Source organism: Aethalodelphis obliquidens, unplaced genomic scaffold, assembly GCF_003676395.1.
Source record: "Aethalodelphis obliquidens isolate GAN/ISIS:26980383/991018 unplaced genomic scaffold, ASM367639v1 scaffold26, whole genome shotgun sequence".
Taxonomy (NCBI): Eukaryota; Metazoa; Chordata; class Mammalia; order Artiodactyla; family Delphinidae; genus Aethalodelphis; species Aethalodelphis obliquidens.
In genome coordinates, this window is record NW_020837970.1 from 18946426 (window position 1) to 19017724 (window position 71299).

The following is a 71299-nucleotide window of genomic DNA, read 5'->3' on the forward strand; positions in this document are numbered from 1 at the left end:
CGAGTCCTGGTCTGGGAGGATCCCACATGCCGCGGAGCAACTAGGCCCGTGAGCCACAACTACTGAGCCTGCGCGTCTGGAGCCTGTGCTCCGCAACAAGAGAGGCCGCGATAGTGAGAGGCCTGCGCACTGCGATGAAGAGTGGCCCCCGCCTGCCACAACTAGAGAAAGCCCTCGCACAGAAACGAAGACCCAACACAGCCAAAAATAAATAAATTAATTAATTTAAAAAAAAAAGGTTTTAGCTCATCAACAACTTTGCTGCTTGTTTCAATCCATCTGAAGTCATATCTGATTGTATTAAACACAATTATCCAAAGGATTTCTTTGATATGATTTCCTACCTCCCTCTCCTCCAATTTTTCAGATGTCAGGCTCCATTCTTCCTAGAACATGATTTTATTTTCTGTGTTTTCTCTTTCTTGGCAGCATTGATATTTCGCCTGGAAGGAAATATCCAAGAATCCCTAGAACTCTTTCAGACGTGTGCTGTTCTCAGCCCTCAGTCTGCTGATAACCTCAAGCAGGTGGCCAGATCTTTGTGAGTATTGGCAGCCTGGAGGCCCTAGGGCACTGACAGAGAACAATGTAAAGTGCATTCTCAGGCTGGAGCTGCTTCTGGCAGCCGGATACATAGAGGGAGGGTTGCTTAATGGGTATAATAGATTCACTTTGAAGAGTGTGGATTAATTTTGAAATTTGAGAAAATGAGATAACTAGTATAAAGGAACTGAGTATTTCAAACACTGTATATTCTAGTTTGATGGGGGAACACCGATAATGTTTCTCATATAAATAGGAACATTTTGTGCCTCAAGTACCCTGATGTATTGGCAGCCCATGGAATTTTTCTCACCTACTGTTCCAACACTTAGCATAATACTAGATACACAGTAGGTTTTTAGTAAGTGTTTGTTGAGTGAATGCCCTGGAGGTTCCTGGATGCAGGCAACCTCCGTTGTCTTTACAAGCTGTTAAGTACTAATAGCTTTACTACTCCAGAGTAGTAAAGTGTTCTGTGGAGTTCCCACTCTCACTTTCTTACCTACGTTGTCATTCATAACCTGCACTGTCTTTGCATAGAGGCTGATCTTCCCGCGTCTCCAGAATGATGATCCAGTATCAAGGAAAGAGACTTAGTTTGGGAGAGAAGGGCCTGTCCCTAATAGATCATGATGAAAAATTGTGGTAGTTTTTGTTTAACATGGTCATTAGTTTGGCTTGTTTCTTTTTTGGTCTACATTTGTAGTACATTGTAGAAAATAAATTACAGAAGACTTTCACTAAAATTGGTGTAGAATGGGCCCAAGGCCTTGGAACCAACTCTGTTCCTACCAAGAGAGCTTCTGCTGTTGGTGTACGGCAGCCTCACTGGCTAAACCAGCACAGCCAGCTTACAGGGAAGAGGCGTCCCGAATTCTCTGCTGGCTGGAGCATGAGTCAGATGTGGGACTGGTGGGGTTGTAGTCTCGTAAAAGCTTTGCATTAATAATCACAGAAAATGTGTTTTTTCCCCAGATTTCTTCTGGGAAAACATAAAGCTGCCACTGAAGTGTATAATGAAGCAGCTAAACTTAACCAGAAAGATTGGGTAAGTAGGGAACTTTGTTATTAGTGACATGCTAATGGCTCCATTTATCATATGGCTATCTTTTGTTATTATTACTGAATTCTTACATGCCAAAATTGTATCTTATCCTCACACTTGATCGATGATGTGGCTGGGTATAAGATCAAAAATCATGTTTCCTCGTAACTCAGCAGACATTGCTGCCTAGTTTTCTGGCTGTCAGTGTTGTTGATAAGCAGTCTGTTACCAGTCTAATTCTTGCTGATAACCCCACTTTCCTGTAGAAGCTTGGAGTTCTGAAATGTCAGTAATAGTTGTCTAGATGTGTTTCTTTTCTCTTTTATCCCCCTGATCTGTGGACATTCAGTTGGCTCTTTCACTTTGAAGACCCTTGCCTTTCTTTGGGTCAGCAAGGTTTTTTTTTTTTTTTTTGAGTAGTTCTTTGATTATTTTTTCTTCTCTATTGTCTCTTTGTATTAGTTAGGGATTGTGTGTAACTGCAACAAAACATTTTATTAAACATTGGCTTTATAAATTAGGAGTTTATTTTTTTCTTATGAAACAAGAAATCCAGGTAAGTAGTTGCCAACATTGATTTGGTGGTCCAACGATATCAATGCTGAGGCTTTTTCTTCATGGTTATAAGATGACTGCTGCAGCTCTAACATCACATCATTCTAGGTAGGGAGAAAGAGGAAGCAACAAAGAGAAAAGGAATAACCTTCATCAAGGAAGTATAATTTTCCCAGAAATCCCCAACAGACTTTCACTTACATCACACCAACTACGCCTTTTGTAAGGAAGGTTGGGAAATGTATGGTCACTGTAAACAAAATTAGGGTTCTGTTGGTAAGGTAAACAGAGAGAGTGAATGTTAGGTAAATAACCAGCAGCATTTGCCACACTGTTTTCTACTCTTATCAGACGTGTTCTGTACCTGTTCTACTTGTCTCCTAACTTGCTTCTCATATTTTCTGCCTCCTTGTCTTTGCTGTACATTCAGAGACATTTCCTCAGTCTTATCTTCCAGATCATCACGTCTGTTTTTAGCTATATTCACATTCTGTTATTTAGCCTACGTGTTCAATATTTTTTATTTCAGTAATTACATTTTTAATTTCTAAGAACTTTGTCTTTTCTTGCAGCAGCCTCTCCATGTCTCTGACCCTTTGAAGTTCTGTTCTGCTTTCCACAATTATCTTTTTCTTCCTCTGTTTTGGTTCTTCTCTTTCATGCTATTGGTTTTTTCAAAATATCTGATGATTCTTAGAAAGACATATCTAAGAGTGAAGGATTAGATTGATTAATAGAAAGAGCTAGCATGGGTTTTCCCTGCAGTTCTTATGGCACTATCATTATTATTTTTTTAAAAAAATATTTATTCATTTGGTTGCACTGGGTCTTAGTTGCGGCAGGCGGGCTCCTTAGTTGCAGCTTGCCAGCTCCTTAGTTGCAGCACGTGGCCTCCTTAGTTGTGGCATGCGAAGTCTTAGTTGCGGCATGCACGTGGGATCTAGTTCCCTGACCAGGGATCAAACCCCAGCCCCCTGCACTGGGAGTGTGGAGTCTTAACCACTGTGCCACCAGGGAAGTCTCGCAGCACTATTATTTTTGTCAGTCACTTTTCTTCTGCAGGTCTAAAGACTGAGATGTTTAAGTCTTTAAGCCATTGAGTATTTTATAGCCAAAGGCCAAAGTAAAGCTACAGATAAAGGAAAATTGAGTTGCCGTTTCATTCACTTCGTCCTTCTTTCAACAAATGAACGTCTGTGTGCCAGGCACTGGGCTGCAGATGCAAAGATGGATTGGTGGTTTATGGGACAATCAACTAGAATAGGAAATACAGGAAGGAAGAGGAGCAAGTTTTGGGAGAGGGTGATGATAACAAATCAGAGTTAAGTCCTGTCTTTTAGAAGATTATGGACATGATGAATTGTACCTTCTGGTAGGATATCTAAATCGAGATGTATCCAATACATGGCAGATACAGAAACCTGAAACTCAAGCGTGCTGAGCTAGAGATACACATTTTGGAGTCAACAACTTAAAGGCGATAATTAAAACAATGAAATTGAATGAGCTCACTCTGCAGTGAGCTGAGGATGGAATCCTGGAAAAAACAGTTTGAAGGGCTGAGCTGAAGAGAAAATGAGCCCATAGATGGAGACAGAGAGGAAGTGAGACAGGAGAGCTCAGGGACAGGACAGGGGGAATGGAGAATGTCTTTCAGTTTGTCCAGTTGGTTGAAAGAGCTCATTTGGTATTACTGACTCACCTGGGATAACCAGTCCATTGGTGCCAGTAGAGGTGGTCATTCCCCAAACAGCCACTCTCTGCCCTACGTGCTTCATGAGTGCCTGTGGCCTGTAGTAAACCTTGTAGCCCTACTTCCTTTGACTCATCAGGGTATTCCACAGTCTGGCCGCAGCAGGGGAATCATCATTCCTCCTGCCATGATCTCATTTGACTTGTGGAACAGCTGTTAAGTAGGGAGAATTTCCCATATTGATAGATGAGGAAGCTGAGGCTTTGGGAGATGGAGTGACTTGCTGAAGGGCACACAGTGAGGTAGTGGCAGAACCAGAGCCAGAATTCAGGCCTAGAATCTAGGATTCCTCACTTTCGGCCTGTGATCTTTCTACTGTACCAATTGCCCTTGCAGGATGTCTGCTCCATCTTCTCACCCCATGAAAGACAGGATTTAACTCTGATTTGTTCTAGTTTCCTTTTCAAATTTCAAAAATTTTCTTGGTTGTCAGTTTGTTTAAGGCATATTGCTACTGCTTTCTCAAATAATATCTATGAGAAATGATTTAAAAAGGTTACGGGTTAGTTACCTTCCAGTACATTTAAAGGACAAGTAGGGCTACATTTCTCCTCTCCAGCTCCCTGTGTATATTCTTATAGGGTGATGAAGTGGAAGGTATACAAGTTTTATTTAAAAAAAATTTTTTTTGGCTGAGCTGGGTCTTCGTTGCTGCTTGTGGGCTTTCTCTAGTTTTGGCGAGCGGGGGCTACTCTTTGTTGCAGTGTGTGGGCTTCTCATTGCAGTGGCTTCTTTTGTGGAGCATGGGCTCTAGGCGCGCAGGTTTCAGTAATTGCAGCATGTGGGCCCCAGAGCACGCGGGCTTCAGTAGTTGCGGCACATGGGCTCAGTAGTTGTGGCTTGTGGGCTCTAGAACACGGGCTCAGTGGTTGTGGTGCACAGGCTTAGCTGCCCTGCGGCATGTGGGATCTTTCCGGATCAGGAATCGAACCCCTGTCCCCTGCATTGGCAGGCGGATTCTTAACCACTGGACTGGGAAGTCCAGGGAAGTCTGGTATACAAGTTTTAGAGACAGGCCTGAGTTCAAATCCCAGTGCTTTGCAATGTGTGGAAATTATTTGGATTATGATTTTTTAAAAATAAATTTGTTTATGTATGTATGCATGCATGCTGAGCCGGGTCTTAGTTGCGGCATGTGGAATCTTCATTGCAGCATGCGGACTCTTAGTTGCAGCATGCACGTGGGATCTAGTTCCTTGACCAGGGATCGAACCTTGGCCCCCTGCATTGGGAGTGCCGAGTCTTACCCACTGGACCACCAGGGAAGTCCCTGGATTGTGATTGAAGAAAAAAAAATTTTTTTGTAATGTGACACATTCATCAGAAATTTGAACATGATTCAGTATCAGCAGTTACTAATTTTTTTTCAAGTATGATAATGGTATTGTGGGTAGCTTAAAAAAAAAAGAGATTTTATCCTTTAGAAATACATACTGAAATATTTGTGGATAAAATGGGATACTATCTGGTATTTGCTTACAAAAGTAGTGGGAGAGATGGGGGGGTATGGATTGGATGATTGTTGGAGCAGGATGATGAGTACAGGGTGATTCTGTCTACATTTATATATGGTTGAAATTCTTTAAGATTTAGAACTAAGAAAAAGAAATCCCAGTGCTGATACTTTTTGTCCTAAGTTAGGCAAACTACTTGACTTCTCTGAGCTTCCATTTTCTTACCTCTGAAATCAGAATTGTTATACTTATGTTGCAGATTTGCTGGGAAAATTAAAGTAATGTATATGGAAAACATCTGGCATAGAATCACTGATTGCTATTTTGCTGTTGTTATGTTAGGGAACTTGGAAAACATTAAACCAGTTGTTGTCTCTGAGCCGTATAAGGTTCATGTTTCTTCCGAGAGGGACACTTCTGGGTCTGAATATGCTTCTCCACCTCCCCACTACTAACAAGATGGTCCTTACTGTTTCCCAGGAGCAGTTTTCTCACCCTTGCATTTTCCTTTCTCTAAAGCTGCCTTAAATAAAGGGAGGTTTAATATAAGGGAGTTCGAGAGATTTTACAGAACACAAGGTCAGGAAATACAGATTGGTCTTGCAGTGAACTAGAACTGGAAAGATGTCAGCAACCAAGGTAGCTTCTCTGCATTTCTGCTTGATTTATTTTCTTTCTGTAGATCAGAGGTTGGCAAACTTTTTTTGTAAAGGGCAGGGTAGTAAATATTTTAGGCTTTGTGGATTTATAGTCTTTGTTGCAACTACTTGACTCTGAAGTTCTAGCGTGAAAGAACTGTAGACGATACATAACAAGCGGTCGTGGCTGTGTTCCAATACAACTTGATTTGCAGAAAAAGGCGGAGGATGGATTTGGCCAGTGGGCCAGAGTTTGCTGACCTGTGCTGTAGTCTTCTGAAGATCGGCTCCAATTACATCTGTGTATTCTATCCTAGTGGCCTCCAGATGGCGCAGTCAGTCCCCAAGTCCATACCACCTAGTGAATTCCTAGATTCCTAGGAAAAGGACTCTGACTGACACACACACACACCTCCTTAGGGTTGGAGAAGGGGCTGTGGTAGTCTCTTCTGAGAAGAGGGTTCAGTGAGCAGCCCTTAGAGGAAAAAAGGTGTAGGAATGGGCTGGGCATGCACTCCAAGGTACTAAATAGACCCAGGAATATCACTGGTTTATTCTGCTTTTATCTCTTATAATCTGTTTAAGATTCAAGTAAAAAATTAACCATAGTGCATGTTTTAAAGTTTAAATTTTGCCAAGCAGTAATAATCTCTAGACGCCTGTTGTTTCACTCTAATAGTTACTGTGGAACTTAGTAAGTTGTTTTCCTTTCTTTTGTGTGTAGGAGATCTGTCATAACCTAGGAGTTTGCTACATTTACCTGAAACAGTTGGACAAGGTAATTTATAGAAATGGTGGTGGTGGCTGAGCGGTTGGCTGGGGATTTCACTGAGGGTACACTTGTTACAGAGGTGCCATTGCTCATTTTGTATTATTCCTACTGCTTGCCGAGATTTTTAGAAGTAAAAATTGAAACTGCCGTATACATTTATCCCCATTTTTATTCTCGTTTGTCACTAGTCATCTGTTTTTTTTCTTTCTTTCTGTTTTTAACAAGAAAGTGACAAATTCTAGAAATATTATTAGGGAATGGCAATCTAATTGCTTTCTTCCTCTCTTCTTATTTTCCACCCCCTAGTTTAATTTTCTAGAATGGAAACACAAATGTTCAATAAAACTTAGATATCAAAAAGTGGACCTGTAAGTCTTAAAAGTGTAATTATCACCATGTGAGCTATCTTATGCTCCAGTAGCAACTGATTTTAGTTCTCAAGGTCATTGGAAATGAATTTTTTTTTTTTTTTTTTTGGTGGTATGCGGGCCTCTCACTGTTGTGGCCTCTCCCGTTGCAGAGCACAGGCTCCGGACGCGCAGACTCAGTGGCCATTGGCACACAGGCCTAGCCGCTCGGCGGCATGTGGGATCTTCCCAGACCAGGGCACGAACCCGTGTCCCCTGCATCGGCAGGCGGACTCTCAACCACTGTGCCACCAGGGAAGCCCGGAAATGAATTTTTAATCTTAAATAGATTTGATTTCTGAGAGTTTGTTTTTAAGGTTATTTTCCGTGTGAGATATTTATGTTTCATTTTTATATTTCATTGTGATTAGGCTACAGTGCCTAAGGCTCTTATATCAGATAAAACATTTGCGCTTACCCTGGTACTCAGATAAGGGAAAAAATGTATATATCTTAATTGAGGGATAGACCAAATTATAGAGAACTCTAAAAGTTAATGATAGTGGGGTTGGGTAGAGTTTCCGTCATAAAGCTCCCACTTAGTGATTATGAAGTTTTATTCTCCTTTCTCCAGTGCTGACAGGACTGAGAATCTGAATTAGTTGATACCCATTTGACAGTGTTTAATATATATCAATTTGTAAACTGATGTAACCTAATCAATCCCTCAGGGGTATGAAAAAAAACCTGTACCTCAGCAGTTGAGGTATGAGAATAACTTTTTGCTCCTCTGAGATACATAAAAATAAGTAATACCTATATCTATGTAAATAAAATATACATATTTAGTGGGTCCCTTAGGTTTTCTAGGCAGATCTAGATCTTCATTGTTACATATTTGGTTAGGAGCTTTCTCTCTTCAGAGGATATTTCAAGCATCTACAAGGAAGTGATTAGGATGGGTATTTATGGCAGAAAGTGAAGGGTGAATACTCAGTTGAACTGAGTAAGTACATATCTATTCACAGGATTATTCTGAGCCCAGGGAGAGGTGGAATTGGTTTTTGGTCAGACCTGTATGGAGGAGAAGCATTATATTTAGATTTTACTATAAAGCCTACAGGCTAAGCAAATACAGTACCTGGCATTTATAGAAATACTTGTTGAATCAGTGAAGGACTAAACGAAGCCCTTTTCATCATCTACGAGGACATAAGCTCTTGCGTTAGCTCTGGTATACTAGTACCTAGAGCAACAGGCACTCGATGAATACATGTTGAATGAATAAATGAGGATTCATTCATTCATCAAAATATTGGTGAGGAAAATGAGGTCCACCCTGGGGAAGGGTGTGCATTTGGTCAGCGGTGCAGCTGGGGTCGAGTTTGGGGCAGACCATGATACCCCTTTTGACTTACGAAATACGAGTCATGGGTGTGAATATCAAAAAGCAGAAAACACTCAAAAAGTTTAATCTGTACAAGCCTCCCAAGTGGCTCTAGAGGCAGACACTCCATGTTGCCAGCTGTCCTATGAGCAAGCACGGTTTGGGTATGTTTTAGTTTTTTGGGTAGTGGGGCATTTGCTGAAATGTGATGTTCCTACATTAGTATAGCAGGAGCTCTGTCTTTACATTAGCCATACAAGGTCATTGTCCTTTCACGGTAGTGATCTGGTTCTCTTTACTCTGTCAATCTTGTTAGGCACAAGACCAGTTGCACAATGCCCTACATCTTAACAGGCATGATCTGACTTACATAATGCTGGGCAAGATCCATTTGCTGGAGGGAGACTTGGACAAGGCCATCGAAATCTACAAGAAAGCAGTGGAGTAAGTGTGTCTGTTCCTTTAGAGCAGCGAGAAACTAAAACAAAAATGGGAGCAGACATGAACTCCCAAGTCTAAGAGAGAACACGTGTGACTGTTACACATTGTGAGCTGTAGGAGCCAGAGTTACTGTTAAGCTAAGGTTTAGAGCTCCCGATTGTTTAAATAAGGAAGACAGACATGTTTCTTTCTCACCCATCAGTGTGGCTGGTCTAGCCTAGCTGGGCAGCTTTGCTCCACAAGATCAATCTGGGATCCAGGTTCCTTCCATGTTCCTTCCTCATCATTCCTTAGGTTGTTGCCTTCACCTGCATGGTTGCAGCTAACTTACTGTAGCATCTGTGCTCCAGGCTGAGGTTGGGGGAGGTGGTATAGGAAGCTAAGTACTGAATAAATAGGAAGTTGCACACATCATTCCTGCTGACATTCTGTGGTTCGAAATTAGTGAGGTGGCCACATCTAGCTGCAAGGGAGGTGGGCAGATGTGCTTAGGAGGAAGGAGAGAGCAGATTTTGGAGTCAGCTGGCAGTCTGCCATTGTGGTTTTAAACTTCATAAAAGATCTTGTGTTTCAGGATATTAGGGAGAGAAATCTCCTGATTGAGTAATAAAGATCTGGCCTTATTAGCTTGAGACCAATATCATGCTTTTGAAAAATATCATCAGGGTCAGCCAAACCCCCCTTGAAAATGTAACTGACTGGCTTTCCCAGTGTGGTGTTGTTCTGCGTTTCTTTTCTAGGGCCACGTGCTATCTTGTCTTTTCTGTCTGGGGTCTTGTGTTTAAGTGGGAGAGCTGTAGCAAAATGCTGTAGTGTCTCATTTGTTAGGTCAGTTAATAGAATGCCTCATCTGTGGTTTAAGGCCACAAAGTCTGTTACTCCTGATAATTAGACTTTGAACTAAACGTAGATTTCTATTAATTTGTTAATTACCTTTGTCTTCTACCATGATAGTAACTTTTCTGGTTATATTAGTCACAACACTGCTTTTGGAATTTCCTTCAACCATATTTTATATCTGAAAAGACATAAAAATCCTTTGGTTTAAGCTACAAAAGAGACTTCTGTCATCAAAAGGCTAAGTTTATATGGACAAGTAGGAAGGAAGCCATGTAGCGTATGTTAAAGTCTCTTTGGTGCTGGGTGGAAGCTTTAATCCCTGACCCCTGCATTCTGTAAGTTGGCTCTTCGAGCTTATTAGCTCACATAAATTAATTAGCTCACACATTCTTCTAGTGGCTGGTCAAGGACTTAAGTCACTGAAATTCTCAAAGGAGAAAACAGGTCAGCTGAGCATTTGGAGCCTCACTGAGATTATAGAAACCATTGTTTATGACCCGCAGCTTTGGAGACAGTAGTCATGTTTTGGTGGGGGGATGGACACCCACCAGAATCATGGAAGTTACTTACTTGCTTTGGGGGAGGAAGTGATTAGGATGGGTATTTATGGCAGAAAGTGAAGGGTGAATACTCAGTTGAACTGAGTAAGCTCTGTCTGGCCAGCTCAGGCCTCCCCAGGCTGGGGCTTTGGCCCCTGTGGTTCTGGTCTCCCCATAGGTAACCAGCACCCTACCTCATTCCTTAGAAACAGGAGACACTGTTCTTCACCTTCTGTCATTTTCACTGTTGAAGCTGTCTGGTGATCCTGTAGTTAGATCATGTGAGCTCAGTGTTGCTTTCGTTTTGTGACAAAGACAAATGTCATTGAGGGATTGGAAAGGCAGATAATCTTTTACTTAAGCCGGTGTTTACTCCACAACGCCAACAGCTAATTCTTTCCTAGAGCGGGTGTGTGTCTTCCTTCTTTAGTTTGGCTGTTTAGTATGGCTTTTTGTTTAATGTGGAGAGCAGAGGGTTAGGGGCCTTGGGGTCCTAACTTACGCGGGAAATTATGCTGGCTGGCATTGAGCGCAGTGAGAACAGGAAAAAAAAAATCTCACAAGAGGGAAAGGGCTGAAACTGTGTGTGTTCTAGACTGACTTGGTTTACAGGGCATTATTCTTGAATTCTATCAGTGTAATCAAGACAGTGGCACAAAATATTCCACAGGTTCTTTCTAAGGACTTTGGCCCTAAGAAAAGGTCCTGCGAAAGGAGTCTGGGTTCCAAGTCCCATTCTTTTTTTTTTGCGGTACGCGGGCCTCTCACTGTTGTGGCCTCTCCCGTTGCGGAGCACAGGCTCTGGACACGCAGGCTCAGCGCCATGGCTCACGGGCCCAGCCGCTCCGCGGCATGTGGGATCTTCCTGGACCAGGACATGAACCCGTGTCCTCTGCATCGGCAGGTGGACTCTCAACCACTGTGCCACCAAGGAAGCCCCCAAGTCCCATTCTTTCTTGCTGAGCAATCCTCCCTGTAGCTAGGGTTGAGGTGACCTACTTTGGAAGGAAATTCCTAAATCCCTTTGAGAGTTCCTATGGGGAGTGGGAGGCACAGTGGTGTCTCAGGTAGTGCACAAGGGTGAGTTACTATGTGTGTATCTTAGTGTCTCTCATACACATCTTGTTTCCCTCTGAGCATCTCTGTGTTGCAGGTTCTCACCAGAAAATACAGAACTTCTCACAACTTTAGGATTACTCTACCTCCAGGTAAGAGGAATTCTTTGCTCATCCATGCATTGACGTTGGAAGTGTTTTTGGGTTTGTGTGTGTTGTGGTTTTCCTGCATTTTTACTTTAACACAACTTACTAAAGGTCATAAGAAGGACATGAACTTTACTCTCTGCATTTGATATTCTTTGTCTGCTAAAGGAATTAATTTTCAGCATTCAAATCAGAAGCAAATAAATCTGAGCCTAGTGCAATTACAGTTCTTATCCAACCAAGGCAAGAACACATACGAGAAGTAACTGGGGTCAGAGGGGCTGGCATTTTGTGGTGGGAGGAGAAGCTGTGGTACCGCTAGGGCTTTGGGGCAGAGGCCATTCCTGTTGTTCCTTCTTCCCAGCCACGTCCTCTAGAAAAGAGAGAAGGCAAAGCATTGTCTAGAATAAAAAGTCTCCTCTCCCCTCCACATTCCCGAGTGTGGGTGGGATTCTCTTGGCCCCATCGCTGTTCTGTGTCTGCCTGAGGCCCTGGGACCCAGGGATCCCTCAGGGCTTCTCCCTGCCCCACACACCCCATCGAAGCCCCAGGTTCCCCTCTTAGCTGATTCTGCCTCCAACCCTGCCTTTGTGGTGGCCTTTTCGTTTGTTTCAGTTTTCTTTCAAAGGAGCTTGACCCTGGGCCTTCCTGGGCTCTGGCTTGGGAGGCTGGCCCCAGGGGAGATGCGGTGAACCAGCCCATTTCCTGCCAAGAGGGCTTGGGTGGAACAGCGCTAGTGTGGCAGAGGCTGTTCCTGGCAAACAGCTACTCTGACCTTATCAGGGGACAAATCAACAAAACAGAAGGGAAAACAAACGTGGGGATCTTAATTTCCTCTTTTAAGAATCCGGTATCTGTAGCTCTTTTTCTGTCCGAAGAACCCGGAAAAGTCAGGGTGTGTCCGATGAGGGTGTGCTTGGCCAGTCTCCTTAACTACCGTCCCCCCAGTGTAATTCTCTGGCTTTTGCTTTTTCCCAGCTTGGCATTTACCAGAAGGCATTTGAACATCTTGGAAATGCACTGACTTACGACCCCACCAACTACAAGGTACTGCAGGCTGTCAAACCCCAGAGCCTTCACACAGATGGTCCCACCACTCTTAGAGGTGATCTGGCCCTAGAAAGCGTTCTGTATATCTGAGAAAGTACTTTTTCCTTAGAAAAGTTATAAATAAATGTGGCTCTCATTTGAAAATACTGTAAAGTGTCAGTGCTCTGCTTCTTATCTTCTAAAAGAGCACATTTGTTATATTGGGCCTGTTAACTTATGCAGAAAGCAAAACTGTAGTGCTGGTAAAGTTTTATATGTTACTTAGGAAGTTGGCAGAGCCTCTATAACTACTGTCAGAAATAAATCTGCTGAAATGACTCGATTCCTGATGAATCTGAGATTACAACTCTTGTCCAGATACGACTTTGGGGAGGAGGAGATCATCATGTGGATATGCATCACTGAGGGAGATGCAGCAAAACCGGCTGTTAACAGTACAGACTCAGTCCTATCTTGGAAGTCGTAGTAGCCTGACGTAGCACCCCACCTTAACCCTTTTCCTTAGAGACATGAAAAGCTTGATCAGTGAAGCCTAAGGCTGACTCACCCTCTGCCCTGTGGCAGAAGGAGCTGCACCTTAGTGGCCAAAGACAGGTGCACCTGAGTTGTCTAGAGCACTTGGTGTACCAAGTAGGGGCTGTAGGGAACAGGTTAAAGGTGCTTTTTACTTACAGGGCCCTGATACTCTGAAATAGTGACTTCCCTGGCCACCAGTAGGAAAGAAATAAGCTGGGTAAAGTCAGTGACTTTTCTGTATTATGCCGAAGAGAGCCAGCGTGGGGTGCGGGAGTGTTCTTCATGAGCGTCTGTTCCAATAGCTTGGATATAGTATATAGGTCCCTGGAAGAAGCTTTTCAGTCCCACCAGTGCTGATGGGCCTGCTGAGTATCTACACTCAGGAAGGCTACTTCACTGCAACAGCCTTTTGGGAATGACTGAATTACCAACTTTCCATATCCCATGTTTTCAGGCCATCTTGGCAGCAGGCAGCATGATGCAGACCCATGGGGACTTTGATGTTGCCCTCACCAAATACAGAATTGTAGCTTGTGCTGTTCCAGAAAGTCCTCCACTCTGGAATAACATTGGGATGTGTTTCTTTGGCAAGAAGAAATACGTGGCAGTGAGTGTCTCCTCATTTTCTTGGTTTGTGTTCAGTTGCTGGTTCTGCCAGCTTGCCCCAGCCTCTCACCGAGTGCCTGCTCTCTCCTCCAGGCTATCAGCTGCCTGAAACGAGCCAACTACTTGGCACCCTTCGACTGGAAGATTCTGTATAATCTGGGCCTCGTCCACTTGACTATGCAGCAGTATGCATCAGCCTTCCATTTTCTCAGTGCAGCCATCAACTTCCAGCCAAAGATGGGGGAGCTCTACATGCTCTTGGCTGGTAAGAGACATTTGTGTGAAGAACCCCTTTCGCAGTCTGTACTCAGGGAAAAATGAATTAGAATCATAGGAGGCCAGTGGTTAAATGTCCCATAGAAGCCATTCCCTTGCAGATCCCATAGGAATCTGGATTACTGTCCTGGAGTTTGAAGAAATATGAAAGAAAAAGATGACAAAGCACCTTGTTGCTTCTCACTTAGGGGAATTTCACTCAGAGACCAGCAGGTTCAATCAGGTTCGTCTCTAGTTCATGTTTTAACAGTGGTTTTCCCATGACAGTTCATCTATTGAATCCAGCCAAGCTCCAGTTATCAGCAGGTGTTAAGATCTTGGGCTTTAGGTAGGGTCCTGCCTCTACTACTTACTAGCTATATCTCATAGGGTTGATGAAAGGATTACATGATTAGACACAATGAATGTTAACTGCTGGTTTTGTTGTCATTATATAATTAGTCTATTACTGTTGTTGCTCTACAGTATAAAAGTACTGACTAAATATTCTTTCTGGGGGATTCTTCTCCTTATACTAAATATTCTTTCTGGAGGATACTTCTCCGTATACTAAAGTTAAGAAATGTATACCTAAAAGCAGTTTCCATGTTCTCATTGACAGTAGTCTTCAGGTGTCTTTTTGGTTTTTTTGTTTGTTTGTTTGTGTGTTTTGGTCATTACTGTGAGGTTCTGATTTATAAGAGAAAGGTTGCAAAAACAAATTGAGTGGTGGTTACTTGGGGGCTGTCTGAATACAAAGATAGCCCAGTCATAATGGGATACAGGAATGTAAACAAATAGCTGTACCGTATGGCATAAGCAGCAATTCTAACTTCGCAAAGTAGAGATGATCTTCACAGTGAGCTGTGAAAAGATAAGCTGGAATTCAGTAGTACAGAATGGCTGAGAAGTCCCTGAGTAAAGGCATGCAGCCATGAAACTGCAAGAGGTACCAGGCCATTATGGGCAATAGTGTTGTAGAACGTGGTGGGAGATGAGTCAGGAGAGGTAGTCTGGCGTCAGAGTATGGAGGACCATTGAGTACAGCACAGGGACTGTACACTTGATCCCAGAGGCTCTGTTTTTCCCAGCTGTGTTCGTGGATCTCCTCTTGTGTCTAGTAGAAGTAGATGAACAGCTGGGGAGGTGGAGTGGGCAGGGCTTCCAGAGCAGCTCTGCTGTTGTTTGGGTTATAGGTCAGGCTTTCAGAAAGTACTGATTTAAAAAGGGAGAGTGTTCTGTTGCTAAACAAAAGTTTAAAGGTACGGTTATGGGTGCTGGAGAGCAGTGAGCATGTGAGTATTCCTGAGTAGGCCAGTGACGCGGTCAGATTTGTCTCAGTCAGCGAGATACCTGGCAGCCTGCACTGTGGCAAGCGGGACAGTGCCCTTGGGGAACAAAACGGAAGGCCTGACGTGACTAAACCAGGGCAGTGTCACCAAAGAAGCTGTAAAAAATGGAATTCATGGAACCCAGCCGCTGACTAACTGTGGAGAGGGGACCGTTGAACAAGATGATACCTGGAATCCAAGCTGAGTGGCTGTGCAGACGGTGGTGCCAGGAGCTGGGCGGGCACAGCAGGAGTTAGTTAGGTTTGGCGGCTGAATGAACTGCCGTCTTGAAACATTGCCTGTGTTTTCTCCGCTGGGCTCTTCAGCCACTGCACTCACTCTCTTTGTTGCAGTGGCTCTGACCAACCTGGAAGACACAGAGAATGCCAGGAGAGCCTACACAGAAGCAGTCCGCCTGGATAAGTAAGCCGCCCTGTCGGGAACGCCGCTGGGAGGGCTGGGCGCCGCAGAGCCGCGAGGTGGCGCCACGGCCCCGGCGTTGCCGAGCCAGCCCAGCTGCTCGCTCCCCGGGCCTCTGTGCTGCAGGACGTGGCTCTGAGCACAGAGTGGCTCGGCAGGACCCGATGCTGACTCTTTCTGAGAAAACGTTTCCAGCCCTTAGTAGTCAGGAGGCCAGAGAAAGTGAGAGCTGGCAGTGGGCTTGGGCTGTTGATAGCTGTGGGCTCGCTGGAATGTCACATGGGACTCTGGGCTCAGTTTAATTTAAGATAAACTTGACTCTCCTGGGATTTATTCCATTGGCCTCTGTTAGGCAGCAGGGTAGGGACCTGTTTTTCGTCTCTTTTGAGGGCTGAGATGTCAGGCTTGGTCCCAGTACCTGCTTTGCTGGTTGGGAAGTTAATTCCCTGATTCTTCTCCAAAGGTCCACACAACACGTGTGTGCCCCACCTTGCTGTGGAGTGGAGCTGTCTGTACTTAGCCAGTTTTATTTTTGTGCAGTGAGAAGGATCTCTAAGTGACCATGTGTTGCGAAGCCCCAGCTCCATAAGAATTGCTGTCTGTTTGCACAGGTGTAACCCTTTGGTAAACCTGAACTATGCTGTGCTGCTGTACAACCAGGGAGAGGAGAGGGGCGCCCTGGCCCAGTACCAGGAGATGGAGAAGAAAGTCAACCTACTCAAGGACAGCAGCTCCCTGGAATTTGACCCGGAGGTAAGCCTTAGCTCCTAGGAGTCATAAGCAAGCTGTCAAGAGACTTTTGAATCAAGCCCAAATAACCCAAATATAAGGTGTTATATAGGCTCATGCCTGTTTTGGCTTACACATTCCTAGTGGCATGAATTCTTCAATTAAGAACAGCTTGAGAAGAAACTTTCCTGGACAAAAATAATAAGAGGAAATTCAGGCTTACTGAGTTATATCCAGTATTGATAGACCTCAGCTCAAATGAGTTGTATTATGTCTCTTTGTAGCTTCCTCCCATTCTCCTCACATAGGAAAGGCAGGAATTTAGTCCAACAATGCACCAAACTTGAATTGTTGGGTTTGAGAGCCTTTAAAGAACTCCCTTGCCATCCACTCAGGGCAATGTGGTCTCTGCTGTTTGAGAATGATTTCTTTGCAGTAAGTGTTTCCTCCCTCAAATGCTAGTACAGCAGACACTATTTCAGCTAATCCCCACCTGCCTGCTGAAGACCTGGGATGAGGCTTGTCTCTGCCGGTCAGCCCTGTGACTCTTTTTTTTTTTCCTTCCCACTTGGGCACAAGATGGTGGAGATGGCCCAGAAGTTGGGAGCTGCTCTCCAGGTCGGGGAGGCACTGGTCTGGACTAAACCAGTTAAAGATCCCAAATCAAAGCAGCGGACCACTTCAACCAGTAAAGCCGCCAGTTTCCAGCAGCCTCTGGGTTCTAATCAAGCTCTAGGACAGGCAATGTCTTCAGCAGCCGCGTATAGGAAGCTCCCCTCAGGTAGGAAGCTACACACAGCTATATGAAAACCTGTGGGTACAAGCCACATGTGCCTGCAAAGAGATTATAGCTTGGAATGAGGCTTGTGCTTTTCGGACTCAGGACACATCCAACGTAGTGCTGCCTAGAAGGGGGAAAAAGCCCAAGGGTGGCCGAACTGTCACTTGTTTCCTTAAGGCAATTTGTGTAAAAGTTAACAGCTACTGGCAGGCTTAGCTGGATGTCGGTACACTGGGTCTTTACAATATTCAGGTTTAGAAATACATTGCAGCACCTTTCGTTATGTAGTCTCACTTTAATTCTCACTGCCTTATTATAAGTCAGCATGGTGCAGCTAATTAAACATTTCTTTTATAAGGTCACTGAAGGCACACTTGACTGTTGCTTTATTTCTTCAGTTATGGTCTTCCTTCACAGCTGCCCAGATATGCCACAGTCCCACTAGTCTCAGAAAATATGGGTTTTTTTCTTGAAACTTGACAGTGAAAATATTGATTTCTTCTGGAACCATGGAACTGAGAATTCAAGCTGTTTGTTTTGTTACTAGGTGTCGGAGGAACATCCCAGCTCACAAAGCCACCATCTCTTCCTCTGGAGCCAGAGCCCACGGTGGAAGCGCAACCAACTGAAGCATCAGCACAAATAAGAGAAAAATAGGTGTAGGATGAGCCGAGAGTTGGGGTTTCTTGGGCGAGGATGTTCCAGATTAGGAAATGTCCCGTGACACAGGCAGCACGGAGGCCAGCACATTCCCTGGGCATCAGGAGCTGGAACGCAGAACGTGTTACGATGATCACGAGGAGGCTGAGGCCTGTGCAGCCCCTGCTGCCCCGTCAGCCAGAAACGAGCGAGAAGATGGCCCAGACAGGTTCCCGAAGAATTGAGAGCAAGGCTTCGGCTCTATGTATGTAGTTCCAGGAGCCAGCAGGGCATGTGATGCTATCTGTGTTGGAAAGGACTTTCTCTTGGCTGGCGGACCCCTTCCTTTGTGGAAGGAAAGTCTGAGACAGACCTCCGCGCAGCAGTCCTGTCATGACAAAGCCTTGTCTTAGCTGAGCTGATCCTTGGGCTGTGTGGTATATCAGCCACTGAAGCAAACACAAATCTTTGATTGATAATCCAGCTCTGATAGTCTAAAAGAAAAAAAAAAATGATGAAACAAGCTCTTTAAATTGAGGCCCAGGCTACTGAGTATCCCAGCTGCACTTGCCCAAGAGCATCCAGAACAAGTCCCTGTATCTTGTTCTTGAGAGGTCAGAGTGTAGAGCCAGACCGTGTCAGGATGAAAAGAAGTAAAGGGCTGGTCTGGTGTCAGCACCAAGGATTTAACAAAAAGGAAGCGCTGCTTAACTGAGGAATTTTTATTTGACAATCAATGATACCACTGACCAGATGTTATCAATACATTATATTTATAGATACTTAAAGATTATATATCATCCCTTTGGGGAAAGTTATTCAGGTATAAAAATGAGGGATCACAAAAAAAAACTTTTTGAAAGAACCTTGTACCTGCCCAGTCTTTGGGGCTTGTGGATTTGCAGTCTCTCATTCACTCTGTTGAGAAAGGAGCTATTCTAATTCCTAGTATGGGAGTTGCTCATGTCATCACAGGAAAATTACATGACAATTAGAAAAATGAGACCAAGTACACAGTTACAGATACAGACATGGTTTTAGATGGCTCAAATTAGAGGCAAGAAAGCGGAAGTATGAACTAGCAACGGGAAAAGTGTTCTTCTTACTGAATAATATTAGTACAAAACAAAGTAAAATTTTGGAGTGTATGATTACAATGATCATTTTGTTCTTAAGGAAAAATCCCTATTGTCTGATAATTAATAGAGAGTAGCTCACAATGGACCAATCCTCCCACAGACAACAAATATAAACCAGTGGGTAAATGTAAAATACTATCTTGGTTTAATTTAAAAAAAATACACATAACTGTTCCAAGTAAAAATTATAACATTATAACTAAAGGACAAGGGGGTATATGGAAACTTATGGATGAAAGGTTTTTATATTTCACATGATATGGTACAAAACTAATCCTAAATAGTTTGTGAAAAGTTAAGGCTGTATATTATATTATAATCCCTAGAGTAACCATTAAAAAGATGCAAAGAAGCACAGCTATTGGGTTGGCCAGAAAGTTTTTTTTTCTGTAAGATAGCTCTAGTAGCCCTTAGCTGGAAGACTGTAAAAGGCACCTGGAACAGTTCTTTACTCAAAAAGATAAAAAGTTTTGGGAAGATGGAATTATGAAGTTGCCTGAAAAATGGCAGAAGGTAGTGGAAGAAAATGGTGACTATGTTGTTCAATAAAGTTCTTGGTGGTGACTATGTTGTTCAATAAAGTTCTTGGTGAAAATGAAAAATCCATCTTTTTACTTAAAAACCAAAGGAACTTTTTGGCCAACCCAATAAAAAGACAGTAGAGAGGGGGGTAAAAAAACAGATGGAACAAGGAGAAAATAAATAGCAAAATGTTAAATGTAAATCCAGTCATGTCAATAACTACATCAAAATGTAATTAGACTTAAAAATGTAAGTGGACTAAACATGTCAGTTGAAAAGCACAGAGGGGCTTACCTGGTGGCACGGTGGTTGAGAGTCCACCTGCCAATGCAGGGGACAGGCGTTTGTGCCCCGGTCCGGGGGGAGCCCACATGCTGTGGAGTGGCTGGGCCCGTGAGCCATGGCCGCTGAGCCTGCGCGTCCAGAGCCTGTGCTCCGCAACGGGAGAGGCCACAGCAGTGAGAGGCCCGCGTACCGCAAAACAAACAAACAAACAAAAAAACACAAAGGATAAAAAAAGCCTGATACTATATTAATGTTAGATAAAGTAGGCTTCAAAATGAGGGGTGTTACCAGAAATAAAGGGGGGCATTTCATAATGATAAACAGTCAATTCAGTAGAAAACCATAAATATGTACGCAACTAACATTACTTCACAGTACATCAAGTAAAAATTGATAGAATTTAATCCACGATCATAGTTGGATATGTTAGCACTTTTTCTTTCAGCAATTGATAGAATTAGACAAAAAGTGTAAAAGGACATATTGGCCAGCTTGTCAATTTCTGTTGACATTTATAGAACACTACAAGCAGTAACTGTAGAAAATACATTCTTTGCAAGTGCACATAATACATTTAGCAAAACAGACCAAATACTGGGCCATAAAATAAGTCTCAAAAGTCAACAGATTGAAATTTCCAGAATATGTTCTCTATACACAATGAAATTGTATTAGAAATTAATAATGATATCTAGAAAACCTACATATTTGGAAATTAAACACACATACTTGTAATAAGGAAGAAATCAAAAGAGAAATTAGAAAATATTTTGAACTGAATAATGAAAACAAAATTTGTAGGGTTCAGTTAAGAGCTGTGCTTATAAGGAAACTTAGAGCTATAAATGCTTCTATTAGAACAAATGAAAGAAAATCACTGATAAAGGTTTCTACCTTAAGCTAAAAAAAAGCAAAATAAACCCAAAGTGCAGAAAATATTACAGAAAAATCTAAGAAGCTGAAAGTTCTATGAAAAAACACACATGCACAAAAACGGACAAATCCCTAGCTAAACTGATGAAGGGACAAAAGAGGAGACAAATTACCAATATCAGGAATGAAAGAGGGGATAGCATTACAGGTCCTGTACAACATGGAAAAGATAAAGGAATGTTATGAAAAATTTTATGATAATAAAACAACTTGGATGTAATATACGAAATCTTTGAAAAATGCAACATACCCACACTGAAACAAGATGAAATGTAAAGGCTTCATAGGTCCAATCAAAGGAATTGAATCTATAAATCAAATGCTACCCTAAGCAAACTCTTGGCTCAGATGATTTCACCAGTGAATTCTATTAAATCCAGTCTTACAAAAATTTTTAAAAAACAGGATCAAGAACTTCCCATTATGCCATGAAGAAAATGAAAGTCAATCTACAGATTGAGAATATATTCACAAGATACATCTGACAAAGGACTGATATCCAGAAAATATAAAAAACTCCTACAACTCAATAATATAAAAACTAATAACCCAAACAACAACATACACAAACCAAATGAAAAAAAAAATGGGCAAAAAATTTGGACACCTCACAAAGATACATGAAAGGCCAGTAAGCATGTGACAACGTGCTCATTGTCCATCATCAAGGAAACGCAAAATAAAACCACAATGACATACCCCTGTGTACACATCAAAATGGCTAAAATTAAACAATGACAACTCTAAATACTGGCAAGAACAAGAAGCAACCAGAACTGTCATGCATCATTGGTGGGAGTGTAAAATGGGCCATCCGCTTTGGAGAAAGGTCTGTCACTTATCTCATGATACACATTCTTCCCAGCAATTCTACTCCCATGTATTACCCAAGAGGAAGGAAAATGCCCACACAGACTTGTTGATAACATTATTCATAAAAGCCCCAAACGGAAACACCATATTCACAGTGGAATACTATTTAGCCACAAAAGGCAACAAACTACATGCAACAACATAATCTCAAAAACATTGTGCTGAACGAAAAGGGTTTTTACAGCTACAGTAATTAAAACAGTATGGTACTGGCACAAAAACATAAATATAGATGAATGGACCAGGATAGAAGGCCCAGAAATAAACCCATGCACTTATGATCAATTAATCTACCACAAAGGAGGCAAGAATATACAATGGAGAAAAGAAAGTCTCTTCGATAAGTGGTGCTGGGAAAACTGGACAGCTACATGTGAAAGAGTGAAATTAGAACATCCTCTAACACAACAAAAATAAACTCAAAATGGATTAAAGACCTAAATGTAAGACTGGATACTATAAAACTCCTAGAGGAAAACATAAGCAGAGCACTCTTTGACATAAATCACAGCAAGATCTTTTTTGATCCACCTCCTAGAGTAATGGAAATAAAAACAAAAATAAACAAATGGGACCTAATTAAACTTAAAAGCTTCCAAACAGCAAAGGAAACCATAAACAAAACAAAAAGACAAACTACAGAATGGGAGAAAGTATTTGCAAACGATGCAACTGAAAAGGGGTTAATTTCCAAAATATACAAACATAACAGCTCAATATCAAAAAAAACCCCCCAAACAACCCAATTAAAAAATGGGCAGAAGATCTAAAAAGACTTTTCCAAACAAGACATACAGATGGCCAAAAGGCATGTGAAAAGATGCTCAACATCGCTAATTAGAGAAATTCAAATCAAAACTACAATGAGGTATCACCTCACAACAGTCAGAATGGCCATCAAAAAGTCTACAAATAACAAATGCTGGAGAGGGTGTGGAGAAAAGGGAACCCTCTTGCACTACTGGTGGGAAAGTAAATTGATACAGCCACTATGGAGAACAGTATGGAGGTTCCTTAAAAAACTAAAAGTAGAGCTACCATATGATCCTGCAATCCCACTCCTGGGCATATATCCAGAGAAAACCATAATTCGAAAAGGTACATGCACCTCAGTGTTCATTCACTGCAGCATGATTTACAATAGCCAAGATATGGAAGCAACCTAAATGTCCATCGACGGGTGAATGGATAATGAAGATGTGGTACATATGCACAATGGAATATTACTCAGCCATTAAAAAGAATGCCATTTGCAGCAACATGGATGGACCTAGAGATTACCATACTAAGTGAAGCAAGCCAGACAAAGACAAATATATGATACTGCTTATATGGGGAATCTAAAAAACTGATACAAATAAACTTATTTATAAAACAGAAAGACTCACAGACATAGAAAACAAACTTATGGTTACCAAAGGGGAAGGGGGGGAGATAAATTAGGAGTTTGGGATTAAAATATACACACTACTAAATATAAAATAGATAATCAACAAGGACCTACTGTATAGTACAGGGAACTCTACTCAGTATTCTGTAATAACCTATAATGGAAGAGAATGTATCACTCTGCTGTATACCTGAAACGAACACAACATTGTAAATCAACTATATTTCAACAAAAATTTTAAAAAAAATCAGTGAGGAGACATAAAAAAATAAAACTGAAGAAAAGAGCTTTATACAAAAGGACTAAATACTGTATGATTCCATTTCTATGAAGTTCCAGAACAGGCAAAACTAATTTATGGTGAAAAAGATTATAGTGGGTGCTTCAGGGGGCTGGGGTTGAGGGTGAGGCTGAGTATAACTTGGAAGTAGCCTGAGGGACCTATCTGAGACGATGGAAGCATTCTGTATCTGGATAGGCACTTGGGTTAGATAGGTATATACTTTTCTCAAAACTTACCAAATGGACTTAAAATTTGTAGTTTCACTGTTTGAAAATCTTTACCTAAAGAAAGAGTAAAAAATAAAATGTTAAATTATCATTGTGGTAGCTTTTCAATGATTTTCAGTAGTCCTAAAGACACCCAGAAAATTGCCTGTTCAGTTTAGTAACTGACAGTTATTAAACTTATATACATGCCACATACTGTGCTAATACTTTGCTCCGCATTCCTCTTTAATTAAGAGCCCTACGAAGGTAAGGACCCTTATTAGCCCAGTTTTACAGATGAGGAAAAATGAGGCTCAGGAAAGGTACCTTGTCCAATGTCATACAGTACTCACCACCTCAAACTCTGCACAGAATTTGAATTTCTTCTGCTGATGAATAATTACCTCTGCCCCACTCAAACTTGACCGAGTAAGAGAATAAAATGCAAACTAAATCTGCGCAATAAATATTACTGATTTTTGGCTGAATTCTTATCTCCTGACAGTGTTTTGTGTGCTGCAGCTTTTCCCTGGGTGTTAAATCAATTTCAAGGGAATGCAAGAGTGTTAGAACATTTTTAGGAAGGATCATCATTTTTCACCGGGCACCCTTTCCAGTATAGAGGATTTTCAAGCTTTTCTTCTTCATATAAAATCATACATGGAGATCTCTGTAAAATATAGTTCAAAGCAAAGGGGCCTGAAGCTCCACCTCTTGTTTCTCCTGCCTTTCCAACTCACTTCTGCCTCCACCTGTCTGTCCTGGGTGATACAGCCCAGTTAATCTTACTTCCAAAGCTTAGCCTACTTCTCAACAAGGGGGGACGTTCACAGAGGGATACATGTATATTCATATCTGCACACACACATTCAGGAATACAGAAAGTTTTACAAAACAATACTTAATTATCCCCATAATGTATGATGCATTTGGATACTTTCTATAAACACCAAGTTGATTTAGTAATGATTAATCGTTCAGAACCCACCTTTTGAAAAACACTGCTGTGACCTCACGTGCTGCCCACGTCTCCTGAACGCCTTCCTCGACATCACCAGTGAAAACTGGAGAAATGTTGAGAATATGCTAAGGACAGGGGCTGCCTGTAAGAAAAAGGTCACATGGAGAACACTGCTGCTTAGGTTTAGAACGTAAGTGATGAGTTATTCTAACTCTTCTTGGGAAAATAGAAATCTCTTCTCACTTAAGCTTTTCTAAAAATAGACTAGGAAGTGGTTTAATTATTTTTAATTGAGCTTCAAGGCAGACTGATGAGGTAGCAGCCAGAGATTTTCTTAATAAGCTACTTGCTTTGAATTTCAAGCTGCATAATTCCCTAGGCTTGTCTTTGAAGGAGTAATCAAGCCTTTCCTTCTCATGCAAGGCAGGGGGGAAGGTCATAAATGGAGAACTTGAGCTAGCTTTGAGATTCCAGAAGCTGCTGCTGTGAGCCCAGCGTGAATGATTACCCGTGACCTAAGCTGGCCTGCCACCAGCTGACACGTGTCTATACTGCTCTTTGAACGTACTGAGAAGGCTCACCACACTCTTTCCAACTGCTGGGTCATACTGGCTCGAGTCCTTGATACTAGGATCTTCTGTCACTTTATTTTTTTAATTTTCTTGGCTGCACCGCACAGCATGTGGGACCTTAGTTCCCAGACTAGGGATCAAACCTGTGCCCCTGCATTGGAAGCATGGAGTCTTAGCCACTGGCCTGCCAGGGAAGTCCCTCTTCTGTCACTTTAAACCAGAAGACAGACCTACAGCTCAGACTCAGTGTGAGGGGCTGCCTAACCTAGTGATGGGGAAGACAAGATAATCAAACACCTCAAGAGCAGAGGAATATGTAAGTCACAAGTCAAGATCAAAATGATTTATGGCTCCAGAGTCGTGGTAGAAATGAAATCAATCACAAACAGACTTCACATTCCTGAAACGTAAATTGTTTTTAATATTTAAAAGCACGCTGAAGTCTCCTTGATTTATAAAAAATAAATACATAACATGACAAACTTATTCATGATCCTGGGACCCTTATGAGGTCAAACTCTTTAATGGATGTGATGTGTCAATGTAAAACACACATGATCTGTTATACACCCAGAAGCATATTCCAGTTGTAAGATGCCTTCAAGGATCAGAAAGAACATGGATCAGTCTTCTACTGCAGAAAGCACGTCCAGAGCTGGGCGATGAGGTTGGGCCCAGGCACAGGAGCCTCTGACCAGCCAGCCTACAGTTAAGGAGCCAGGGCAGGAAGGCGCAGCCCTTCAGCTCACAGCCCCACCCTGCAGGCCAGGCAGCCTCCTCAGCTGCAGAGTGACCGGCTCCCTCAAGGGAACCATGAGGCTCCCAGCCTCTGCTGTGTCTCTGACGCATAGGAGGGCCTGTTTTGTCCTTACTTGTGGCTCTGTCCTAAGTTTGAGAGAAGACTGAGAAGGTGTGCTCATTAAATTTTTTCATTAGAACACTGAATGGAAATCATGATCCTGCCATGAGCGCTGAGCTGAGAGAACGCGAGAACTCACACTGCACTTTACCAGAGACATGGGAGCGGGTGAGGGAGCACGCACTCCCGAGGTTGGCAAGGAGGAGTGCTTTTTCCAAACCGACATGCTCTCGAGGGTAAAGAAGTCAGGCCTAAAACACGTGAAGAGGGGATCTGGGAATCAAGTTTTCACCCCTGTAACACACAACATAAAAAAAAAACCAACAAAAAACAAGAAGAAAAATCCAGTCTTGTTAGTAAATAGCTGAATTTTGATTAAAACCTGAAATGTTTCTGTGTAATCGTCAACTGGCTGGAATGTATCTGGTACAGTTTAATCTGCTGTTGTTTCTTTGGCTGTCTTCCAACTAGATCTAGAAACGGTTTTGACACTCTCAATCCTGTTTCCCAAACCACTTAATTCCTGTCATTCTTAGGTTGGCTAGTTTTCCTCCTTCAGAAAAATGACCCACAACAATCTTCCTACTAGTGAGGGTGTACTTCTGAATAGAAGAGTCCTTCGGCTGAAATGGCATCTCCGAGGCCCACAGTTCGAACAGGATCTTTACACACCAACACTGGTGTGAAGTGGAAGGACACTCCCTCCCTGTGCCATTCGACCACTGGCTCGTTTGGGTTTAACATGACCCTGGAGCCATCCGCCGAACGGGAGGTCATGAACTCACGGGGCGCCTTCAGAGACACTCGGCGGGTGTCTATGGTTTCTGTCGCGCAGGCCTGTGTCCCGGCCACGCGAGCTCCTGCAGCCACAGCCGCCAGCTGGTTGGCCCAGTGTCCGTCCACAGTTGCCAGGATGTGGTAGGCCAGCGTGTGGAAGTGGATCCTGGTGAGGTCTGAGGCTCTGCTTTCACTCTTCCCATGTTCCTTCAAGATCCAAAAGAGGATGTCGCTGACCACGCCCACATCAGGAACACCGGTCCAGGAAGAGAGGGAAGAGTGAGGTCCAGATGCCGACTGGCTGAGAAATAACAGCTCCTGTTCATTCAGCCCAAGGGAAGTCACGGCAGAAAAGACCTGCTAACAAAAACAAAATGCGGGTCTTTTTCTGATGGACATCTAGCTCCCAAGTATCCTAGGACACAGCCGACGACTAACGTCAGGGAAGGCAGGCAGGGCCGGCATCTTTCTTCTTTACCACAAGACTCCCTGCTCCTGAAGTCTGTGGGGGGAAGTGACAGATCAAGGTCCCTATTTTGGCTATTACACCTCTATCTCCACGCTCATCATCACTTGCGGTCAACTGGAAAGTTGCAGTAACTCTGTATTAGAGCCAGTCTTCTGTTTATATGCTGGAATACAAAGGCAGAGGGGTACGCTCTGTACTGCTTTCCACGGTGCCCAGTTTCTGCCTCTGCACACACAGCAGAGGCTCTCACCACCGACGGGGCCTGACTCTCAGTTCCTGAATGTCAGCAGGTGTCACACCAGTACGGTGGAGAAGCCCACAGGCAGGGTTGTAAGGGTTCCTCGCACACAACACCAAGAAGCAAGGAGAGTGGCTTCACGTCTGATCTAAGCTTTCTAGGCAGGTGTGGGTTAGGAAGACTGAATTTAGTAATAACACTGTGTGTGAAGGGCACCAAACAAGAGCCATGGTTTTCTATCTTGAGGGGTACCACTATGTCCACCTTGCTATCTTTCTTACTTAGCACTTCCTTCCTTAGAGCCAGGGACCTGAATAAGGTGAATGTTTGTGCAAGAGAGATGAGCCCTGTGGGTATGCAGGGGTGTGTCTGCACGCGCATATATTTTTTTAAAAATCAAGGGCCTGGGAATCCCCTGGCGGTCCAGTGTTTAGGACCCCGCACTTTCACTGCCGAGGGCGTGGGTTCAATCCCTGGTTGGGGAACTAAGATCCTGCAAGCTGGCACGGTGTGGCAAAAAAAAAAAAAAAAATCAAGGGCCTGTCCCTTTGCTAATGTAACACCACTTCCGTTTACTGCATGTTCTGTTACACACTGAGCTACTGGCTCTATTTCATTCACTTCTTACTGTAATGCTCTGAGGGCAGGAGGGATGGCCTCCATCTTACAGATAAGGGGACCGAGGCTTAGAAAGGTTAAGTAGACAGTTACACAGAAAATGAAATAAAAATGGCTTTTTAAAGAAGTGAAAAAATAACCTCAAAAAGAGAAATATGAGAATAAAAATTATACCGAATGGGACTTCCCTGGCAGTCCAGCGGTTAAGACTCCGCGTTTCCACTGCAGGGGGTGCAGGTTCGATCCCTGGTCAGGGAACCTAAGACCCCACATGCCGCAAGTTGTGGCCAAAAAGTAAAAAAGAAAAAAAAAAAAAAAGATACTGAAAAACACCAGGAGTGAACCCTAATGTAAACGATGGACTTTGCGTGATGTTGACATGTGAATGTAGGCTCACTGACTGTTGCAAACGCCCCACTCTGGGGCAGGGGATGGTGATGGGGGAGGCTCTGGGTGTGGAGGGCAGGGGCTACATGGGCTCTACATTCTGCTCACCTGTGCTGTGAACCTAACACTGCCCTAAAAGTAGTCTATTAAAAAAAATTATTCTGAAATACCACTTTTTACCTGTCAGATTGGTAAGAAAGCATGTTCTTAATCACATTCCAGTGGCAAGGATATGAGGAAACAAGCACTTGTAGAGAATTCTAGTGGAAGTAAACTGGTACAGTGCTCATGGACGAGAATTCTGCAATATCAAACTTACAAATGCTTTTTGTGCCCCAATCTAGCAGTTCTACTTCTGAGGACTTATCATACACATGTACCTGCTCACGGGCAAAATAAACTCATGTACAAAGTTACTTGCTGAAGCGCTGTATGGGACAGCAAAGGGCAGACAGCCAAATGCCCAGCTTTGGTTGGAGTTAAAGACACTGGATGTACCACACGCTTCTTCTAACCAAGTGATGACAAAGAGGAGAGCTCCAAAACGCATCCAGTGAAAAAAAGCAAAGTGTACAACAGTGTATGCAGTATGCTATGCTATCTTTGGGGGTAAAAAGGATGAAAAAATAAGGCTATATTCCCATATTTACTTATATACGTACACAATACCTCTGGAGGGAGCAGGTGAAACTAGTAAAGAGGTTACTAACAGTGGATACAGGGGGCAGGAGGAAGCGAGACTTCATGAATATATTTTAATATTTTTTGAGTTTTGAACCACATGAATATATTACCCATTAAAGAGGTTAAATAACAATAAATGAAAGGTTAACTAACCTGCCTAAGTTCACAAAGCTAGTGAGTGGCAAAGCTGGCATTCCAACCCGGTTTCCAAAGTCTGTGCTCTTAAGCACCGCACTCTTGGATTTATCTGATCATTGCTACTGCTGAAAGGCTGAACACCTCAGGGCCTGACGGTGAGGGAGTGAAGCGCCCCCCCAAACTTCCTTTCTCTGAACTTCTTGAAGTTCAACTGAAAGCACCCAAGTTGGGCTTTCAGTTTTCTCCTTTGAGTTCTGCTGCAAAAGGCATTCACTTCTAACTTCCCCATTCCAGAAGGAGAAACATGCCCCAAGAGCCCATCAGTAACACCGCCATATTCCTAATCTAGTAGGAGATCCTGTTCCAGCACAGTCCTGGCTCCTGGACTTGGATCTCACGGACCCAGGTCTGAGTGAGACAACACCCACACCTCAGTGACCCCCCGTGCTGCCCGTGGGTTACCTGATGCACAATGCTGCTCATGAGCTCCCTGTTGGTCATGCTGGCCAGCTCCAGGTGAACTGGAATACCCGTGGGGATGTCAGAAATGGCGGTCATGACCTGCAGAGACGAGAGGAGAGCACTGCCATCAGAAACAGAAGGAAGTCAGGCAAGAGGGAAGGAACAGGTCCCGAGTGACAGTGCATCCTCATGAAAGCTCCCGGCCACGTGGGCGGCCACAGACACTGTGGACAAGGGAGGCTTTTCCCAACAGGGAAAACCAGGCTCTGCAGAGAGGCACTGGGGTTAAGGACTCAGAGAGCACAAGGAACCGCCCCTAAACGTTCACGCAGCCAGCCTCTTCCTGGGGACCTAAACTGAGCAGTCAGCTTCAACTGCTGTGTGAATCTGCAGCACAGCTGATGTGAATGAGATGATACAGAAAACACGAAGGACACAAACTACAGACACTGCAGTCTGCAGCCACGTTCAGCTTAGCACAGGAAGCAGAGGCTCAGGCAAGACGATGTTCTGATCTGTCCTACTCAAGATGCTGCCCGTGCCTGAGAGAACCCCATGAGGAGCCTCGCTGGAGTGGCAGACAGGCTTCTCGGCTGCCACGACACGTCCCGGGAGGCCAGGACCCAGGGCAAGGCAGCGCAAGCTGCAGGGGCTGAGAGAGGCAGGGATCTGAAGGAAAACGCTAGCTGCGATCTGTGAAATCCCATAACAGTGCTATTACCTCCAAGAGTCTCTTCCTCTGGAACTCCTTGCTTTGTCCCTCCATCATGTGCAATCCAGAGAGGACCACCAGGTCTGGCTGAAACTCCTCCAGGCTAGACACAAACACCTCCAGCATATTCATGGCCCCGTTGGAGAGGTCGTGGGAGAAGATGAATCGGTTGGCATGGGGAGCTTTTAACTGGCCCCACTCCTCCCCTAGAAAAGCCCAGTCAACACAATGGGAAGAAAAGGAAGAGGCTTTAAGTCTCCTAGCTGTGCGGGGGCTGGCGGGGGCCTCACTGGAGCCTTGGCTCTGGGCAGGCTGGCCTCTGGCTGAGTGGACCCCGGCTGCCATGGCCTAAGGGAAGCATGGTGCCACAGCCAGGAAGATGGTGGTCAGAAAGAAACAAACCCAAAACCCCAACCCCAGCCCCACAAAAACACAGAAACACAGCACGGGTGCTGTGTGCCTTTGTCAAGGAGCTGGCAAGTAGCTCCCCTCGAGTCCCAGGGAAGCTCTCCTGTCCAAACACAGGATGCCCGTGTCCCTCCCAGTCGCAGAGCACAACTTCCAAACACTGGTGCACAGTGGGCACCATGCGGGTCTCCGAACGTAGGACATGCTGCCTTTCCCAAAGCACCTTCCACCTCACAGTAACGCCCCAGCACCTGTCATTTAGCTGGGACCTAAGGAGGCTGGAATGACTGTACCTCCTCCTCCCTGCCGCCCACTGGTGGTTCCTGGGCACTGGATCCAGAAGCTAAGAGTATCTGGCTGCTCTAGCCTCCCGTGAGCGAGCTGCTTTGGAATAATGAATAAAAGACTAAGTTCAAGTGTTACTACCTCCTGAAAGGGTTGCCAACTGCTCCAGCCTGAGGTGTACTCTCACTGCTTTGAGGATCCAGAGATTCTCCTTTACGTGGTTTGGTGATTCATCACTTTGCTTTGAGTCCTCTCTTCTACTATGTTAACTAGTATTCAAACTTGTATCATTACTTCACTTTTCGCAGGTTTGTGCCCCATCCCCCCCTCAACACTGTATGTCTCTGATTCCCACAGCCCAGTCACAGTCCCCTGCACAGAGTGCCCACTCAGCGTTCCCTAATCTGATTCAAGCAGAGGGAGGCCAGACCCTCCCCGGTGGGGTCTTGGGAGGGGTAGGAGCTGGGAATCTGTGTGCAGCTACAGGGGTGCCTCTCAGCACCGCGGCCAGGAGGAAGCATCTCCAGCGGAACCTAGTTTTTAATGTGCAGGGGGCAGGGCCCCACCCCTGGAGACCGGGATGTGCTGTCAGGTGGGGAACTACCAGCTGAGAACCCCCAGCTGCCAAGCACTTGAGGGGAGGGCGCCAGTGCCCGAGTCCTAGGGGAGGGGGGGCAGTGGGGGGCGGAGAGGCCTCTCCAAGTTCACTCGGTGCCATCCCACGCGCATCCCACATTCCTCTCCTTGAAGTCCTGAAAATCTCAAAACTCAGCCTGAGGCGGTGCCTTGGAGGCCATGTCCCCCGAGCACCAGGAGGAGCAGTCATCCCCAGCCTGGCGCACCGCCCGAGACTGGGGGGCAAGGATTTATGACCTAGGGTTACACAGCTCTCCCTCCACGCAAAGGACCGGTCCCATTTACAAAATCAAAGCCCATATGCTGAAGCCTAGTCTTTCATTGGTTTTATCATTTACTGGCTATTCCTTCAGAAAGTTTTTCCCCACGGCAGCCACCCCAGCAGAGGGTCTCCTCATGCTGCCAGCTGATGTGCCCCCCCAGGGTCAGGGCCCTGCTTCCTGCTTCCTCTGCCAACAGCAGCAGCCCCGCCTCCCTGCAGAGTGTGCGTGGGGGGAGGGGAGGGGCTTACTCTAGAGCGGGTGTCAAGGCGGGGAAAACCTATCCTTCCTTTGCTCTGAGTTCACTTTTACCGAATCCATTCCTCTGAAAACATTTCACATGTGGGTCATTTGTATAACAGGAAAGAAAACATCACCTATTTCCTAAAACCTGATGCAATGGTTATACTTGTTAAAACACCACGTTCCTTTCTTAACTCCTGGCCCATGCCTTATTATTTGTCTAAAGAAAATACCCAGTGGTGATCCACACGGCTGACAGCAGCATTCCAACTCTGCTTCATTTCTGAAGACCCAACGCAGGGACGGCCTCCCCTAGGAAGCCTTTCCGAACTCTGCCACCTCCAAGCAGACTCGATTACAGTACCTCCTTCCCTGGGCCACCACTGGGCCTTATTATAGGACTTGGCACATAACTGTGCAATCATTTATTCAAGACTCCACCTCCTGTAGGGAAATGTGGACTGAGGGTAGGGCCTGTGTCTTCTTCTATCATATTTCTACTGCTTCATATTGCACCCAGCATATAGCCACATGACTGAATCAGCAAAAGAACACACGAGGAAGAGAACAGAACGATGACTCCAATGTCCATGACACAAAAGATGCGGGTATGAATTCTAAACGAATACTTCCCCAACTAACAAGACACTGTACAATGGGAAAAACACACAACATGAGTGTTCTCCACGAGTAGAGACCTGGAACTGCCACTCAGAGTGAAACTGTGAATAAGCACTATCTAACTTAACCTAGGAGAGAAGAGCCACATGGCATTCAAAACAAATTAATCTGCTCAGGGAAAAAGTGAGACAGGCAAAAATAAACAGATTTCCGCAAGGCAAAGACAAGGAGGGATGTGGAGAGCTGTTCACTGGCAGTTTCCACAGGACGCAGGACTGACTGATGGAGTGGCCCGAAAAGCAAAATGATTGAAACGCAGACAGGGTGAGCCCGTAATAATATTCAACGCCCCTCTTTTCTCACTAAGCTTTGAATTTATTCCCTTAAGTGATCCCTTCTCTCAACTTATGATCATGCCCTTCAGTCAGTAAGTCAGCAAAACCTATGCAGTGACTCACTGGATCCCCAGCCCAAAGCCTGAAAATAAGCTTCTCTGGAAAGGTCTGGTAGGAGAGAAGGAAAAAGAAGTTGACAAATCCCCTCTGGGAATTTATTCATTTAGAGAGAAGCAGGGGATGGATTTCTGTTAAGAGAGCTGACCTGAGGGCTGCTAGACTAGGTTTCCTCCAGGGGCCAATGAAAATGTAACTTTACATAAAGTTGAGTGGAAGGCCACTGCTTTGTACTAAGAAATAAGGCATAGAAAAGAAAAACTGAAATGGGAAGCTTGTAAACCCAAGGATGGAGACAATCTCCTTTCAAGATAAGCTGTGCTGTCTTCTGAACCACATACAAGGCACAGCTGTCAAATACAACAGCAAAGTCTTGGTGAAGAAACTAGTCTCTCTACTCTGTAGTCATCAGGGAAAATGACAGGCGCAGGGACCAGAAAGGTCCCAAGTTCATGATGTGAGCGCCAACAGAGCGGATGTGAGATGAATCTGGAACTGGCAGCAGCAGCAGCGCCTCAAAGGCATATCTTCAGCTCTTCTAGATCCTTCCAGTCAACAGACTTGCTCACGCCTTTCATTTGAGCAGCTCACTCCATACCACTACCTTCAGGCAGTAAGAGCCATCATTCTGATTTCCCACTGAGAGAAACTCAAAAACTGTGCAAATGGGAACTGCCCACTCCAACATCTTGTCTTTAATTTTCTGACCCTGCCCTTCCTAACTCCCTCATTCTAGTAAGCACCCCAAAGAGAACCAGAAACAAGACACAATTATTTTTTTTTGTACTTGGCGGAAGGCATAATTTTTAAGATACACTATATTTTCTATCTTATATTAAAGTCAATTACTCTAGTAGGTGAGGTTCTCTTAATCGTCTGACTTGGAAGCAGTTCACTGATGCATATTAAGCAAGTACTGCTTTAAGGTACCAATTAGTCTGTTTAGATGCTTGAATCTTTAACGTGAATTAATAATGTGTTGAATCAGAAATTCAAGAGTCTGAGTTCTGAGCAGGGAAAATACACGGGATCAAATAAACAAAATTAGAATACGTTCAGGTATTTAGGATTCTCTCAGAAATCAGATCTGTAGTCTGTATAACACATAAAATCTACTGGGGGGAGGTAGGGTGGGATGGGGTGGATTTGGAGTTATAAACATTGGAACATTATGTAATGGGAAATAATAGGTGTTGTTGTATACAAAACACTTCCACTTACACACCCAAGGGAAAATAAAATGCTTCAAAGGAACTTTGCCAGAGGCCTGGTATTACCCTAAGCAGCTTGGAACAGCTGGCCAGAAAGGCCTAGGACAGAACCCAGCACAGAGCTCAGCAGATTCTACCTGCCCTTCTTTCTTCTTAGTAATAAAGAAAAACTTTATATATATGCGTTTAACACATTTTCATTTTTATTCAAGATGCTTGCTTTCCTACAGCCTGATGTCTCTTGGGTTCAGATCAATTACATTTGCAGACCTGGGAATTTTCTTCAGTGCTGTAACACTCTACATCACTCTCCCTTGAGACAATGGTCAGTACCAACTGAGCAGAACCAGGGGCCAGGAAGCTTTTGGTAAGGCAAGAACAGGATCCTGCCAATTTACAAAGATGAATTTCTAGCACAGTGATACCCCCATCTGACAACACACAGCCCTCTAGCCAGGTTTACACCAGTACTTACTCATTTCCTCTTACCTGCCTGATACTCTAAAATGAGGTGGAACTCATCCACTTCCTGCAGTGACTCTGGTGGAACAAATACATTGTCATCAAGAAGTTCATGCAGCTTTGGACCAACCGGACCACAAAGAAGAACCTGGAGACAAGCAATACGAAATCTATCAGGAGATCTGCCCCTTGTCCCACGGAATCTGTTCATTAAGGTACATCCAGCACTTCTATTCATTTCAACAAAACGCTGGATTCCAAATCCAATTTTGAAAGCTTTTGGTTTGGAGGTACAGACTAGAGGGGCTACTACCAGGGCCTGGGGGGTATAGACACAATGTACCCAGAAATGAGAGGCTGATAAAAGACCCACGTCACACACGTTACACAGGTACCTAGGCTGCTGCTGAATCCCATGCACCCTGTTAGGGACTGAATGTTTGTGGCCTCCCCACCCCCATCCCAATTCCCATGTCGAAGTCTAATGGCCAATGTGATGATATCTGGATAGGGTTTTCAGGAAGTAAATGAGGTCATATGGGTGGGTTCCTAATTCAACAGGATTGGTGGCCTTATAAGAAAAGGGAGAGAGAGAGAGAGAGATCTCTATTCACCACACCTGTTAAAGAAAGGCCATGTGAGGACACACAAGTAGGTGGCTGTCTGCAAGCCAGAAAGAGAGCTCTCATCAGAAACCAAACCCTGCTGGAACTGGGATCTTGGGTTTTCCAGCCTCCAGAACTGTGAGAAAATAAATTTCTGTTGTTTAAGCAACCCGGTCTATGGCATTTTGTCATCAGGGCAGCCTGAGCAGACTAAGACACACTGTACCTCACTTTCTCTCTTTTCTTAACTGACTCACATCCTGTGTAGGCAAATAGATACAGGATGCTGTCTGCTCAAAACTGCCAGATGAAAACAACTGTTTGAATTTACACAGTATAGAAAAGGACCACAATAATCAACCAGGGGACCTAATTTGTGGGATCAGGCTCCCTACTATACTTAGCTGCTTTGTGAACAAGATAGCCTTCCAAATAGAAAAATTAAAGAGCACCTCGATTCTGAAAGTATGGGGGGAGGTGCTCTGCAACTTTTTAAAAACCTTTTCTTCAACTCCAACCTGGGCCTCTTCCTGGCTTTTCCTTCTAGAAGCCATTTCACACCTGCTGCTGTTTCTGCCATGCCAGCTCTGGCCCCACTCATGACCAGGTTAACAGACTCAAAGCCCCTGAACCATGAGGGCCTGGACCAGGATTCGAAGGAAAGTCCTCAAAGATGATTGTAACCATTTCAGATTTGATATGTCCCATCCAGAAGCTTCCAAAAGCATTTTTACTTGCTAATTAACTGCTTGTTTGTACAGAGGCATTTTCATGCATCTAAGAAATCCCAGCTTCTGGGTGAAAATACATTTCCCTCTCGACACATGCTCGCTATTTGCCAATTCTGAAAAGTCTTGCCCCTATAATTTTATTTCTTTTCTCTAATTCTTGGCTAGAACTTCAGCTTCCAAGATGAGGTAACAAGGGCCAGATTTACCCTCCTGCCTGAAACAACAACAAAACAGATAAAATTTATGAAATAATGGTTTTCAAAACATTTGGGCACTGGGCAACAAAGGACAGTGATCCCTAAGAAACAGAAAAAAACTGAGTAAGCCCTACAGATCCTGCTGCAATTTAGCCTAAAAGAGTTTCCAGATATACAAAATCTGAAAGAATTAATCACCAGCAGATCTGCACTACAGGAAATAGGAAATCCTTTAGGCAGAAGGAAAATGATACCAGATGGAAATATTGATCTAAACAAAGGAATGAAGAATGCCAGGAATGGTAACTCTGGATAAGTATATAAGATCTTTTTCTTACTATTTAAATGTCTTTAAAAGATAATCAACTGTTTGAAGAAAAATATTAACAGCATAGTATGAGATTTATAGCCTATCTAGAAGTAAAGTATATGCCAATAATAGTATAAAGACTGGAGGGGAGAAATGGAAGTATACTATTTTAAAGTTCTTACATTCTATCTGGTGGTTTAATAATATCACTTGAAAGCAGACTGTGATAAGCTAAAAATGTACATTATAAACCCTAAAGCAACCACTAAAGAAAACAAGCAGCAAGGTGTCAGATTTAAACCTATCTGATATAGCAATAATCATATTAAATGTAAATGGTCTGAACTCCCCAAATAAAAGACAGAGAATGTCAAAGTGTATTAAAAAGCAAGCCCCAACTATATATTGCCTACAAGAAACACATTTTAAATATAAAGACACAAATAGGTTAAAAGCAGAAGGATGGAAAAAGATATATCATAACACGATTCAAAGCTGGAATGGCTATTTTAATCAAAATAGATTACACAGCAAAGAATATTATGAAATTATTTTCTTTATCCCTGGTAATGATAAAAGGGTCAATTCATGGAGGGAGGTAACAATTCTAAGGAGTTATACATCTAATAACAGCTTAAAAATACATGAAGCAAAAAGTTATAGAACTGCAAGGGAAATAGACAAGTCCATAAGTATAGCTGAAGATGTCAATACCCCTCTCTCAATAGTATTAGATAAATCAAGTGGACTGAAAATCATTAAGAACATAGAAGACTTGAACAACATTATCAACCAACTTGGCCTAACTGACATTTATATATAGAACACTCCACTCCAAAACAGAAAAATATGTACTTTTCAAGTGTACACTGAACTTCACCAAGATAAGACTATATTCTGGGTCATAAAAAAGTCTCAATAAATTTAATACGAATCAGAGAAGCATATTCTCTGATCACAATGGAATTAAAATAGAAATCAATAACAGAAAGATATCTGGAAACCCTCCCAATATTTAGAAACTAAATAACACACTTCTAAGTAGTACATAGATGGGCCATTAAATACCTCATCTCAAGAAATCAAAGGGAAATCAGAAAGCATTTGAACTGAATGAAAATAAAAACAAAAAGTATCAAAATCTGTGGGATACAGCTAAAATAGTACTTAAGGGGAATTTTATAGCACTAAACACCCTGTACCAGAAAACAAAGGTCTCAAATCCGTGACCTCAGCTACTACCTTAATAAACCAGAAAGTTAAATTCAAAGCAAACAGAAACCAATGAAATAGAAAAGAGAAAAATACAGAAAAAAAAAATCAGTAGAATTGAAAGTTCATTGTTTATTGAAAAGATCAAAATTGACAAACCTATAGCCAAACGTATCAAGGAAAAGAAAAAAAGAAAAAGACATAAATTACCAGTATCAGGAAAGAGAGAGAGAACATCACTACAGATTCTACAGAACTTAAAGGAATAAGGGAACATTATGACTAACTTTATGCCAATAAATTCAACAACTTAGATGAAACGGACAAATTTCTTGAAAGATTAAACTACCAAAGCTCACTCAAGAAATAAAAAATCGGAATTTCTCTTTATCTATTAAATCGAAATTGTTAAAAACCTTCCCGTATCAAAAACTTCAGGGCTAGAGGGCTTTGCTGGTGAACTCTACAAACATGTAAGGAGGATATGATACCAATTCTACACAAACACTTTTTTAAAAAAATTGAAATACTTCCCAATTCATTCTATAAGGTCAGTATTACTCTGATACTAAAACCAGACAGATATACAAGAAAAATACAGACCAATATCCCCCAGGGAAATTGATATAAAAATTTTAAACAAAATTTTAGTAAATTGAATCCAAAAAAAAGGGTAATACATCAGAAGCAAGTGAGGTTTATTCTGGGGATACATGGTTAGTCTAACATTTGAAAATCAATGTAATAACCATATACCAAAGTTAAAAAACAAAAACCACAGCAGCATTTGACGAGATCCAACATCTACTTCTAATTCTTGGCTAAATTCCAAAATATATTCCATAAAGACACTGCTCTCTTCTGCAATCTGGCTTCTATTTCACCATTGCACTGAATTTACCTTTACTATATTCACCAGGGTCTATTTCTGAGACAACATAGCTTGGTTGTAAAGAGCATGGACGCTGGAGCTAGAGTACTTGGGTTCAAATCCCAGCTCTACTCCTTCCTAGGTATGTGACCTTGAACAGTTTTAACTTCTCCATGCCTCATTTTTTCTATCTACAAAATGGGGATAATAATAGACTTCCGTTATGGGGCACTGTGAGGATCAAAAGAGCTAATATAATGTAAAGCACTTAAGACAGTGCCTGGCATACAGTAAGAACTATGAAAGTGTTAATGATTATTATTGCCTTTGGAAAATACCTAATCCTTAATCTGCGGTGGTTCTCAGATGATCACTTGGTCCATGTCGAGAAGCATTGCATCAAGTTAAATGGAATCTCTCTGAGAGAGCAATATGAGGTGGTGAGGTCATGGCAGAGCCTAGTGTTTGAATCCTGGCTCCATCATTTACTAGCTAGGTGACCCTATGCACAATACTTAATCTCTTACATTACTTAACCTCTCTGGACCTCCTGTCTTTAAAACGGTGATAATACCTTAACTTCATCAGATTGTTGTGAGGACTGAGTAACAGATATCCCTTTTCTTTCCTCAATCTTCTACCAAGGCCAGACATTTTTTTTTTCTTTTTTTAAAAATCAGAATGCTTTCCAGTCAGACTGGTCTCAGGCCCAGCTTCTCCAGAGACCAACAGCAAATACTGGTCCCAGACGAGGGCAATATTGAAAGGTCAATGTAACCCAGGACTTCCAGGGCCAGAATTACTTCTCAGGGTCAAGAGAGTGGCCTTTTATGGACCCATTCAAATGCCCAGGATTCTGATGGGAAGGGCCTGGGTTCTCTCTAATTAGTTTATGACTGATCTTTCCTTCTCTTCCATCCATTAGCTGGTAATACTTCTGAAGGTCAGCCCTGTAATTTCTAATATTCTCTGTTTGGGAGTTAATTACTATCTATAAAGATAATGACTATTTTAAAAAAAATTTCCCACACCCTAATATTTTATGAAACTTTAATTCTTATTAAAATGTGAACGTTCACACTTTAATATGCTCTCCACATCTAAGCACATCCATCCCTCAGTGTACAGTGTGGCTCCATATGAATTTTTTCCCCTTAAACTGTTGAACATTTATCTGAATTTTTGGGTCCATCTCTGGGCTTCTGATTCTGTGCCCCTGAGAACTGTTTATGGTTTCCTTTCTCTGCCGTCAGTAGCCACATCTATTCTGCACTTCTCAAGTTCACTTACTCTAGAATCATCTTTGTTAAACCTATCTTCTTTGTCCCCATGTATGGTCTAGCACCAAGTGATTCCATTTGAGTAGGCTTTAGATAGGCTTCTCCTCTTCTGGCTACCATATCCAAACCTCAATCATTTTATAGCAAGACAGCAGCAATAACCTCCTTGCTGTCTTTCCCCCTCAGACCTATTCCACTTGTAGCAAAAGAGCTTCTTACTCAGATGGTATTTTGAACATAGCAGTAATTTTTAATTCTACTTAAACCAAATGGCCTAAGACTTGAAGACATGTCCCTATCTAGTGGCGTTCATTTTTCAACACTCTGGATCCAGGCTCACAGAACAGCCAATTAAGTCTTCTCTCATCATTGTACAATTCCCAGCCTCAGGCACTGACTCCAGAGCCCACGTGCTCTTAACCATTACATGATAAGGTACTCAAGAACGTGGACTCTGGGGTCCTAGGTTAAAACTGTTCTATTTCTTTTCTTTCTTTCGTTTTTTTTGTTTGTTTGTTTTTTTGCTGTACACGGGTCTCTCACTGTTGTGGCCTCTCCCGTTGCGGAGCACAGGCTCCGGACGCGCAGGCCCAGCGGCCATGGCTCACAGGCCCAGCCGCTCCGCAGCATGTGGGATCCTCCCAGACGGGGGCACGAACCCATGTCCCCTGCATCGGCAGGCGGACTCTCAACCACTGCGCCGCCAGGGAAGCCCTCTTTCTTTTTTTAAAAAATAAATTAATTTATTTATTTTTGGCTGCGTTGGGTCTTTGTTGCTGCACACAGGCTTTCTCCAGTTGTGGCGAGCGGGGGCTACTCTTCTTTGCGGTGCGCGGGCTTCTCACCGTGGTGGCTTCTCTTGTTGCAGAGCACAGGCTCTAGGAGTGTGGGCTTCACTAGTTGGGGTATGGGCTCAGTAGTTGTGGCGCACGGGCTTAGCTGTTCCGTGGCATGTGGGATCTTCCCAGACCAGGAATTGAACCCAGGTCCCCTGCACTGGCAGGCAGATTCTTAACCACTGTGCCACCAGGGAAGTCCTTGTTTTATTTCTTATTAGCTATGAACTTCCCTATGCCTCAAGCTTCATGTGGAAAGCAAGACAACAGCAGTACCAGCACGAGTACCAACTAGCCTTACAGGTTGTTGCAGGGATTAAATGAGGTAATCCACATCAAACACTAGAAACAACGTCAGGCACACAGTAAGCACTCAGAAAGCATCAGCTACCACTCCTCTCCTTCCACTACTATATTCCTAACAAGAGCCTCAGGGTCTGGCACAAGTTGAATCAAGGAACAGAAAGATACTCATTCTTACTCCTAAAATTACTTAAACACTAGTGAAGGACACAGGTTTTAATCTGGGAATTTGACTTACCTTTAAATCTGAGTTGGCTGCAAATTTCTGTCCAATTAAAGCTGCATTTCCTCCTACATAGTGCTATAAGACAGTTCAAGGTTATTAGACAGTATTTTAGCATTAACTATGTTACTCAAGCTTAATAATGTTTTGATTTATTGAATTAATTTACAGTCCATTTTTTTCCCAAAAAAATTTGCGGTGACTTCATAAGTACATACAGATGAGGTTAATAAAAACATTAACCCCATAGGTTAATAGACAATGAGTTATAAGGAAAGGTGGAAAAAACATATTGCTACACTTGGAAATTAGTATAATTGCCTTAACTGTAGATCAAATTTGGCCTTGAGCTTCCAGGCAACCGGAACAGATAAGGGAACAAAAGGAAATATGACAAGCATGGATAGACCTCATCTTCAGCACTGTAACCCTTCTAAAATGAGTATATGACTATGACAGTCTCCTCCTGAAAATCAATCAATAAATACTACAGTGAACTAAAATCCAACTCAATTTTTTTTATCAAAGCATAGTTGATATATAATATTACTTAAATTACAAGTGTACAATAGAGTGGTTCACAATTTTTGGAAGTTATACCCCATTTACAGTTACTATAAAATATTTTCTATATTCCCCATGCTGTACAATATATCCTTGCAGCTTATTTTATACCTAATAGTTTGTACCTATTAATCCCTTACCCCTTTACTGCCCCTTCCCCATTTCCCTCTCCCCACTGGTAACCACTAGTTTGTTGTCTTTATCTGTGAGTCTGTTTCTTTTTTGTTATATTCACTAGTTTGCTGTATTTTTTGATTCCACATGTAAGTGATATCATACAGTATTTGTCTTTCTCTGTCTGACTTTATTTCATTTAGCATAATACCCTCCAAGTCCATTCATGTTTCTGCAAATGGCAAAATTGCATTCTTTTTTATGGCTGAGTAATATTCCATCTCTCTCTCTCACACTCACACACACACTACATCTTCATCTGTTCATCTGCTGATGGACACTAAGGTTGCTTCCTTATCTTGGCCATTGTAAATAATGCTGCTATAAACATTGGGGTGCATCCAAATCAGTTTTAAAATCCAACTCTTAAGTGAGGCACACAGGCCTTTCCTTATCTGTCCCCTGCTTTCCTTTCTACTTCCATCTCCTGCCCTCCCTTCCGTACCATGCCTGCAGCTCTCCAAGTCTGCCTTCCTCCCTGTCTCTGTGCCTTTGGCACATGCTGCTTTCTTTGACTAGGATGCCTCCCCATTCTCATTCGTTGGTAAGACCCTGATCACTTTTCAAGTATCAGCTGCAGCATCACCTCTTCTGCAATGCCTTCTGTCTCCCTTTTCCCATGGCCACCTCCACCTCCACAACCCCCCTTCCAGACAGGATTACAGATCCCTTGCTACTCGCCACCCCTATACTCAGAACAAACCTCCATTACAGCCCTTGTCCACTTGGGCTAATGTCATCTGGGGACATGTCTAGCTCTTTCAGGGCAAGGACTGTCTTCTTACAATAAGTGCTCAGTAAATGTTTGCTGCTAGATTTTGAGAAAGGAAGAACACACTGATGCATCAGGAAACATAAGAGCTTTCCTGGGAGTAAATTCTAAAGGTAACAGACTCCAATAGAGGACAATGTTTTCTCCTAAACACCACATCTCTCAGCTGAGGACAGAAGAGCAAATAATTCAAGCCTAGTATTCCATTGTGCTAAGGACGGATTCATGTGTTTTGGAAACCTGACAAGTAGGAAATACGGCGGATGCTCTAGTTGAGAAACCTCATCAACAGCCTTGCCTGGGAGGAACGCTAGCACCTCACCTTCCTAGTTCCCAGTCCCATGCAGAGGCACAGAATAAGTAACTCATCTCTGGATGCTAGACCTCACTTTCAGCCCAACCAAGGTTTGTGTTGACCGATCACTGGTTTCGGGTGGGACAGTAATGGCTTACTCTAGATAAATTTAAAACTGTGATATACAGGCTGAAATTTGGCCTTTTAACATGTTAACCTTATTTTTTATTTACTATGGTGGCTAGAAGAATTTACTAAAAATCTTGGGTGAAACATTAAGATTCCATGAAGTGGATTTTAGAGTTTTCATGTAATAGTTATCATTAACTGCTATTTATCAGTCAATCTGCCTTATAGTTTAAGGGAGTCTGACAAGGCACCAAATGAAGTGTCACACTAGTGGAAGACAAATAACACATTTTAGGTTTTACAACGTTAAGAAATAATTTAGATGATGTAAAAGCTAGATAAAATTTCTGTAGAAAAAAATGTTTGCATTATGAGACAAAAGGCAGAAGAAACTAGAATAGAAAGCAAATTGGTGGTTTAAATGCTACAATCTTAAAGACTTTTAAGCAGTAGACTTGCCATCTTTTTAGAACTATCAAGATTCTTTCATAAAAGATAAGAATCTCAGGAGTTCCCTGGTGGTCCAGTGGTTAGGATTTGGTTGGGGAACACTGAGATCCCCCAAGCTGCGCTGCGCAGACAGAAAGGAAAAAAAACAAAGATCAGACTCTCACTACCAAACTCAGCTGTCAAAATGATTGTAACTGAAGTTTTAATAGCTTGCTGTTTCCTTTAGAAACTCAGCTGGGTAATGCTCATGCCCATTTCTAATGTTCAAATGGGTGGCTTCAAAGGGAAAAAAACTTTAAAATCTTAATAGTTATAAAAATAAGTGGTCACAAAGAATGGTCTATGAAAGGTACCAATCAAAAATGGCATTAAGAGCTCCCCCTGTGAGAAGTACACCCAGACTGGGGTGATGGGCCAAAGGAAGATTTTAGGTAAGAAAATTTGGGGGTTAGATGTGGTGGGGTGGAGAGATGCTTAAACAACCAACCAAAACTGGCCGGTAAGAGGTGTGAGGGCAGGTGTAGCAGCAGGTGTGTGAGCCTTGAGGAAGTGTCTGGACCATGCAGGCCCCAGGGCTTTGTTCATGATCACCAGGTGGGCTTGGGGAGCTCTAAGTTCTATCTCTGAGAGGCTCTATCCTGTAGAACAATGGTTCTCAGAACAAGGTGTTCAGAACAACAGCATCAACATAACTAGGAAACTAGCTGGAAGGGTCAATTCTTAGGTCCACCCCACAGGCACTGAATCAGAACTCTGGAAGTGTGGCCCAGGAACCTGTGTTTCAATATCCCTCCGAGTGATTCTGATGCACACTCAGGTCGAAGAGCCACCGAACTAGACCAGTGGTTCTCAACCAGGGTGATTCTGCATCCCTCCTCTCCCTGACCCTGGAAACATATGACCATGTCAGGAGACATTTTTAACTGTCACGACTGGGGAAGAAGAGGAGTGAAACTGTCATCTACTGGGTGGAGGCCAGAGATGCTGCTAAACATCTTACAATGTGCAGGACAACCCCCACAAGGAAAAATTCTCTAGCCCTAAACGTCAATAGTGCTGAGGATGAGAAAACTTGCTCTGGACCAGCAGAGCAGAGGTAAGGACCCAGCTCCCTCGTTCCCAGGCAAAGGCTAGAACTCTTTCTCTGTGGGTTTGGCCTTGTTTTGCTTAGGAAGGACTCAGCCATATTAAGATTACTGCAAGTTATCAGCCAAGCAATACCCTAACAAGTTTGGAGCAGATATCTTTCCTACCTTAAACTTGAATAACACGAAAAAAGAGCAATTTAATGGATAACCCAGAACCAAAATTTTAGGAAATATGCTTCATAAACGTTGGCTGAATTGTACTGACTAGAAACAGCAGAGTTAAAGGAAGGTCAGATACAGTTTTCAAAAAAGAGAAAAACATTGTAGAATTGGATTCCTAACAATTACCCTCTTAGGGCAAACTGGAGGAAAAAGCTGCTTGGTTGCTTTTAGAAACCATACAAACAAGGTGTCTTTCCCCACCACCACTGGCAAACAGACCTGGGCTCCTGGGAACTCTGATGCAATCTGCGCGATGTTATGGAAAGTTTCCTTATCACTGAAGAAGCGTTCAGCAGCTGCTCCCTTCCCCATGAAGTGAATGAAGGCTTCTTTTAGATCATTCCTCGAACGCAGCTCAGTGTGATCTTTCCCATTCCCAGGATTCAGGCCAAGTGCCTGCAAGAGCTTCACCCCTGACAGCACTACATCCACACATGCATTGACTCTGGAAGGAAGGAAGGAAGAGAGAGACAGTGTGAAAGAAACAGAAGCACTGGGGCAACTACTTTGCATTTAACAACCGGGAAATGTTTCAGAGGCCTGTATTCAGACAAAAAAACAGATGAAGTGGATTTGAAACCTGAATTGGAAAGTAAATAGCATATGGCAGAAAGAGGATTACTTTATCTGGATGTATGTCTTAGGATCAGAACACAGGACTCTTGGCAAGAGTTTGGCAAACTTTTACACTAGTTACAAAGAGAGAAGACAGGTGCTCAGAATTTCAGAACAAAGTATCATGATAACACAAATTTAGCATTTCTGAGAAAATGGTGGCAGAACCAAACTGTCTGGATTCACCCTGGCTGTGTGACATGGGCAAGTCACTTTAATTTCTCTTTGTCTCAGTTTCCTCATCTATAAAATGGTGTAATATGAGTATTTAACTCAGAGCTGTTGTGAAGATTAAGTTAATAAATGCTTAGGAACACTGCTTGCTGCAGAGTAAGCAAAATAAAAGTTTTGGGCAAAATCCATCTTCCCCTGAAAGATATATTAGGATGGTAGTAAAATACACTAAATACCTAAATGTCTAAATACTCCCAGTTGAAATTCTTAGAGCTGAGTGGTGCCTTAAAGACTTAAGTGCACCTGCAGCCTGTAACAACTCATCACTTCGCAGGTGTTCACCGGACCCATCCATGAACTTTAAAGGCTGGTAAGAAGCCAGTGTGACATCACTTGGTTGGTGCTACAGAAATTATAAAGTACATATAAGGCTGTCTGGCATGGCCCCTCCTATGTGTGCATGGAAGAGTTCTGGCTTACATTTTCAGTGTTTCTTTGCTAAAAGTCATCCCTTAAACGAGAAGTTCCAAACACTTTGGGTAGCTAAATGAGGTCTTCCCAGGGATGACCTGCCCCATCCCTGGGGCAGCTTCTGCCCCACCACAGGCACCTTTATTCCTGCCTCTGCCATCCCTGCCAGTGGGGCTGGAAGACCAACTGAAACAGCTTCTGGTGACAAGGCTGTGCTTCCAGGTTAATTCCGAGTGGCTTTGAAACCAGAAGGTAAACTCATCAATAAAGAAGGTCCAATGGATTGGATTTTAGTGTATAATATATAACTACAGTGTTTCCCTTCCAGTCTCCTTTAAAAATCTCTTGATCAAATCATTAATGGTGGCCAACTCTAAGATGAGGAATGAGATGGTGGTAAGGGAGAGGAGATATATTTTTTTCATCAGATATATTTCTAATTTTTACAAGCATACATTACTTTTAGAACTTAATAACAATTTTTAAAAGGTTCTCATGTGGGCTAGATATTATTTACATCACTCAAGGAAGGTTTACAAGGGCAAGGAAGAAACACATCCCTCCTCATGACGCAAAACTGACTGCATACTCATCATAAAGATTTTTATTAATTCTTCCCCTATGAATCCCAAGTTTCTGAAAAGGTTTTTGCCTACCACACTGCATTTAAATACTCAAATGTTCTTATTCTTTTAAAGTCAAACACACATATAATTATTCTCGTCAACTGGAAAAGCATAATCTAAAAGTGAGTATACTTTACAGCACATAAAACACATTGACATGCACGTGGAAGGTTCTTAATGATACATTTAAAACATAATCCTTTCACAGCCTTACATAATAATGAACCAACACACCTTGTAAACTGGTCTCAATCCCACCTCACACGAAGTGTCCTTTTATTTCTACTGGATGCAACATTAGATGTCTGAAGGGTAGAATCTTAACAGGAATACAGGCATCCCTGGCTCTCAGACTCCAGTAGGCTACCAATGTTCAGACAGTGAGAGTTTGGATAGCGTGAGACACCCATTCCCACCAAGCAGCCCTACCTAGAAAATGTGTCCAAATGGATTGGGGTCCTGAGTCTGGACAGCAAAAGTTCAGATACTGAGGGATATACCCATATTTAGAAATAACGACTTCAAAATCGACTTCAGTAAACACCACCTCCATATCTAGTTGTGCTGAGACTTTAGAGTTTGATTCTTTAAAGATGAGAATGGAGGAAGCTGCACTTACAGAAAAATAAAACTGAACAGAACAATGTTCAGCACATTTTGCAGCAAAGACAAAACCAAACTGAACGAATTTTGAGTTAAAACAATGTAACTATCATAGGAACATTTTCTATCCCCCACCTAATCATGTCATGAATACTAAAGGAAAAAATCTTAGAGAGGAAAAAATTTACTTGGTAGCTTCTTAAAACAAAAAAATCATTGAACACTACTATGTGCCAGATAGTAAACAAAGTACTTTTAGGTGTGCTTTCTAGTTATATTTTATAATACTTCAACCAGAACAAGAATCTTTCTCTGCGCTTCAACGGTATACTAAAACGTAAACAAGCACATTACCTAAGGTGCTTTATTATTGGGGAAAATTAAAGGGCGGCGGGGAGGTAAAAAAACTAGAAGACAAAATTATGCTCATTTGACACTTAGGCAGAATTTCACAGCTCAATGAGAAATGTATAAAAGATTACAATGTGAGTTTTGAGAAAACACAGACACAGATGAAACAACTGGAAGATAAAGTGAGGCAACAGATGCTGAATGCCTGAACAAGTGGCTGTGCTAGCAGAGAGGATGCTGGGAGCCAGGGCTGCCAGGCATATTATTAGAGACTTGGGGGTGGGGTGGGAATGAGGGACAGTTTCTTCTGGATCGTAAATTCCTTAAAGACAAGGATGGTGGTCCTTATCACCTCTCTTCTGTTTTACTGTCTGTAAATCATTTCCTAAGATTCTTTCTAGCTTTCACACTCTACCTGAGATATTAGGAGAACTAATCATAATCGCTGTAAGATACAGAACCGTAGAGAAGAGAAATTCAAGAGGCAGGAATAGTGGTCCTTGGGCCACACCCTGGATGGTGCTCTGGACAGAGAAAGAAGGCAGGTATTTTCAGACAGACCACACCAATCCGCAAAACGTTCTAAGATAGGGAAGTAGTCATCACTGCTTGCAGCTGAGAAAAGTGAGGCTGGGGGTCAACTAACATTCCAAAGGCCATGACTGGAGAAGCCTAAATTCAAACCCAGATTTATCTGATACTGAAACCCACAGGGAGCATACACAAGCAAAGATGTAGACAAAGGGATTAATCTTGTTTCTGGACACAATAGGAATGCTGATCCAGTTAGGAGAGTTTCAACAGGGGAGAAGAGCTAGACAGGTTTCAAAGGTCAGGGTGAAGCCAGGTAAGGGAAAATGAATGCTAGGATGAGGGGTTCATCATTCACCCAATGAACCTTAGGACCAGGGCCCGATTCTGAAGCAGGGGAGGGAGCACATGCTTTAGAAAGATGTGGCAGTGGGCTCGCCATTGACCATCTTCTTGAAACCTCTCCTATCCTTTATTTCCCTGGTCCCTTCCCACCTGCCCCTTACATAGATGGCAGTGCCTCCCCGAATCCCACCCTTGCCATTTACCTTCCCTTCTTTCTCTTCCTAGGTGATGTTGTCCAGTCTCTGGCCTCAGCCTAAGTGCTGGAGTCTCCAAGGTCTACAACCCTGCTCCTCAACTACAGCCTCTGGCTGTCAGCAGCTGAGGGCCCAGCTTCCTCTAAAATTCCACAGGAATGTACATTTCCCCTCCTCTGAAATCAAAATGCTTACCTTCCACCACAAACTTGTTCCTTTTTCTTAATCTCTTCGTGGCAACAACGTGGCACGAATGTGGAGCCAGGAATGGGTTTAGGCTACACCTCGGGCATTCGACAGTTGTGTGATCTTGGGCAAATCAGTATATCCAAGCCCCAGTTTACTCCCTGTGAAAGCTGGATGACAATCTCTGTATCTGCCTGCATAAGGTTGTTGTAAGATCCCCAGTATTAAGATCCTGTCATTTTTGATGCCTCTATTTACTGTACAACACCCAACCTCTTCTCAAATCTCACCTGTTGAAAACCACTGCCAAACAAGAAAAAGCTCTATGGACTCTTAACTAGTGTCAGAGTCTCAAGACTTTCCTTTTTTATGAGTCATATTAAATTGTGTGCTTTGACTGAGTATGTGAAAGATAGTGAATATGTATGTATGTGTGTGTGTGTGTGTGTGTGTGTGTGTGTGTGTGTGTGTGTTGTATATTCTCCTAAAAGATCAAACTACAACACACACGCACCTGCCAAATGAGATTCTGGTACCAGTACTGCACCCAACTACTCCTTGTACATTCTCATCTTTAGGCTGAAAATCTGGGTAAGGAGAAATGTTGGTAACAATGGATGTCTGTTACCCACAAAAATAGCGGGAAGCAGTCAAATAGGTTACAACCACAGCTCAAATTTCACATTCCACTGGTTAGTCTCTGCAAAGAACTTAGCATCATTTACTTGCTTATAAACCTTGATGGCTTTCCCATCACCTACCCTGATACAAAAGGCTCCTTTCAGCATCATCACTTGACATCCCTCTACCATAAGGTCCTTGCCCTAAATACAGGGCCAACTTGCTATTCACAAACAAGCCAAATACCTTTTCACATTTGGTCCTCTCTGCCTAGGTGGGCTTATTTCCCCATCTTCTTGTGGAGAAATTCCATTTCTTCTCCAGGGCCTGGCCCTTGCAAGTCACTGTAGCAGAATATGTTTCCAAGATGGCCACAAGATGTCCCATCCCACATGTTCTTTTTACAATGTGACGCTCACATTCCCCCCATCCAGGTGTGTTCTATGTCCCCTCCCCTTAAAATCATTTGGACCTGAGACTATGACAGAAGCAACACTATGTGCTTCTAAGAGTAGGTCACAAAAAGGCATTAATGCTTCTGCCTGGTCCTCTTGGGGAATTCCCTCCCCTAACCCAGTCACCCTGCTGTGAAAAAGCTAAATAGAGAAACCACCTGTAGGTGTTCAGGTGAAACCAGTTGAGGTTGTAGCCAACAACAACAATCAACCCTTGAGATGATCCCAGTCCCAGCCATCATCTGCCTGAAACCGCACAAAACCCCAAATGAGAATTGCCTAGCCGAACCCAATCAAACCTCAGAATAATGAGAATAAAAGGACCATTGTTTTAAGCTACTAAGTTTTGGGGTGATTTGTGATGTAGCAAAAGTAAATGGATTGTCACTTTCTCAGATGGAGCTTTTCCTGAAACCTCATCCTGGGAAGAATCAGTAATTCTTCTTTGGGACACAAGGCTACCTTGTTCCCACCACGAGTTCAGCAAAGCACTTTTCTTAATCATTACAAACAGCATTGTGTCACCTCACCGCCCCCCGCCCCCCATTCATATTGAAGCCCTAACCACAGATCGGACTGTATTTGGAGGTAGGAGCTATTTAAGGAGGTAATTGAGGTTAAACGAGGCCATTATCCAATAGGACTAATGTCTGTTTAAAAAGAAGGAGAGACACCAGAAGTGCTCATGAATGGAGGAAAGGTCTAATGAGTACACAGCGAGAAAGCAGCCACCTGCAGGTCCTTAAGAGAGGACTCGCTCTTGGGCTATCAGCCTCTGGCACTGTGAGAAAATAAATGTCTGTTGTTTAAGCTACCCAGTCTGTGGTATCCTGTTATGGTAGCCGGAGCAGAATAACACAATAACGAATATATTTGTTTCCAACAAACGAGGCTGCGACCTTGCCTCATTCATCCCTGCATCCTCAGAACCTAGCACAGACCTGACACATACCACGTAGTTGACAAATATTTGTTGAATGAATGCTCACAAAACCAGGGAGGACAATTAATGAGCTGATAAGGATGCAGGTGAAAGGGCTTGAACTTGAAAGGAAAGGTAAAAGAGGATACATCTGAAGAAACAATAAATATGCTGATATAAAAAAATAGTAGCTAACGTTAGGTGTCTGCTCGTTAAAGCAGACACCATGCTAAATAACATGGATTATTTAATTGAATCTTCAGGATAACTCTGCTTTACCTTAACCTTTCTGGTCCCAATACTCACAGGAACTAGTAGAGCAGTAGAAGGCCTGTTTTTGTGGTGAGGGCAAGATATTAAAGTCGAACTGAGACAAGAACTAAAATTCGTGTAAAGGGAATAATTACACGCGGGAGGGGAATACAAAGAAAGGAGGCACTGTGATTTGGGAGAACCCTAAATATGCAATGTCACTGAAATCAGGGGAAGAAAAGAGTTTCAAGGAGAAGGGTGTGCTTAACGCCTGGAAGGCTGCAAGCAGTCGACAGAGAAGGCTAAAAGAAGCAGTTGAATGTGAAAATCAACTCGGTTCCGGTGAGCTTTGAGAGAGAAGTTTCAGTAGAATGGTGGTCTCCAGACTACGGCATTAAGGAAGCGGAAACAAGGCGTAAAGAAATAAACTCGGTAGCTAATGGCACGACCCCTCCTTCAAGTAGTTCAGAAGCAAGAGGGTGCCGCCAAAGTGCTAAGACCAACCATCGCTGACTGCCAAAGAGCAGCCGCCAGAGAAGGAGGGCTTGGAATGAAGGAGGCTCGAACTATAAGGAGTCAGGCTGAGCGGGATTTGCAAGAGGCTATTAGGCTGGTTCTATGGAGATGAGAGAAGGGGGCTGGTCCTACCGAGACGAGAAGGGCGCAGGGGCCAGCCGACAGGAAAAAGCAGTCTGGTGAGTCCCTGCAGCAGTGACGAACGGGGCTCGTCCCAGACGTCCGACGCTTCTCGCCAAGGAGGCAGCGTGGACACCAGCGCCGAAGGGCCTCCCGGGGACCTCTGGGAACCCGTTTCCGCGCCGGCTCTACCTCCCAGCTCCCAAGCCGCCTGACCTCCGCCAAGGCGGCCCTCGGAGGCCCGGAGCGCCCGCACCTCCTGGAGAGGTCCAGAGAGGCAGGCTCCGCAGGCACTCACCCTACGGCCACGCGGCGCCAACGCCGGGCCGGCCGCACGATGAGCGCGTCCCAGGCAGCAGCCAACCGACCCTCAGGGAAGCCGGGTCCTGGGGGCGCGGGCGCAGGCCCCAGCTGCAGCGAGCTCCACAGCGAGCGCAGCGCCGACCCCGGCAGCTGCGGCTCCAGCAGGAAAACGCAGCCCACCGCTAGCGCCAGGAAGCCGGCGTACGCGGAGCCGCGCCACAGCGCCATAGACACAGAGGTGTAGGAGCTGCTGAGCACAGCTCCTTTCCCGGTCCGCGCCTCTTCCGGGATTAGCTCGTGCCGACGTCGACATGCGCGCTACGTCACGCCGGCGCGCCGCGGTCCCCCCGGAGGGGCGGGGCGAGGGGCGGGGCGATGGACGAGGGAGAGGACGGAGAGCCCTCTTGCTTTGTCCAAGTCCTGGCTCTTGGGGACGCTCGCGGTTCGGAGGCCCTGAGGGAGGTTGGACAAAGGCCATAGTGCCTGTCCGGGCGCTGTACCCCTTCCGGGAACTCCATCCGTACACCGAAATAGAGCGGCACGGAAACGTTTATTTTCCCAGTAAGATGAACCCGACGGATTTTGAAGAAGCGGGCAAACCTCATGTCAATCTTTGGGCCAGTCGGTCGGTGTCCTCATTTGAGCTGCGCCTGCAGTTCCTCAGAGGGGCGCAAATCACACTCCCCCTGTTTTAATAATGTCCCTCTGCCCGTCTGTCCATCCTCCACTGTTTTTTTTTTTTTTTTTTTAAGTAGAGGGAAGGATTTTTTTTTTTTTTTTTTTTGGCTGTGTTGGGTCTTCGTTTCGTGCGAGGGCTTTCTCTAGTTGTGGCAAGCGGGGGCCACTCTTCATCGCGGTGCGGAGGCCTTTCACTATCGCGGCCTCTCTTGTTGCGGGGCAAAGTCTTCAGACGCGCAGGCTCAGTAGTTGTGGCTCATGGGCCTAGTTGCTCCGCGGCATATGGGATCTTCCCAGACCAGGGCTCGAATCCGTGTACCCTGCATTGGCAGGCAGATTCTCAACCACTGCGCCACCAGGGAAACCCCCCATCCTTCGCTGTTAACTAAGCTCATCCTCTTTCAGGCCCGGGGCTAGGCGCTCCCCCGAGGAATCAGATGGCAGCAGCGCTGCTGTGAGCCCTTGGGGCACGCGTGGCAACAGGGATTCTATCCCTTTGGAGCGTGGCGGAGACCCGCAGCTGCTCGGGGCATTTGCCGAGACTGGGAGAGCCCGCAGTGATCGTCCTTGCTGGATGATCAGATTCAAACCTTAAAATAACCCTTTTGGGGGCGCTGTTCCCTTTAACAACCTCAGAAAATGCACAAATGCACACATTCTTGTGTACCACATAGGGGGGTTTTGGACCTGGGTTAAGAAACCCTCATTTCTCCTCTTCTCCCTTGGTAATATGACTTAAACCCAGAAGGCCTTGTCTTCATTGTGACTCTTTTGTGTGTGAGCCTAGGTCGAGAGCCAGTGAAACTAGGCTTGCTGCCCACTCATTCTCAGCGCCATCATGCCGGGTCTGGTCTTGTTCCTGGTCAGTTTCCGTTTTTCCAGATCTGCTGGCTCCTGACTTTGGCTCTGTGTCTGATTTTCCACACTGCCCCTGACCTTTGGACTTGGCAGTGGATCTTATTTCTCTAGCTTTGATCTTGGGCATTAGGCTTCATTTCCCCCAGCCCCGTATCGCCAGCACTTCCCTATCCTGGTCATCTATCCTCTCCGGCTCACCCCACCCAGCCCACCTGACCATAGCATCGCTTTCAAAGGAGATGTTCGCACAGGAAGAGATTTGGGCTATCACGGAACAGAAAGAAGCCAAGGAGCCAGTGAGATCAGTGTGAAGCTGTCTTCACTAGAGTTGCCCCTATCCCTTCTCTCTCCTCAGGGAGACGTGTCATTTAGTTCCCAGAGAAACTGCTCCCCCAGATGACCCCCAGTGAGCAGGTTTTCCTACCACCCCAGAAGTGACTGAACCAGTACTTCTCTCAAAAGCAATGAATTCACTGGCTGGCCAGAGACCATTTCTCTCTACTGAGAATTTGAACCAAGAGTCTGTAGCTAGTTGGTTTTGGTTGTGGACCTGCAAGATCACATAAGATTGAAGGTCAGATAGGGCCAGTTAAATATATTTCCAAGGTGAAGATTTGGGGGAGCAGAGGAAGCTGAATTGTGGGAAGACCATGGAGCAGACAGGCTTAGAGGAGCAGGGAAGTGCTCCATGCCAAGTGATGTGGAGAGAAAGCCACCTGGGGCCTTCCCTTCTGGCTCCCAGGATACCTGCTGAACTGCCAGCACTTTGTACTGAATTCTTCTGCTTCTTTCTAGCCTTGCGAGAACTTTTTCCCCCTCCAGTTTTATTGAGATATAATTGACATATAACATTGTATAAGTTTAAGGTGTACAACATAATGATTTTCTATACATATACATTTTGTGCAGTAAAATGGGGATTACCACAATAAATTTAGTGAACATTCGTCACCTATATAGTTACTATTTTTTTTCTTGTGATGAGGACTTTTAAGATCTACTCTATTAGCAACTTTCAAATATACAATACTAGAATTTGGGGCTTACCCACAGAGGCGAAACAGAGGCAGGCTGGAACCTGGGACCTGGGACCCTTTACCGCAGTGCTTGCACCCGGACAAACATCTCCTCCTCTCCTCCTGGAGCAAGAGTACAAAGAAACTATGAGGGACTAAAAATAACTGCATGCATATGGGCAGTCGCAGCAAATTATGAACAAGATACAAAAAGGCCAAAAGCCAACTGCCTCTTCTTTGTTTCTTTTAATTTATTTTTAAAATTTATTTTTATTGAAGTATAGTTGAATTACAATGTTGTGTTAATTACTGCCGTACAGCAAAGTGACTCATTTATACATATATATATATACATTCTTTTTCATATGCTTTTCCGTTATGGCTTATCTCAAGATATTGAATATAGTTCCCTGTGCTATACAGTAGGATCTCGCTGTTTATCCATTCTGTATATACAAATTCGCATCTGCTAATCCCAAACTCCCACTCCAACCCCCTCCCACCCTTCTGCCCCTCTGCCAACCACCACTTCTGGGGTGCGGGAAGCAAAAGCAGGGTACTGCACATGCCCCCTGCACACAGCACCAGCAAGGGGGTGGGCACACCACCTAAGCCACCCCTGCAGCCCGACCCACGGATCCCCCCCTACCCTCACCCCACTTAAGGGACCAGCTTGCTCCCCTCCCCCTGACCTCGGGGAGCCAGAAAGAGCACCTGTTACTTGTTTTCACTCCCTTGTGCTGCATCATGAGTCCCAATAAAGCCTTGCCTGAATTTCTCATCTGGCCTCTCGCTAATTTCTATCGATTAAAGAGTCCAAGAACCCAGGTTGGTAAAAAAACAACAGCAGCTTGAACAAAATGGAAGTTCATTTCTCATGGAAAAGTCTAAACAGGCTGCTGGTACTCTGTGGGTGGCAGCAGCAACCGTGCCGCATCTGGTCGTTATGGAGGTACTCTGGGGCTCCTGTTTGTTGTTCAGTCAGCATCTGTTTGCATTGTAGGTGGTGGTGAGGCTGGACAATGTGCCCAGCACCAACTTCAATTTCAACAGACAGTTAAAGGCAGGAGCTGCAGGAATTGAAGAACATGAGTGACAGTTGCCAGTCGTGGTGGAGCCTGATGTGGGTTCTGGTCTTATACACAATCACAGGGGACTTGATTCCTTCCACTCCTCACTAGAGGTTCAGGGGCAGGCATTCAGCTCTCTTGGTAGTATGGTCCCTCTTGAAAGATTTCCTTAGTGAACAATAGTCATTTCAGATTCTGATCATCTATCTATTTAATGAGTTTGGAATCCTTCGCAAGCCAATTGTCTGTCTAGAAGTTAGATTTCTGGGGGCAATTATACAAAACAGCCCTGAGTCGGCAGCTGTGGCTCCCCTGCCTAGTCTGAACAAAGAGAAAAGGACTGGACAAGCCTCAAGACACCCCTCCCCCAACCCAAATTGCGTCCAGACATGGCCTTTGTTATTGGTTCTCTCTCTCAGGACCTTGAAATGAGAGATAAAAGCAACTTTATTCCAGAAAATTCAGAGGCAAATGAAGGCTACAGGTGTCCCACCCAAGATCCTGACCTGGAAGGTCAAGGAGCAGATCCCATATTTATAGAAGGGATTAGCAGAATCCCGTCAGTCCCAAATTAGCTTAAGGCTTTGGCTTTGACATAAATGCCAGTCAACACAACTCATGTGATCTCAAGGGTTTTAAGGAGCACGTTTGTTCCCACGTTTGGAACAGAAACTAAAGTAGGACCAAACATACTCATGAAACCTGGGCTAACCCACTCTTCCCGTAGCTCCAAGCCTCTGGGGTTTTATCCAAGCTGCTCGCTGAAGTCTGCTCTGTGTCAAGGCCTTTGCTGAGGCCAAGGACACCACAGGCTATACCCAAAGGCCAGTGTCAGAGCACAGCTTTGAAGGTTATGGAAAACTCCCAGGAGACAAAAAAGAAGGAATAAAGGATCCCAGGATCTGAAAAGGGAAGGCTTTGTGTCTGCAGCCACAGCTCTGGGCAATTAGACATCCTCCTCCCTGACCTGCCATCAGGAGGGCACTAGCAGAGTGCAGAGGATGGGCTGCTGAATGGGGAGAGGCAGGGCCGTTGAAGGCACAGGAGCTGGGTGACAAGAATGTTAGCAGCAAAGCAGTGAGGAGGGCATGATAGCTCCTCGACAGTGACAGAACTTCCTACACAGGTTGGGAGCAGGGACCTTCATAGTTTATGGGGATGTAACAGTGTGGTGGCTCTGGATTTCCACTTTGGGACGAACTGCTTGGACTCAGAGGGAGTGCTGAGCAGGGGAAAGTGGAAGGTGCAGAGCTGTTTGAACTTCTGTGTGGCAGGGACCCAAGAGCTTCACAGGGCAAATGAGTCAGGGGGTAGGGGGGGCAGGTGGTGGAGAAGCACAGGCTGGTCCCACAGTGCTCTCCTGGAATGGCTCAGCCTCCCTGCAATGCTGCTATCACACTGCCTATTGCAGCCCTTTTGCACGTACAGGCCCTTCTGCTTGGTGTTCCTCTGCAGGCTGTGTCAACCAGCCCTGATGGAGGCCATGCAGCATATGTTATATTTCCGATTTGGGTTCTGTAACACTTGCTATGTACGTTTGGAAGGCAATGGAAAGCGTGCCTTCCAATGGCCTTTCCTTCTTCATTCAAGAACCTGAACAGTTCTCGAACCACTTAGCCTAAGAGTTGTTTTCCAAACTACAATAAAGGAAAAAATAAATGAAAGGAAGCAAAAACGTTCAACTGGTCTGGCAGGACGACACTGCTCTCCAGTCGTCAGGGGCCCAGGCTTGTTCTGTCTTTGGCTCTGCCATCCCTAGGGTGACAGCACAGAGGAGGGGGTACATCATGACAAAATCAGGGTTCTGGAAGAAAGGAGAGGTGGTGAATGGTTGTTGCCAGGCAATCACCACTTTCTACTTAAATGGAGAGAATGTGGGATTTGATGCCTGGTTTTAAAACTCCACTTCTGCCATCCACTGTCTGTGACCTCAGGCAAGTCAGTTAACCTTTTCTGTCCCTCAGTTTCTTTACCTGCAGAATAATTCCTACTTCACTGAATGGTTGTGGGAGCTAGAGTTATCTTAAAAGAGCCTAGCACATGTCTGCTACATGTTGACACATGTCAGAACACTCCCTGCCATTGCTATGATTGGTTCCTGAGAGCTATATTTAATTTTCTTCTCAGGCCTCCTGGGTTGCCACTCTCTCACTATAAGGAGCACAGGCATCTCTTCATAGATCACTGTACAGTGACCTTTTCTAATTTAGCTGCTCAGAACCTAAACAATATTCCATTGAATGAAAATACTATAATTTATTTATCCACTTTACTGTGTATAGAACATTTGGAGTTTTCCCAGTGCTTTACTATTATATATAATATTGCTCTGCACATACTACTGATACACAGGTATAGAAGTTCCTTTAGGGTATAAACTAAGCGTGAAATTTCTGAGTCATATGATAGCGCTTGTCCTCCTCAACTTTACTAGATAATATCAGACATCTTTCCAAGTGGAACATCAGTTTACCCTCTCACTGGCAGCATATGAGGGTTTCTGTTGCTCCACGTACACACCAACAGATTCTTAAAATTTTGCCATTCTATAGGATGTTAGAGCAAAGAATGGTGTCTCACTGTGGTTTTGACAAGGTTTTTATCTGTTAGTTAGTTGCGAATATCTTGTCTTCCACCCCCGTTGCTTGTCTTTTCATTCTCTTTATACTATCTTTGGTGAATAAAGTTCTTAATTTTAACGTAGTTAATAGTTTCTTCCTTTTTATTGCTGCCTTTTCCTTTATCATTGGTACTTTTTGTTACTTGTTTAAAAACATATATCCCTACTTGGGGTCACAAAGATATTCTCCTATACTACCTTTTCAGAGCTGTATGGCTTTACGTTTCATATTTATGTGTTTAATCCACTTTGAAATTGATTTTTGTGTACTGTGGGAGGAATTTTTATAGATACCCAATTGACGCAGTGCCTTTTATTGGTCATTTCTCAATGACTCTGCTTTCCCACCTCTGTCCAATATCAATTGTCTACTTATGTGTGGATCTGTTTGGGGGCTCTTTTTTCTGTTCCATTGGTCTGTCCTCATACCAGCACCTCACTATTCTGATGTGATAATGTAAATTTTTTACCTTATTTTTCAAGAGTGTCTCGGCTGTCCTTGGCCTTTTTGCATTCCCGTATACATACATAAATACATTTTGACTTGTCAAAAAAAAAAAAAATCCAGTTAGGATTTTCATCAGTTTCAGTTTGGGGAGGACTGACATCTTTTCAATGTTGAGTTGTACCATCTAAGACTACAATATGTCCATTTATTTATTTAGATCTATCTAAATGTCTGGCAATAACATATTAGACTTTTATGTATAGAAGCTTTGCACATCTTTAGCATGATTTATTTCTAGGTACTTAATATTTTTTAGTACCTTTATTAAGATCAAATTAACATACAATAAACTTCACAATAGAGTATACAATTTAATAAGTTTACCCTATATACACACCCTGAAACCATCACTACAATTGAGATAATAAGCATATCCATTACCACAAAAGCTTCCTCATGTCTCTATAATCCCTCTCTCCCACCATTTCCTTTCCAGACATTCTTGCTTCCTACTCTGTACCCAGGCAATTGATGAAATACCTTCTGTTGCTGTGGATCAGTTCACACTTTCCAGAAGTTTATATAAATAAAATCATACAGTATGTGCTCTTTTTGATCTGGCTTTTTTCACTCGGCATAATTGTTTTGAGATCAACTAGGCTGTAGTGTTTATCAATAGTTAATTGCATTTTAAAACCTTTTTACTTTGAAATAGTTATAGATTCACAGGAAGCTGCAAAAATAGTACAGAGAAGTCCTCTGGACCCTTTATCCAGTTTCTCCCCTGGATCTCTGCATGGCTGCCATTCATCTCTCTGCTCAAATACAATCTGCTCACACAGGGTTTCCCTGACCAACCAATATAATAGCATGAGCCTGTAAGGCTCTATCATCTCTCCCTCCTTTACTTTCTGTCTAGAACTTATTCATATCTGATTTTCTCATTTGTTTATTGTGATCTCATCCAATTAGAATATGAATTCTATGAAAACAAACAGCTTGTCTGTCCTAGTCAGTGACTAGAATAGTGCCTGGCATTCAATAAATACTTGTTGAATAATAATAAATCTTCCAGCTACTGCACAATATGAATATTGTTCTTTCCATGTCACGGATGAGAAACTGGGAAAGATTAAGCAACTTGCCCAAAAGCACACAGTTAGTGATAGTGGTGGTTGGGACATTGGGTGCTGAGATTTGAATCTCTGATTTCTAAAGACATGCTACACTCTTTTTTAAAAAAATTCTGAGACAGAAAGAAAAAAATTCTTCTGAGAATGAAGCCGGTTGCATCTATCTCCTTCTACGGCAGAAGCCCTTCTTTATACCACAGACTTAGACCATAGTGCTCAGCCCAGGGGCAGCAAACATCCCAAGCGGTCAGCTCTTGGGGTCACTGGCCTCAGCAGCAGTGGCAGGGCCTGCAGGTTCCAGTGTGGATGTTACTTCCCTACCTCCCAGAAAGGGCAGGCAATTCATTTCCCACCATCCTCATTCAAGTTTATGTTTTTTTTTTTTTTTAGCTGTTAATGACTTAATACTTCTAGCAATTTATTTCTAAATCTTTCTTTAAAGGGTCATCTAAATCTTTCTTTAGAGGGTCATTACAGTTCATTACAATTTATTGCAGATTCCTTTAAACAAGTCATTCCTGATGTTAAAACTATCATACATGTTTTTCTTAGTTTTTGGCACTATGTACTGTTTAGAACAATAGAGAATAACTTTCAAAACAAAAAGTGGATACTACTTCACTGGAAAAATATGCTAACAATTAGATTTTATTTTCACACATAAAAATTCTACATATCTTTAGTGAAGGTTTACGAAAAAGTTAACTTCCAAAAAAGATACAGGCTTAGTAAGTCATGATGAAAGTTAGCTGGTTTTCTTGAGAAATGAAATTAAAAACAGACTGTACTGCTTACTTTTCAGCAAATTCCGCTTTGCCAAGTTTCAAAAGGAAAAAGCCTAAAGTAGTTTTCAGTGTTGTCTCCTTGCCTGGGAGAATATGGACGACTTGCGCCTTTCTGACAGCCTACTTTGTCACCACCGTTCCGAATCACAACTGAATCCATCAACAGGATGGCTTCACGTGCTCACTGTGCACAGCCTAGAGCTGCCAGCCCAGGTTGGTGCAGATAAATCCCCTCCTTCTTCAATGGATTTCAGACGTTGCTCTATGTGCTCCAGTCGATTTGCATGGAGCTAGTACATGAAAGGAACCGCATTACTTACTGCATGTTTGTCAACTTTCTGGAATCTGCACATTGATCAGTTACTTTATCCATTACCACTTGAGTGGGTATCCAGTAGCGATTTTTCTTCCAGAGCTCCTGATTTGTGGCCAAATGCGTGATCCACCAATTGAGTCATGTTGCAATCTGTGTTATAATCAACACTTTGGAAAATGTATCATCACTGTCACATTCTTCAGAAGGAGCAGCTCTTGGTGACCATGATTCCTGTGGCTGTCCTGGGATGGGGGAAGGAAATGCCCCAATAATCCTCTTTCTTACTTCCTTGATGCAACTCTTTAGGCTGCTCTTCTTGGGGTAAGTGAATACTGGGCTTTTTCTTCTTAAAAAAATAAATCATAAAACAATACATATTCAATATTAATCATTTAGAAAATACAGAAAGGTATAAGTACTTTAAAAGTCACCCTTAATCCTTAATCCTAATCCTTATTCCTACCTTAATTTTTTGCTGTATATCTTTGCAGACTTTTTAATTTAATGAGTGTACACAGATACATCCATCTTTACAAAAGTGGAATTTTATTATTGTATATGTTGTTTTGTAATGATTTTTTCTTAACAATATAATGAACATTTTGATATATCACCAAAATTTTTTATCCAATATGATTTTTCATGGCTGCATAGACTAGTAGTTATTTAACCTACTGGTAGAGAGTTAGACTTCTCACAAGTTTTTGCTATTACAAACAATGAGGGATGAACATTCTCACAGCAAAATCTGCTGAGTTTCTTAAACGTCTCTTAAGGATAGAGTCACACCTATGTCCAAGGGCACAACCGATGATGTTCTCAGATTTGCCTCCAGTAAAGTTACTCTACCTCCCTTCTGTAGTAGACAGGAATAACCCCACTCCACATGCACTGCTGTCCACACCGCAGCCTTGCCAGCCCGTTCCATGAAGGATGCTTCAGGCGACCTCTCTGGCTCCAAGAAACCCTACAGAGAGGGAACGTAGAGTGCACTTCAAACCATCGAGTCTGTGGCCACACTAGGCTCTCTAGGGCAAAGGAAGTGGTCCCTAGGCGGAGAAAGACGAACGTGAATGAGGATGGGCCTTGGGGTCCCACAGACTCCACCTGGTGCCCGTGGATGCATCAGGCTCCGACTTTGAACCTCGGCTTCCTCATCTGCAGAATGGGGATGGAATTCCCTCGGTGATGGACATGCGTGGATGCGGCACCTTCGGGAATGCATGCATCAGAACCAAGACCCGCCTGCAGGAGCGTCCCCGGCTCCTCGAGGGGGCCGAGGACCCGACAGCCTGGCCGGCATCCTGGGGGCGCCTCTCAGGCTCCGGCTGACGCCTCCCCCGGCTGGCCCGCGCCAGGAGGGAGAGCCATTCGGAGCCCGCAGGGGGCGCCGAGAGCCCACGGCAAGAGCGTCAGACTCGCGGGGCGGGGACCGCGCAGGCCAAGGGGAGGGGCGTCTCGAGCCGAGCCGCTCCTGACTCTGGGGCCCGGCCACGCGCCGGGTCTTCTTCTCGTGGGATTTCTTTTCCCACACAACAAAAACACCATCAGCTCAACCGGTCCGCGCTTGGAGACTTGGTTTTTTTCATCCCCTGCTCAGTCCAGCAGCCGCCGTGCTCCTGGGCTTGAAGTCTCGACTCCAGGGTTTTCAAACCTCAGTGCGGAGGCCACCGGCTCCGGGTAGCCTTACTGGACTCCCCCAGGACTCCGGCGCGTGGCGCCCGGAGCGGTGCCTGGTTCTCCAGGGGGCGGCCCACTTCCCAGGTTGCGCTGTCTCTGAGGATGCGGCTTGGCCTGCCTCCCAGGACTCGAGCCCCTATCGCAGCACCCGAGCACCACTCCGCCTCTGGCCCACGGTTATAAGTGAGGGAGCCACCTCTTCCCCCTGCGTGGCACAATCGAGGGTCTGCGGGAAGGGACCACGCTCCACCCCCAGACCTTCAGACGCTTTGTAGAAGAGAACCCGTGTTCCAGTGGTGCGCGCGCGCGCGCGTGGGTAGGAGGGGGAGGGGAGGGGTCCTGCATCTGTGTGGGAGTTCGTACATTTCAGCAGGGTGTTTGTGCGTGTGTGACTGTGTGTATACATATTTGTGAGAAAGCATCTTATAAATTAACGATATTCTATACGGAGTAAGTATTCAAGTCAAATTGGGAAGGGTTTCAATCCTTAATGATGTAGGTAAAATAGACAAATTTGAGAGCACCTAACCTTGGGCAAAACTTTTCGTCAACTGGTCCTCACTGTCTCCACTTTCTTAAAAGATCATTGTTTAAACGGAAAAATCGTTAACTCATAAAAATATAAAATGAACACGTGTCAGATTTTATTTAATTAATGAGGGAACCAGTGATGTGTTAAACATCAGTTCAAAGGACAATACAACGACCAGATACACAGGACTTCCCTAGTGGCGTAGTGATTGAGAATCAGCCTGCCAATGCAGGGGACACGGGTTCGAGCCCTGGTCTGGGAAGATCCCACGTGCCACGGAGCAACTAAGGCCATGTGCCACAACTACTGAGCCTGCACCCTAAAGCCCTCGTGCTGCAACTCCATTCTCCCAATGCAGGAGGCCTGGGTTTGATCCCTGGTCAGGGAACTGAGATCCCACAGATGGCGACTAAGCCTGCATGCCACAACTACTGAGCCCGCATGCTGCAGCAAAGACCCAGCACAGCCTAAATAAATAAATAAAATTTAAAAACCCCTGAAGACAGAAGTACAATGATCCAGCAATTCCACTCCTGGGTATATAGCCAAAGAAAACAAAAACACTAATTCAAAAAGATACATGCATCCCAATGTTCATAGCAGCACTGTTTACAATAGCCAAGACATGGAAACAACCTAAGTATGGAAACAACCTAAGTGTCCATGAACAGATGAACATAAAGAAGATGTGGTATAAACAATGTAATATATATATATATAATGGAATACTACTCAGCCATAAAAAAAGAGTGAAATTTTGCCATTTGCAACAATGTGGATGAACGTGGAGGGTATTATGCTTAGTGAAATGAGTCAGACACAGACAAAATTGTATGTTATTACTTCTATGTGGAATCTAAAAAAATACAACAAACTAGTGAATATAACAAAAAAGAAACAGATAAAGAGGACAAACTAGTGGTTACCAGTAGGATGAGGGAAGGGGGGAGGGGCAAGGTAGGGGTAGGAGATTAAGAGGTACAAACTACTATGTATCGAATAAATAAGCTACAAGGATAAATTGTACAGCACAGGGAATACAGCTAATATTTTATGATAACTATAAATGGAGTATAACCTTTAAAAATTGTGAATCACTATGTGGTACACCTGAAACTTATATAATATTCTAAACAACTATCCCTCAATAAAAAATATATTGTGGACATATTTCCATGTCAGAACCATAGAGGTCCACCTCAGCATTTTAATGGCTAAGTAGTATTCCAAGATATGTATACTTAACTTTTTTAAAATTAATTTTTATTAGAGTATAGTTGATTTACAATGTTGTGTTAGTTTCTGCTGTACAGCAAAGTGAATCAGTTACACACACACACATACACACACACATATATATCTCCACTCTTTTTTAGATTCTTTTCCCATTTAGGTCATTACAGAGTACTGAGTAGAATTCCCTGTGCTATACAGTAGGTTCTTACTAGTTATTTATTTTATATATAGTAGTTGTATATCATTAACTTATTTGGCCTTTTTTTTTTTTTTGCGGTACGCGGGCCTCTCACTGTTGTGGCCTCTCCCGTTGCGGAGCACAGGCTCCGGACGCGCAGGCTCAGCGGCCATGGCTCACGGGCCCAGCCGCTCCGCGGCACGTGGAATCTTCCCGGACCGGGGCACGAACCCGCGTCCCCTGCATCGGCAGGCGGACTCTCAACCACTGCGCCACCAGGGAAGCCCGGCCAGTTTTCTATTAATGGATTTTTTTTAGATGTTTCCAATTTTCTGGTTTGTAAACAAATACTGCAGTGAACTTCCTTAATCAGTATGTTTGTGTGGTGATCTCTCTCTATATATGTAAAATTTTATGAGTGGAATCACTGGGATTAAGGGCAGCTGCATTTAACATTTTGACATATATTGCCAAGTTACCTACCCCAGAAGTTGTAATTCTTAATTTTTTTCTGCCAGATGGCCTATCTTTACACACCCACCAACACCGGATATTATCAAGCTTTTAAATCGTTGCCAATCTGATAGAGGGAAATAGCACCTCATAATTTCAGTGTACTTTTCTACAATTATCTCTAGCAGTTATAGTCTTCCCTTTGGTGGGAAATTGCTTCATTATTTGTGTGACTTCCTTCTGCAAGATAATTCACATGGCGTGATTTGAAAATGCTTGAGCTGGATTGATTCTCTGGGATCTCATATTCCAGGAGGCAGTTTCTCTGTAAGTGGGGATTGGGCTCTGCTGGGCCAGCGTGGAGCTTGTGTGTCACCTGCGTGTGTCTGGGTGTCTGATGTGCGTCTGAGTGCCAGTGTATTCTTGTCAATGAGTGTCCATGTCTCCCTGGCAATAGGGGAACAGAGATAGTGCAGGTTACAGGGGGTGGGGGGCAGTTATTGTAGGGCACAGAGATCTCTCCCAGGTGGGAAAAGAACAGCTGGGTCTTCTGTGACCTAGAACTGCAAATGGGAAGGGGGCAGAGGACAGAGGCAACCTTGCGCTCTCTGTCTCTCTCACCACATTCTGCTTCTCCTGGAGTGCGCTCGCTTCTCTCCGTGGACTCATAAACTTGAACCTATGGGCCCAGAACAGCCACCTCAGTATGACTCTGCTTGCTTTTCAGCTGAAGAGGCCATTGCTGTCTGGAACAGCACCTCAGTTTCCCAAGAAATCAACCACTCAGTGTGACTGGGGAAGAGAAAGCAGCCACCAACAAGGTCTGTTTGCAGGGGCTTGAAGGAATGATTATAAATCCCTGCTTCATCACATGCTCCATTGTTTGGAAAGTGGCTGGAAGCTCAAGTCACTGTCCACTGGCAGTGCCAACAGTGTGTCTGGAAGAAAGAGTAGGCACTCAGGAGGGAGACAGACCTGGGCTGCTCTAATCTCAGCTCTTACTAGCTGTGTGACTGAGGGCAGGCTGCTTGATTTCTCTGAGCCTCCAGCCTTCATCTGTAAGTCGAGGTTAATAGTGCCCCCGTCATGAAGTCATTGTGAGGATGAAATGAAATAATAAATGTCATGGATCATAATAAGTACCTCAGTTAGCACTCCCCTAAAAGTGACATAATCACACTTTTCAAAATAAGAATCTCAAAGAAGGTCCCCAGACATCAGAAATGGAGGGGATCCTTCCTTCTCTGGTGCACCCATTCAACAGTAGCCTTGCGCCTGTGGACTCTTGCGAGGAAGACAAGAGCTGGTTCTGCCTCCCCTCCTGTGCCTCTTGATGCTCACACTTCTAATTTTATCCACATCATGCCACTTCATGCCTCTGTGCCTTTGCTCCTGCAGCCCCGTCAGCCTGGAGTGCTGTCCCCGACCTCACTCCACCTGGCAGATGCCTACTTATACTCAAGACAAAGCTGGGCAAAAATACATATTATTTAATCTGGCACATCTGGCTCTTTGTCTGAAATAGAGTCAGGGTGGACTCCTATCTTATGATATACAAACATAAAATTCCAGCTGAATTAAGGGCTTAACATTTAAAAAAGAAAATATTAAAAATCTGGCAGGACAACCCACAGAGCAACACTAGCATACACCCACCTAATGAAAAAGTCAGATGATAACCAAGTTCTGGGATGGATATAGAGCAACTAAGCCATCTCTTACATTACCGGTGAGGGTGTCATTGGAATCACCGCTTTGGAAAACTGGCAATACCTCCAAAAGCTGAATGTACACCCCTCCTGTGATCCAGAAATTACACTCTTGGGTAAATATACAACAGAAATGCAAACATAAACGCACCAAAATTACGTACAAGAATGTTCATAGCAGCATTATTTGTAAAAGACCCAAATTGGAAGCAACCCCACAATAAGACAGATAAACAAAGTGTGGTATATTTATGTAAGGAATACTGCACAGCAATGAGAATGAGCGGACTACATGAATGAATCTCGCAAACACATTGCTGAGTTAAAGAAGGTAGACACAAAAGAGTACATATGGACGATTCGTTTAAATAAACTTTCGACACTAACTTATGATGTTCGAAGTCAACGTAGAGGTTAATCTTTGGGGAGGGTAATGACTGGAAGGAGACACGAAAGAGCTTCTAGGGTGCTGGGAATGTTCTGTTTCTTGAGCTGGGTCCCAGTTACATGAGTGTTTTCACTTGTGAAAATTTATGGAGCCACAAAAATATGTGCAGTATTTCATATGTATGTTATACTTCAATAAAAATTTGGCAAGGAGGCCTCATATAAACTAGGGGTTAGAAGACCTTCCCAACCAAAGTTGGAAATCTAGGAGATCAAAAAGATAGACATTTTTGCATAAAGATATTTTAAAAGCACGTTTATGGCAAAAGATACTGTAAGCAATGTCAAGAACAAACATTAGATTTGGAAAAAGTATGTGTAATACAGCTGATAGTCAAAGCTGTAATATGGAGAGAGCTCTTACCCATTGATAAGATAACCCAATGGAGAAATAAATAAAATGATAGTAAATGCAAGTCAGAGAAGAAAATTATCCAACGCTATGGAAAGATGCTTAAATTCATTAGAATTCTGGGTAATGTAAATTAAAGTAGTAAAAAGATATCAGTTTGCACCTTTCAGGCTGGCAAGATTAAAAAGGGCTTCTATACCTATGGCATATGGGGGAAAAGTGTGCACTTAATCATTGCTGGTGGAGGGGGGCGGTGGTGGTGGTGGGATGAATTGGGAGATTGGGATTGACATATAAACACTAATATGTATAAAATAGATAACTAATAAGAACCTGCTGTATAAAAAATAAATAAAATTAAATTGAAAAAATCATTGCTGGTGGAGATATAAATTATTACGGCCTTCTTGGAAATCAATCTGGAAAAATCCATTAAAGTTAAAAATACATATGCCCTTTGACCTAGTAATCCCACTCCAGGGAATCTATTCCAGAGAAATGAAAGCCTCCACCTAAGGGCCCATGTACAAGGGTGTTTTATTGCAGCTTTGATCATAGAGGTGCATGCACAATGCCTGTGTGTGTGTAGACACACACACACACACACACACACACACACACACCCCCTGAGAACAAAGCAAATGCCTCTCAGCAGAGAGATGGTGTAAATGACAGTGCTTTCTCCCAGGGCTCACGGTCCAGAGGCCCCGGGGTAAACTGTGATCTTTTCTGTCCATAGGAGATCTCCACCTCTAGTGTGGGGCAGGGTGGACAGTTGTGGATGTTTGGAAGCTCACTTCCTCCTGTCCTTAACCAGCAGCATTGATTCCAGAGCAGGGCTTGGAGGAGTGACCATCTAGGACAGAGGCATCCTCTCTCAGCAGGTCTCAGATCCTGTCCCTCCAGGATCAAAGAAGGGACACCCACAAAGGAGGATCACGGAGGTGGCTCTTACAGACATCCACTGTCAGTCACACCCACAGTGACTTTCTTAAGCCAAAGTCAGACAAAAGTCTCTACTAACTGAAGAATAAATGAGACATGAGATCAGTTGCAAATAATTATGATCTAAAATCCATGTTTCCCTTTGGATATTTGTGTTCAAGTCATGTCTCCATCCACCTGATGCTCCCTCTCTTAAGTGAAGTAAAGTGTGCAGTGAACTCACTACCCTCCGGTCAACTGCTGGGCAGCCCTAGCCTAGCTCAGGAAGACAACTCTAAGCAGGTCTATATACTAAATGGAGGCCCATGTAGTACATGGGTAAATATTTAAAATTATAAACAAAGCCAATAAACTATTAGGTAAAAAATTCTATCCCCCTATCTTGAAAAATATACCTTCAAAAGATAAAAAAAATTATTTACAGTATAACACAGTGTAACACTGTGGTTTTTATAGGAATGAAAGTTGGCAAGCCAGTTAAGATAACAGAATTTAATTATTTTTGCACATATTTGGACATTCTGTGGACTGGCTGGTGATGTTTAGATAAGTAATAAGATCAACATCTACATAAATCATAAATTGTTGTGTATCTTTTCATTAACTTTATTTTTCTTGCTTTCCTTATTGCAATATTACTTAATTACCTTGATTACTTAATTACCAAAAATCAAGATTTTTGCACAATTTATGTTCTATTGAAAATGATGATAAACTAGACTACCTTTTTTGAATCAATGTAATTCTTAGATAATTAAAAAAATTCATTTTGATTTGGAGAAAGTTTCAATAATAAGTGAGATTGTCATCAAAATTTTTAAAACCATATTTAAATTTGCAAGTGAACCACGAATTGTACACATTCTATTCAAATATTTTAACGGAGTTAAGATAAGTTATCATTATTACAGAAAATACTACAAAATATTAAATTTCACAATATAAATTTCTACCTCTTACATTGTAAATTTCACCATCTCTTAAAGTAATATCTAGATTCATGCAGTGATGGGAAGAATTAGTGTCATGTATCTATACTGAACATATATATGGTTTTAGAGGTAAAATAAAGTGTGAACATTGCAAAATGTTCCTCAGCCACCATGTGAAACTGTCAATCCCACACCATTTCATGAGTATCCCCTGGACCACGAACTGGAGCACAAAGAAAAGCATGAAAATGGATGTATGGCCTTCCTGGGAAATGACGCTTCACCCTGCAAGAAACTGCTGCATTCATGCTATCTGAGAAAAAGGATTTGACAAGTTAATTAATTTGTCTTTTTTTTTTTTTCTTACCTAAGTGCTTCTGCCACTCAAATCTTCCTCTTACTCTGAAGCAGCGTCTGTCTCCGATGTGGGTAGACGCACAGCCAAGAAACCTTTGGGACATTCAGACACAGTTGTTTTCTGTGTCTAGGGCATAGGGCAGTGGTGTTTCCTGGGGCCTGAACCGTGTTACCTGCATACCTGCGCTATGCCCGTGCTGAGCACCAGATCCCAAGTGCTCCTTAATCAATTTATTTTGTGTGTATTTGTGATGTGTGGGACCTTCTAAAGCAGGACTTTGCAAATTTTCTGTGGTGCAGGATCGGTTTTTAACTTTCCAATCCAATCCAAACCAATTCTTTTGTAAAAATCCAATAAAAATAAATCACTAGAAAAATGAGATTTAAAAAATCCATACAAAATACAAGGCTAAAGTTTTACAGATTCAACAGACATGAAATTAGTCTCGGTTTTTGTGTGAACTCATCAAGAACCAGTAATAGACCGTTTGTGGACTGGCACTGGTCCACGGACCACACTACTCAGAAAGTCAAGAGACCCTGGGTAGGGTTTTCTCTTGCCTCTGTCTAAGGGTGGCACCAGAAACCAGCAGGGTGAGTCCTACCCCTCAGTCTTTTTCAGTCTCTGGTTGAGCTTTACCCTATGTCATGCGGCTCTCATTTCAGGCCACCAAGACCTCTATTCTCTCAATGTCCTGACATAGGTGCAGACCCCTAAGTTCCCATCATTTCCACACGCCTCTGCAGCTCCTGCTTCTCCCTGAGTCATCCCACATCTGTGTACAATGAGGGGGTCTTGAGTGTCATGCCTGGAGAGGAGGCTTCTGAGCCAAGGACCACACCAAGATTGTGATGTTGCCTTCAACACAGCCAGGACCTCTCCTGGGCCTGATGGTCAGCTCCACACATTGTTGGGATAGGGGGTCAGGCTCAAGAGGGCTTCTTTGTCCCTTGGACTCAGGGAATGTGGCTACTTCTGTGGCAGGGCCAGAGGGCAGGTGCATTTCTAGAGCTGAGAGTAAACTATTTACCTGTCTTTACTCTTAGGGACTGATGCTAAAATCTGAGACTGAATTGC

At 43.5% G+C, this 71299-nt stretch overlaps 2 protein-coding genes and 1 long non-coding RNA gene across 7 annotated transcripts in view; 1 reads left to right on the forward strand and 2 right to left on the reverse strand.

The window, feature by feature from the left end:
* The window catches only part of BBS4 (Bardet-Biedl syndrome 4), a 71542-nt gene extending 52409 nt beyond the window's left edge, over positions 1-19133 (forward strand). For 2 of the 3 annotated variants that reach the window (XM_027123538.1, XM_027123539.1), the window contains 12 exons: positions 430-541; positions 1519-1591; positions 6713-6766; positions 8811-8938; positions 11468-11522; positions 12495-12563; positions 13537-13689; positions 13782-13953; positions 15628-15697; positions 16306-16447; positions 17003-17204; positions 17752-19133. In XM_027123538.1, coding sequence (XP_026979339.1) covers positions 430-541; positions 1519-1591; positions 6713-6766; positions 8811-8938; positions 11468-11522; positions 12495-12563; positions 13537-13689; positions 13782-13953; positions 15628-15697; positions 16306-16447; positions 17003-17204; positions 17752-17861 — 1340 coding nt within the window. In that variant the 3' untranslated portion in view covers positions 17862-19133. The remainder of the gene's footprint in view (positions 1-429; positions 542-1518; positions 1592-6712; positions 6767-8810; positions 8939-11467; positions 11523-12494; positions 12564-13536; positions 13690-13781; positions 13954-15627; positions 15698-16305; positions 16448-17002; positions 17205-17751) is intronic. The other variant, XM_027123540.1, reaches the window with a different exon arrangement.
* Positions 11657-16312, reverse strand: LOC113629219 (uncharacterized). The gene is made up of 2 exons (XR_003436457.1): positions 15464-16312; positions 11657-11889 (listed from the first exon to the last, which is right to left on the reverse strand). It is a non-coding gene; the product is annotated as an uncharacterized LOC113629219 (long non-coding RNA).
* Positions 19134-25404: 6271 nt separating the features above from the next.
* Positions 25405-52759, reverse strand: ADPGK (ADP dependent glucokinase). Of its 3 annotated transcripts, none has more exons than XM_027123541.1 (7): positions 52472-52759; positions 45411-45636; positions 41513-41575; positions 34957-35077; positions 30361-30557; positions 29640-29738; positions 25405-27003 (listed from the first exon to the last, which is right to left on the reverse strand). In XM_027123541.1, the coding sequence occupies exons 1-7, from the start codon at positions 52702-52704 to the stop codon at positions 26452-26454; spliced, it is 1491 nt and encodes a 496-aa protein (XP_026979342.1). In that variant the 5' UTR covers positions 52705-52759; the 3' UTR covers positions 25405-26451. The 3 variants fall into 3 exon arrangements, with proteins under 3 accessions (XP_026979342.1, XP_026979343.1, XP_026979345.1); XM_027123542.1 differs by having other exon boundaries at positions 25405-27000; positions 52472-52758; XM_027123544.1 differs by lacking the exon at positions 52472-52759 and adding an exon at positions 52186-52345.
* Positions 52760-71299: the final 18540 nt, after the last annotated feature.

What these genes read in the sequence shown, in the direction of transcription:
- ADPGK (XM_027123541.1), bottom strand. Translation starts at nt 52,704, where the DNA reads ATGGCGCTGTGGCGCGGCTCCGCGTACGCCGGCTTCCTGGCGCTAGCG. An exon ending in TGGCGCCGCGTGGCCGTAGG is followed by an intron (nt 45,637 to 52,471) that starts GTGAGTGCCTGC and finishes CCTTCCTTCCAG; the next exon opens with AGTCAATGCATGTGTGGATG. An exon ending in TGAGCAGCATTGTGCATCAG is followed by an intron (nt 27,004 to 29,639) that starts GTAACCCACGGG and finishes TGTTTTTGTTAG; the next exon opens with CAGGTCTTTTCTGCCGTGAC.